The sequence below is a fragment of the Falco cherrug genome, chromosome 9 (genome assembly GCF_023634085.1).
Source record: "Falco cherrug isolate bFalChe1 chromosome 9, bFalChe1.pri, whole genome shotgun sequence".
In the NCBI taxonomy this organism is placed as follows: Eukaryota; Metazoa; Chordata; class Aves; order Falconiformes; family Falconidae; genus Falco; species Falco cherrug.
The window spans coordinates 32,288,372-32,360,144 of NC_073705.1; the positions used below are offsets into that span (position 1 = coordinate 32,288,372).

General features: G+C 42.0%; 2 protein-coding genes across 2 annotated transcripts; both read left to right on the forward strand.

The window, feature by feature from the left end:
- The first annotated feature begins 781 nt into the window (after nucleotides 1–781).
- LOC102048467 (putative lysosomal acid lipase/cholesteryl ester hydrolase) lies at nucleotides 782–16,568 on the forward strand. The gene is made up of 9 exons (XM_055720814.1): nucleotides 782–1,137; nucleotides 2,816–2,936; nucleotides 6,727–6,925; nucleotides 7,325–7,434; nucleotides 8,054–8,190; nucleotides 9,612–9,758; nucleotides 10,926–10,997; nucleotides 12,076–12,147; nucleotides 12,904–16,568. The coding sequence occupies exons 1-9, from the start codon at nucleotides 1,033–1,035 to the stop codon at nucleotides 13,135–13,137; spliced, it is 1,197 nt and encodes a 398-aa protein (XP_055576789.1). The 5' UTR covers nucleotides 782–1,032; the 3' UTR covers nucleotides 13,138–16,568.
- Nucleotides 16,569–16,705: 137 nt separating this feature from the next.
- On the forward strand, nucleotides 16,706–22,221 carry CH25H (cholesterol 25-hydroxylase). The gene has a single exon (XM_005433724.4). The coding sequence runs from the start codon at nucleotides 20,821–20,823 to the stop codon at nucleotides 21,646–21,648; it is 828 nt and encodes a 275-aa protein (XP_005433781.1). The 5' UTR covers nucleotides 16,706–20,820; the 3' UTR covers nucleotides 21,649–22,221.
- The last annotated feature ends 49,552 nt before the right edge of the window (nucleotides 22,222–71,773 follow it).

The window sequence follows — 71,773 nt, forward strand, 5'->3', positions numbered from 1 at the left end:
CTCTGCAGTCCCTAGGCGGGACGGGCTCTGGCCGAGGCGCAGGTGTCCCGCACGCTGGGAGGCATTGCGGGGGGCTCCCGCGGCGGGGGGTGGTGTGTGGTGTCCCGCGGCGGGGGCGTGCTGGGCGAGGCTGCCCCCCTGCCCCGCGGTGGGCGAGCCCTCCCGGGGGCGGCGGCGGGCGGCGCGGCGGCACCGGGCCGGGGCGGAGCGGAGCGCGGGCGGCACCGTGAGGGGTCTGGGGGCTTCGTGGAGATGAGCAGCGGGCGCGGAAGACGAGGGCGGCTGGGCAGCACAAATCGCCGGGCGCCGTTCCGGGCGCCGAAAGGTTTCCGCAAATGGTGTCCGCTGGGGAGGGGCGGGGGGAGAACTACACAGCTGCTGCGAGAGCCGCGCTGAATCGCAGTGGCTCGGGCGGCTCCAGGCCGCGCACCCCCGGGCCGCCGCCGGGCGAGGGGAGCCGGTGGCGCGGAGCGACAGCAGCGGCGACCCACAGCCGCGGGCTGCGCGGGGCTGGGCGGCCACCGCCCCCGGGCCGGCTCCCGCCCCGCGGGGCCCGGCGGGGTGGGGTGGGCCGGGCGGCCCCTGCCGCCGCCGATAGGCCGCGCCGCATCGCCTGAGCGCCGCCGCCGGCCTAGCGCCCGCCTCCCGCCGCGCCGCGCTCACGCGGGGCACGGGCTGGCCCGGGCGCGGCCGCAGCAGCTCCCGGCCGAGGGCGGGCCGTGCGGCCCCCGGGCTGCTCCGCCGGGCCGCGGTCGCCCGCGGGGGGAGGCGCGAAGGGGTGCGGGACACGCCCGGGCGCCCGGCCCAGCCCAGCGGCGGCGGCCGCGCTCGCTCCGCCGCTCGGGGCTGGGCAACGCCGCCGGCCCGCGGCTGCCTCCCAGCCGCTGACGGGGCCGCGGCCACCCCCGCCCCTGTCACGCGGTCCCGTGCCGGTGGCCGCGCACGGCGGAGGCGGCACATAAACCTCGGCGGGGCCCGCTTGCCGCAGCAGCGCCGCGATCCGCTTTGCGGGAGCCGTCCCGCAGCGCCAGGATGCGGGGCCTGGTGGTCGCCGGGTTCCTGCTGCTGAGCTTCGCCGCGCCGGGCGCGCCCGTCAGAGGGAGGAGGAACGTGGACCCCGAAACGAACATGAACATCGTGAGTGGTGTGGCGGGGCGGGACCGTGCCCCAGCCTGGCCACCGGCTGCGGCGGGCGGGGAACGGAGCCGGACGGCTGGGCCAGGCGGTGCCGGGCGCCCCGGCGCTGGGCAGCGGTCAGCCGGCTGCTCTTTAGCCCCGCTGCTCGCGTACGTCGCGTTTTCCTTCCAGGCTCTCTGCGGTCCCCTGTTGTTCATCTTTTTCTCGCGTATTTCTGCTCCAGACCCGCGTTCCCCGCTGCAGCCGGGACGCCGGCTTTCTTGGCTGCCGGACAGGGCATGTTCATGAGGCGCGCTGGCACCGCGCACCCCCGTTCTTCACCGCTGCCTTCCTGCCCATTTGGCATTGACTCTCTCAGCTTTACACTTCTGCTGCAACAGCCAAGTCCAGAAACCATTGGCTGTTTGTAACTGGTAGTAGCTGCTCATTCCTCTGCCCGGTATAAACTGCTGTTTTCTCAGGCACACGATTAGATACTTTGAGCTAGAACTGCTTGAGGTCCATGAGTAAAGAAGTGCTTGGGTTGTCAGTATCATCTAAATACCGTTTTGAGGACTGAAAATGGTCATTTAGTCTGAGACTAATAGCATTTGATTGGAATTTAGCCTTAAAATAATTTTGGAATGTTAATGTCACTATGAATGGTTAAGGATATATTAAGAAGAAATAGCATGTCTAATTAAACGCTTCTTCTCATCCTTGCCCAGCAGCCTAAGAGTAGAACTCTGACCACATCTTGCATTGCTTACATTTTTCTCAGGGCATGGCTGGTGTCATAAACCCAATTAAATGGCAAGTTCTCTGCCTTAATGGAGATGTATCAAATGAAAATAACGTAAGATGCAAGAGATGGGAGATAAACCCATTCATGAAATCATAGTATTAAGCAAGTACGGGGTTTTTCTTATTATTTTCTTGTTTGGCTTGGCAGGAAAGTAATTTAAAAGGTCTGCAACAGACATAAGTTTGAGAGGAGTGACTAAGAATTGGCACATGAAACTACAAGCTGAGGTAGCAGTATTAGCAGCTTGCACATGTGAAGAGTGTGACCTTAGTGTTTTAAAGCTTCTGTGTTTGTGATTCATTTGTTGTCTGAACATGCTTGTGTCCTCTGTATAACAGAGAATTTAGCATAAGGTTCAGGTATAAACCTGAAATGTTTTCAAAGAAGACTTTTCCCTTTGGGAGAGATTAACTCTTCTTTCCTTCTCTTCTGTGTGCCGCTGTGGTGCCAGTGGCTTTTTGCTGTCCTCACTTGTTTGTTAGTGGAGGATACTGCTTTTCTCAAGAGCAGACAGTTTCAATGTTTGCCTGCCAAATCCACATCTTGGTGTTTTGCCCTATTACCATAATCTCCTTTTCAGCACTTCAGTCTCCTTTCTTTCTCACTGTAAGCAGCATGTGAGTAACTAATATGACAGCGGATGGGGACAGGCTAGGGAGCCTTCCCATTTTCCTAGGTAAGGTTTGTGCTCTGGCTAGTTCCTGACTCTGTACTGGGGTAGGTCTCATAAGAAAACCTGTCTGCATCAGGCGGGCAGATGGTATGGCACATTCCTACCACATCCTTTAATTTCACATGGCGGTATTTGGAAGGAACCTAAAATACTTTGCACATGTTAATGAACTGAGGAGTCTGGCAGCCTGACTCACAAGGTGGCTTCTTTTTTTTCTTCAGAGTCAAATTATTACCTTCAGGGGATACCCTAGTGAGGAGTACGAGGTGACAACAGAAGATGGGTATATCCTTTCTGTTAACAGAATTCCTTATGGCAAAAAAGGCAGTGAGAGGAGTCAAGGTAAGGTTTATGTCTGCTTGGAAAAATGGGAAGTCATGAAAAAACTCTCTTTTGATTTATACAACTTTTGCTTCTGTAATAATCCAGGAAAAGATTGAAGACTGTATGACCTATGCAGTTAGAATGTTTTATAGGTGAATGTTACGGCCAAAGTAGCTTAGACATATGTGGAGTGACTTGGGTAAAGGAAGGGAGAAGGGGTTAGAAAGCTGTTGTTTCCTGGCATTGCCTTTTCGTGACATTAATACAAGTCCTTCCTTGTTTGATTTTTGTGTATTTTTTTTTAAGGGAATGAGAGGCCTGTATTTTCTGGGAAGTCAGAAATAAAGGTTGAGATTTGTTGGGTTCATTTTAAAAGTTTAAGTCATAGAGTTTCTTGGAAAGAGATTGATTGTAACATTGTTGAGTTATTTCAAAGGCCATTTTAAAAAAATGAATATTTATAACAATTAAGTTTGTTAAAAATGTGTGAGCATTTTCAGAAGTACAGGCAGTTCACTTGCCTCTTCTGGTAAAATATAACTAAACTACAAGAGTTCCCACTAGAATGTTCACAAAATAGTTACTGCCTGATTTCTACATGAAATAAGAATTTGTTTGTTAATTTTAGTCTCGCTGAAGCTCCCTTTGCAGTAAGGTACAAGACAGACCAATAATGCATGCTACTGGTGCGTCATATTTTACACAGCTGCTTAAATAGGTAAAACAATATAGTAAGATAAAATCCCTTCAGAACTTCTTGTGTACAATACATTTAAAATATATATTGCAAATTAGAGTGTGTAACAGGTAGTTGACAACAGTCAGCGCAGACCAGGTTGTTTTATGGATGTGATTTGGTAGGGGACTGGCAGGAGCATTGGCATATGCCGCTAGAGCACTGTTACAAGCTGTAAGAAGTACTGTGAAAGCTGGTATAAAACCATGAAAGGGATGCAGGGGCTGTACAGGTGAGGAGGTGGGGAAAAGGAAGGCTAGGGGGAGTGTAAGCTGAACTTAAAGGAATGATACACGCAAAGGTTTTTGCGAGGACTGAATGAGGAATGCTTAAAAAATGGGACACTGCGTATGGAATTAACAGTTTATTTGAACAGTAATAGTGAATTTGCCATCAGTCTTGTCACCACCCCTTAAAAAATCCTGCAGACAATCACGTGCATACAGCAGCAGCCTGTTTGCGTAGAAACTGTACATATTCTTAGAACCCTTTGGATTGAAAAAAAACTAGAATGAAAGTTAAATACATGGAGCTCAAAAGAAACCAGTGATTGTCCTATAGCCTTGGGTGTGAACAAGACCTGTGGAAAAACACTCTCCTCTGCCAAAGGCCAAGCAACAGTCTTCCTGACCTTATCTGTTCGTTTTGTGTGAGTTAGGATGTTTGCGCTGTCCGCTGTCTCTTACAGGGTGGGTGTGTAAAGATCAAGGCACGAACAAGGCCAGTCTAACCTGGCAGGTGTATTTGTATGTAAGAATTTCAGAGAAGCCCACAGGACAAAGACAGGTTGCCTTTGTACCTGTTGATTTTGTTGAATCCTTCATCGGTGATATAAGCAAACACAAGTTTCCTGACCTGTGGGAATTCTCCACATTCCCCTTGTTACACCCTCGACCCCAAATTCATGTTTTGCAAAGTGCTTTAATTTTAAAAACAGGGATTACTGAGCATATTTGGGCGAGTATGATCTCCTAGAAGAATGAAGATTTCAAAGTTCATGTTGATCTTAAGTCTTTATAGACTTGGTATCTTTTCTCAGAAAGATACCAATGATGTGTTACTGCTGACTTAGCGTATATATGTCATAATTCTTCTTTTGCAATACCTGCATAAAGTGAATAGGATCCCTTGTAATTATGTATCACATGATGTTTTGGAACAAAACCTACAGTTCTTCAGCTAAGAAAAAAAAAAAAGGGGGGGGGGGGGAGGGGGAATGTCTGGAGAACCTAAAAGCAAAACATCAATGATTTTTGGTTTTAGTATTAACTAAAAATCTAAAGCAACCGCATAGCATGGGTAAGAAGGGCATGGAAATAAGTCTGTCTTCATCTTCTTGGGGGTGCGGTGAGAAGAACAAACTGTTCTATAACAGAAAGGGTAGTTTAAGGACCTACCTTTCTTATTCCCCTTCTGGGGTTTTGGGGATCAGATGTGACACAGTTATTATTGTCCAAGTCAGTTTGTCATATGATTGTGCAGTCCATGTGCAGATCTGGTGACTGCTTGGGAAGGTGAAGAAGGAACTGGCAGAAATCGGAGGCTAATGGGAGAAGAGAAAGCATTAAAGCAGTTATCCCCTTCCTACATTATGAAACATGCAAGTAGCAGCTTGAGGAGAGCCTGTTCTTCAAAAAATGAGAAGTTGGTTGGTCTGAGTTTAGTAAAAGGGAAGGCTAAAAACTAAACTAAAAGTGAACGCTACTGAAAAGGAATGTAATGTTAGGCTTGAAAATCCTGCACTCTGTTTATAAGACAATGAAGTATTATTGCAGCAGAGCAATCAGATGTGTTGAACTGTACTGTCTCCAATGCCAATTTGGCACTGCTGGAGATTTGCTCTGGTTGCAGGGACAGTATGCCACGTGGGTTTTTTTAAAAAAATGGAAAAAGCAGGCACTGGAAAGGTTCCTTGTCACAGGTATAAAGGTTGCCAGCAGGGAGGAATATTGCTAATTTGGATTTTGGAACTCTGCCAACTTTTATGGACATGCACTGGAATGGAGGGTGTAGGTGACTGAAACAGTTGTATTTGGGCTGTTTTGCTGAACGATCCAAGTCTAAATTATCAATGGAGGAAGTATTGCGTGAGTTAGTGTTGTGGTAGAATGATGTGTCATTGGAGGAGGTAAATTCCTGAGTAATCTCTGGCAGTGAGGTAAAGTTACCATGTTATCGGATTTCAGTTATTAAAGCAGGAAAAAAACCAAAACACCTGTGCAACTGCAAGGTCCAGAGACAGATCTTTGGATTTTCTGAAGGTCCTGTTCCTCCTAAAGGATTATATGTTAATTTACTTTCTTTTTGTAGAAGCAGGATTCTTCAAATTTTTTTTTAATCTGTATTTGACATAAAGGTGTCATTGCCCTTTTCAGGATGGGGAAGTCAGGTGAGAGCCTTCCTCAATTCCACCTGGGTCTTGTCTGTGGTTCTTTTGATTACTTAAGTCAGGGGGAGAAGGTCCTTTAAAACATACATTGCCTTGTTGGCTACTGCTCTTCGTGTCCTGCTGCTAGAGCTTTAGTAATGGAAAGGAGTCGCATACAGACAATGTCAGTACCAGTTGCAGAGATTTCCACAGCTCTGCACTCTAGTTTGGCATTGTCTTAACCGTAAAACAAAGATCTCAGTAGCACATATTTGGGAATGCCTTCCCCAGGCTTAGGGGCATAAGTAGTTCAGCTGTCTCTGTGTTGGGGCCACTTTGCTGAGTATTTATGAGCTAGAACCAGTTGTAAGGGCTACCTGTATTTTTCTTGTAGCTTTTGCTTTTCTTGTGTTTGCTTATTGTACATTTGCTGTCTGTTTTGAGCTTCAAGGAGTCTTTTGCTGTAGTTAGGAAACTAACAAGATGCTAGTTTAAAATTCTTAATGATAAAAAGTAGCTTTTTGTGAAAACACAAGATTTAATGGCACTGTGCTAAGATTAGCAATTTATATAGTATATTAAATCAAGTAGATTAGATATTCAAAGTGCAAATCTAAAGCAGGCTTTCAATAATTCACTTGAATTCTTCTTAGGCATTCAATTCCAGATGAACAGGAATATAGAGTAAACGCTTTATTTTTCAGGTCCAAGGCCTGCTGTGTTTCTGCAGCATGGTTTGCTTGCAGATGCCAGCAATTGGATCACAAACTTGGATTACAACAGCCTGGGCTTTATGCTGGCGGATGCTGGGTATGATGTCTGGTTGGGAAACAGCAGAGGGAACACATGGTCCAGGAAACATACACACTTCACAGTGAAGCAAGAAGAATTCTGGGTTTTCAGGTATCCTCATCTTGCTAGAGAAACTAGACGTGCTGTTTGCAAGCAGGCTGCTCTTCCTCTCTTTGCCTGTCTTCTCAGTTCAGTCATGTTGTGAAAGTACAAGATATTTTTTTTCCTGGTTGCATGTACTGTCACATCTGTAGGGACAGTAAAGGGGAGTTTTATGGTCAGTTTAGTGTCCTGAGACAGCCCTCGTAGGTGGTCAGTAGAATGTTAATTGCTTTCACTGGTGCTTGATGTGAAGAGTCAATCACCAGTGTTCAGCTTCATCCAAAGGAAGCTTTTCTTTATGTCCAAACAACTGCTCTGCAGTGCAGTAAAGCTCTGTGCAGCTGTTCCACAATGATAAAGTTACTGACTTTACAGAAAACAACTGACTTCTTCCTCTTTGCTTTGTAGCTTTGATGAAATGGCCAAGTATGACATTCCAGCCTCAGTGGACTTTATTTTGAAGAAGACTGGCCAGGAACAAGTATTTTACATTGGCCATTCACAGGGCACCACAATGGGTATGTGAAGAGATGCATTTGTTAGAATATATTGTGTTTGAAATGGTATCAAGTTCCACATAGGTGGTTTAATGATGAAAAAACAGGGCTTTTGAAATCTACTACTTCTGGTTTTTTAGCTGCTTCATGAAATACTAAACATTAAAATGAAAAGACTTAACCTTTCTGTGTTTACATAAATTGGGAAGCTGTTGAAATGAAAATTGGTCAGTTAGCCAGCAGTACAGTTCCTATTGCAATAAATTGATGAACTATGCATAATTAGAATTATCAGACATGTAGAATAAAAGATTCCCATCTCCAGAATATTTTGCTTATGTAGGGGGGCCTGGCTCAGGTGCTTTTAGAGCTGCAAATAGAAAGAGCTAGAAGAGTGTTGAGTTAGTTACCATGAACTTGTTTTTCAGAAGAAAACAATCCTTCTGACTTGCCACATTTAATTGGTGTTCTGTAGTAACTAGATCAGTTTACAAATCTAAACTGGTCCAAGATACAACAAACTATTAATGTAAAAATACTTTTGCACACTTTCTCTTAGATTTTATAGAATCACTGCTAGGTAAAATTCTCATCTAACTTGTGTCAGTGAGGTGGTTAATTATTCTCATATTGTTTACAGCTTTCATTGCTTTTTCAACTTTGCCACAGCTGGCTAAGAAAATCAAAATGTTCTTTGCCTTGGCACCAGTAGCTACAGTCAAGTTTGCCACTAGCCCTCTGGTAAAACTGGGAGTGTTTCCTGACCTGCTACTCAAGGTTTGTATTTGAGTGTAAATGTTTTAAGCCAGATGAGGGGTCCTCCTTTCTAGTTGAAAACAGCATAGCAAAGAATGTTAATAGCTGTGGATTAGTGAGTAACATACTGGATGAGAATACTAGGCCAGTTTTTTCATAATAATGCTGTGGAAGGTCAGCAGTGGCTTCTCTGGGTTTATTGCTGTCTAATAAGGCAATTTGCATCCGTTTAAAGTAGTAATTATTTTTTTCCGTGTACATGTTTCTAGAATTTAAGCTACAGAAATCACATGACTAATTAAATAGTTGGTCTGTTTTAGAAGTCATATGATAGCTTTATACAGAATACTTCTGCATTGTCATGAACTTTAACAGATTTGTTTCACAATTAACGATTTAGCATTGGAAGAGGATCCTTCAGGGGGTGATAAAGAACAGCAGCTTTATATAGATGCTGTGATTCATCCTCTGGAGGAGTTTACCTTTCCCCTTTAACATCAAAGGGAATGTAGGCAGACTGGCAGGCTGCATAAAGTGCCTGAAGTCAGACATGGTGGTCACCCTGCTGGTTTTTAACCGTCACTTTTCTTTCCACCACCCATGGAGATTCCCACACACAGCTGTTTGTTCTGTGAGATAAACCCTTCTCTAATGTACCTTGTACATATTTAATGGGTGTCTGTTGGCATTACTAGTTCTCCGCTTCAAAGGCAGTTAACATAAAAGCGATACTAGCAATTGTGGTCTCCTGTTCCTCACGTAATGAACTTTGTCTAATGACATTAGCGGGAGATCAACGCCCTGTGCAGTTGTTCATGTTGTGCTGAAGAACTTGATTCTCATGATGACATGCAAGAAACTGGAGTACGGAAGTACATGACAGTGGCAAGCCCATGAGTCAGTTGTACCTTTAAAAAGCTGTCACTTTTAAGGAAGTTCTTAGTGGGCCATTTTCAAATCCTTGGCTGTTTTAAAAATACCCATCAGGAGGAAGTAGCGACCACAGGTCATGAAACTTGTTTTTTCTCCGTGGTTTGAAGAAAGGAAGCTGCAAGTACAAAGCCATTTAATATTAACAGACACAACTTAACATATTTTAGCCTTAACCAGTTTTGATGACAAGAAGCTGTACAGTATTCCTGTAAAATGCTGAATTCAAAATTTATTTGAATTTGAGGTTAAGCTTGGAGTTCTTGAAAGATTGTCCCAGTTCCCATGTACTTTTTGTGGGGCTAATGGACTGCATCATTTGTAGCAGAAGCACTAACCGTCTTCCCCTTGAGCTGTAAACAAGGTTGATAAGGAGATAAATCATTTTCATATGACATACTTGTCACCAGTGCAAATGGAAATAATAGCCTCAAGAATGCTGTAGTATAAAATCTAAATCCAGGTAATTCTGTACAATTACATGTTTGTCCTATGTGTTTGTTATTTTGTAGGACATGTTTGGAAAGAAACAATTTCTCCCTCAGAATTTTTTGCTGAAGTGGCTTGCTACCCATGTTTGTACCCACAGAATACTCGATGACCTTTGCGGCAACCTGTTCTTTCTTCTGTGTGGTTTTAATGAGAGAAACTTGAATATGGTGTGTTCTAGTGTCTTCTAATAGCTAAGTTATGAACTCTAACCTAGTATTGGCTGCATATCACTGTACTGATAGTCCTTTACATGTAATTAGAAAACTAATGCTGCTTTCGCCATACTGAGTTTGGATGATTATCTTTCTTTGGTATAGATTAATTGCCCAGTTGGGATGCATAGAATAATGTTGTAAAATGTTACTGGAAAGCTAAAATACGTTATTTTAGATCTGTTGGGGAAGTGAATTAATATGATGGTGCAAATATTTAATTCCTTTTGCAAGGAAGTGAGGAATAAAGATACAGTTTTCAACCTTTTTCAAGAGCACTGTTGAAGTGTTCTGGTCTTTTGATGGATGTGTGCAATTATTTTCTCTGGGACCAATTTCTGACCCTGCTGATGTCTTTTGGAACTCAGACCATAGGGGAAGCCTTCTTCATAGTACTTAGTATCTAAAAGCTAGTTAACAGCAGCTGGCGTGAGACCGCCTTTTTTCATAATGCTTCTTAAAAGTGTTGCTGACACCCTGTGGTAACGAGAAGGTGATACCTGTTTACACGCAGGTGGATGAAGGTTGAGAATTTTTTATTGCAGTGAGATAGGATTAGCATTATTTTTTGTCACTATTCTGTGTACAAATGTGTGCCTTTTTACTTTGTATCAAGGTGAAAGTGCTGGGGTTTTATGTTTTCTTGACCAGCACATACAGTTTTCATGGGTTTAATGGTGGATATCTTTTTTTCTGCCAGGATTTAAGTTCCCCCTGGGTATTTTGTACTTCTAAACTCAAAGTGTGTGAAGTTCTGGATCTTTAGACTGACAGCTACTAGTTTAGATGTAGAATAATGCAAGGTTTCTGTGGAGGTCCATCTAAATCTTAGTTAACGTGCTTCCAATTCTTACAATACTAGCACTTCAAAAATATATTAAGCATTTTTTATGTATTCATAAGGGGTAGCATCATTATTTTTAAAGTTCATCTGTGAAGTTCTGTGGTTAATTGTAATTTAAACATTTGAAACTTTTACCTCATCTGTATGTATGGCTCCAGTTAACTTTTGTTTATAACTGTTTTAAGTAGAATGGAAAATTTTGTTAGTTGTTCAAGAAGCAATAATGGGTAGAACTGCTGCACTGTGAGGAGTAAACCATGTTAATTATCTTGTTGCAGAGCCGAGTGGATGTGTATTCAACACACTGCCCTGCGGGGACATCTGTACAAAACATGATCCACTGGAGCCAGGTAGAGTTTCCAGAATCTAAAATCTCCATGACTCTCACTTGTTTGTAGAATATTGATGCCTTTGATATTTAAATGGAATAAAATGCCAAAATATACATGCAGCATAGCCCAAGTGAAATTCCAGAGCTGCCAATTATCAGAATGGCAGCTATTCACTGCAGCTGCTTTGGTAATAGTGGCTTATGGTGGCTCAGTTCCTCCCCTGTTTCTCTGAAGATACGCTAACTGTGTACTTCATGCCAACAAATAATACAACAGAATAACTTAATTTAGAGAGATGCTGTAACAAGTATTTGCTCCCTTTCAGCAAACCCTGTTTTGATTACAAGTTATATTTTTAACCAGTGAAAAGCAGCAGGCTTTCTGTCCTGTTCTATTCTGTTGGACTTAATTTCATATTTTATTAGTATACTTTGAATTTCACCTCAAGGCACAGTTTCATGTCTGTGATGCTTTTGTGCCTGAAACTTGCTCAGCATGCTGACAAATAAGAGAAGACGTTTGCCAGGGAAGCAGCGGTCAGTGCTACTTGTGATCTTGTAGCTGGACTTGGTCGCGATTCAGAAACAATCCAATCTCCTGTACATAGCTGTCTAAGTGTGGGCTCACAAAGAGATTTGTGAAGACTTCCTTCTCCTGCCCCCAGATCCCTGTTAATATAGAATTTAGTTTCTGAAAAGAATAGGTGGTAAATCATACACAGATTAGACTTTCTAAGAAAGCTCCACGCTGTATTCATATACGTTTAGACAACAAGGTAAATATTTCAGAAGTAACCGTGGAGCTGTCACATCTTTGCTTTGGGTACACTGAACTGTTTTCTTTAATCTTTCCTGCCATTGCTATGAAAGAGTGTGAAATCTTGAGGGGCAAAGTCTAATGGTATTGAAAGGTAAATGTTTCCCACCCCTGTGATACTCAACAAAGCAGTGACACTTGTCATTGTTAATACTTGGTATTTCACTCTTCTTGTGTCAGTTGCCTTTGCCAGTTCTCCAGATGACTTACACTTTTTTTTCTTATGCCTACAATGGAAGTAGTGTAGTTCTTTGTATGTGTGAATATTTGTTATTTCTAGGCTGTGAAGACTGGGGAACTCAAAGCTTATGACTGGGGAAGCAAGGCTGCAAATATGGCTCACTACAATCAGGTAGATGTCTTTTATGGATATGTTAAAATTGAGTGCCACAAAAAGAGTCCTTGGGCACTTCTCTGGGTGCTGTGTTTATGCTGCATGCTGGAGAGCCACTAGTGTTACCCAGTAACCAGACTGGAGATCTGTCTTTTCTGGGGGGGGGGAAAGGAGAAAAAAAAAAAAAAAAGACAGGGTTATCGAGCTGTAAGGTAATCCTAAGTCAGTATGGAGCCCGTGCTTGGATATGACGTTGTGGTGGCACACTGTTTCTTGAGGGGGGTCCTGCCTGCCTGGATCATAAGATCCCACTGCACTGCTCATAATGAGGCATAGACTGTCAATTCATGTGTATTGCTTATCTTCAGCTTGTTTAGTCTCCCCACATGTTTGTTTCTAAATTGCTGTGTGCAATACTAATAACATTTGCCTTATGTCACTTTTGTGACTGCAAAATATTGCAGTATCGTACTTTTAGCATTTGATTAGGGTTCGGAAATAACTTGAATGTGATGCATTCTCTGGGGCTTCTGCTACTCTGCTGTCTTGTAAACTCAAACCACACCTTTACTGCCATGTGTGCTATAATACTGCTGGACTCTTGGAGGTAGATTTTCTATTGAGTCAGGTCTCCATCTCTAGCTGCCCAAGAGAGGAAGGGAAAACGGTAATCTGACACATTCTTTTTGCATTTGCTAGTATGTTACGCTGCAGTGTAGTATCACACTGAAGACTTCTTTCTAATGCTTTTGTTTCTACTTCCCCCCTCCTTAGTCTGCTCCCCCTTTCTACAAAGTGAAAGAGATGACTGTACCAACTGCAGTGTGGACTGGTGGACAGGACTGGCTGGCAGACCCAAAGGATGTTGCTATGCTGCTCACTCAGATCACAAACTTGGTTTACTACAAAAGCATTCCAGAATGGGAACATTTGGATTTCATCTGGGGCCTTGATGCACCTTACCGCATGTATAATGAAATAATTAACATGATTAGGAAGTACCTCTAAACTGACATGGTATTTCAGAGTATTAGTTCACCAGAAACCTGTCTTTTTGGAACAATAATGCTACATTGCTTATTTATGATGCATTTTTAAAATGCCAGCAACAACTACTGAATTGGATTTGTATTTGGTTGTTTTTCTCAGTATTATTTCTCTCTGCTGCAGAAATACTCACTGTATCCTGCTGATTTTGCACACAGTGGCGTGGTACTCAAAAAAAAAAAAAAAAAAAAAAAGCAGTGTGACTGTGCACAAAAGGAGTATGTCATGTGCATATATAAATTTAGTGACATGTCTGAAAGACAAGTTAGTCCATTCAGCAGCTCATGTGCTTGACAATTAAAATGAAAAGTATTTCATTGTGCATAAAACACTGCCATCTCTCAGTATGTTGCCATTTCTGAGTACCTTTGAGAAGTACTCCTTGTATTGCAGTGACCCATTTGGTGCTGGTACTTTTAAAAAGCACTTGGTGGCTTTTTGCTGCATTAGTATTTTAGCCATCACATACAAGCTAGCTACATCAGATTACTATTTTATTATTGCCCAGAAGAACTGTAATGAAGCCAGAGAAGATCACCACTGTCAGCTGAAATCTCTTGGTTTGGGACTGATCTATTGCTGCACTTTTCTTGATTTAATGGTGTCCCTGAAGCCTTTCATGTTTCACATTACCAGCTATGGATAAGGATCCTTGTGTACGCTTGCAGATTCCTGGAACAAGAGAAGCGGTTAGAAGAAATACCACTTTTGGTTAGCTTTGTCAATAGGTTGTGACTTTCAAGGAGAATGATGGTAATGTACTCATGGTTTGTTTTCTTTGCACTGACTACTAGAAAACAAGCTCCCCCGGTATACTACTGGCAAGGGAAGAGCCAAAGCATTAATTCTGTAGCTTTAGTGACTTAATTTGCGTGAACTTTTCCCTTAATCATCTGCTGCTTTGAAGATGTGTTTACTTCTTAACTGCTTATATGGTGTTTGCCACCATTATGGTCAGGAACCGTACAACAACCTGGTGAAGCCTGGCAGTATTAACAGCAGTTTCCATTTGTCTCAGTTTCCACTTCAAAATGGGACTAAGTCCCCATTTAATGGGGAAATGATTCACAGCTGCTTCAGGAGTCTGACTTTGGAGCTGTAATTGTCTGTGGTACAGGTGCCTTGCTGTTTCCATTCACTACGCAGAGGGCTTTGGCTTCTCTGAATTGCACAAAAGTTCCATGCCAAACATAGATCTATGAACAATCTCCAGACTCAGTTACGTCAGTCCAGATAATTTCTGTGCCATGGTTGGATTAAACCCAGATTTCTGTCAGTAATCCTAACGGGATAAAAAGTTTTTTCTATATGGCATAGAAAACAGTGTTTTAAACTGAGGCAAGCTTCTTTTTTGTAAAAAAATTAAAATAAGATAAAAAAAGCATAAGCCATAAATTAGGGGTTTTTTTGGTTGGGCTTTTGTACTCCTAATTTAGACTCAGGGAATCCTCAGACATTGTTTAAGGAAAAAGTGGTTCATGATATTTCAGCTGCAGTTCCTAGCAGGACCTCTTAAGTTTCCTTTATGTTTGTAGCAGCCGTATTTGCTTCACCTTGCTGTGCTGAAAGGAAGTTTCTCTAGGAGTCCAAAGTGGTTAACCTAGCAGTTGTGAGGGGATGTGATACAGCAACAGCCATGTGCATCATGTTTATTAAGCTTGAGTATTGCAATAAACATGAGATCTGCTTGGAGTTTGGAATGATGGGCTGTGTTTCACTTCTTGTTTCATGAATGTGTGTGAAACTTTGGGACAGAATCTAGGAAGCTGAGTCTGTCACAATTACTCATCCATACAACAAGTAAAATAAAAAAGTAAAATAGCCAAGTAAGTGTCCATTTTACTTTTGTCTTGAAAGAGGTTTTTCCTAAGTCTAAAAGGCCATTCATGTTGTTCTGAGGAAATTCTCTATGACTTTTAAGGAAGGTACCAACAGTGACTAACTGTTTACAAGACACAGTCATTTTCTAAGCCTCCAGGTGAGGCTTCTTTCAAACCACTGGCATGGTAGAAAGTTTCTTGTATCACATTCTTAAACCTTGGGTAATTGGATTGCTTGACAAACTGGTAACCTCATAAATTGCATTTAACCATGTAGTAAGGCAGGGAACTAATCTTTGTCGTGGTATGTTTGACCCAGCTTTTGATCTTTGTCATCTTCAATAATAAATAAGCTCAGGCTGTACCTTTCTGTACATTCTGAATACAGTAGATATGCAGTCAAGATAGCAGGGTGTGATTAAATCCTGCGTGTTGCCAGCTTTGTCAGCTGATGAACCCCCAGTGTGCCTGGAAATAAAGCCAGAATAGCGGAAGCTTTACACAAAAGCCATTATGGAGCTTCTGTGCTTCACTGGAGCATGGCTGAGACTGGGAATTGTGAGCTGCTGTGTTTTCCCTGGCTTGCTAAAGTTACACACGCTGTATGACACAAACTTGGAGAGGTGTCAGTGGAAACAAGTGTGGGAAATGAGACACCCTGAACGTAGAGGAGAAGAGCAAAAGCTTGGTCTGGTAAGAGTGAGCGGTGACAAACGGTACATTTTTCAGAGCAGGTGTTAATGTACTTGGGCCTGTTACGGAGACATCTTTGTGTTATAGGACATATATGATGTTGAAGGTTTGCTGAACTTCAGCTTTGGATCATAAAAAAGTGTAGTAGCATAACAGAGGGCATCAGACACCTTCTGCTGACTTAGTCTGAGCGTTTTGTGATGCAAACAAACTATGCTGGAAATCCAGAAGGAGGTAGTCCCAGTTCGGTTGATGGATTGCCACTCACAGACCTGTGTGCATCTGAAGTAAATGCATGATCCAGGGATTTGACTTAGAGATGTACAAAACAACTGGGCATACAAGGGCTTACGCAGACATAAAGGCAGGTGGTTTTGTCCATGTTGTGCTTGAAAATTGAAAAGGATTTTTTTTATAGTCACCTGTAAGTATATTCACACTGTTTCAGGCAGAAGGCCTAAGGATGGTAGAGTGCGTGCACGTTAGTGGTGCGTACCGAATGATGTACTAGCTCAGTGCAGAGTGTTTGTACACTGTTTAGTGATTCCGTAGGTGGTGAGAACTCTTGACAAAAATTTACACACCAACTCAACACAGAAGTGCTTCAGCATAGGAAGTGGTGGTAAACTTGGGGCCTGTAAAAGAAACAGTTTTGTCAGCTTGGGAACAAAAGAAACCCATTTTCTGTAAATTACTCTTTGCAGTGAATGTATCATAAAAAAAAGGAAATAGGAATACTTTAATATCATGAAAAGCTACAAATGGCTTTAATCTGTAAGACATGAGAGAAAAACCTTGATGGCTGAATAATTTTGCTGATATATAATAAAATGTGGCTCTGGTGGAAGATTTTGCTATAATTAAAGCATTTGTAACGTCTTCTCCCTTTCTTTGATGTCTTATAAAATACGAACTCATGCTGCAGCATCGCTCATCGTGAGCATGCTAATGGCCTCTCTTCTTCAGTAGCCTATTTTCAAATAACTTTATAATATAAACAAAATCATTGAAGTCATCAATTAAATAAAAAATTACAAAGGTTGGGTGGACAGTTGTCACACCTGTAACGTGATTGATTGCCTGAGTCTTATTTTCTGAGGATACTGAGCTGAGAAGTGTCTGCATTGCCTCCCGACTCCTCCAGAGACGATGCGTATGTGTTAGTTGCGGAGGATGCGAATCAGTATCTCGCTACTGAATTACGAATTCTGAATGAAAGAATTTTAGGATCTTTTCCTGATGGTTATTATTTTGAAAACTGATCCTGATAACAGCTTGAGAATTAACAATCGGCTTTGCTGGCAGCTTTCTATCTGAGTTTGTTGATTAGACCTTTGCTTGCGCTCCCTTTCCCTGGGGCTGGAGAGGCTGTCAGTGGCGCTTGGCTGGGGAGGTGGAGCGTTGGCGTGAAAATATTTTGATGAACACAGTGCGTTAGTTCTGTTAAGGATGTTGTGCTGAAGCTGAAGTTTTTCATCAGGACTGACGGGGGGAACGTGTGTTCTTCATCCCCAAGCACTCGGTGCAGCCGCGGGCCCAGGGTTCGGGCAGCTCACCAGGGATGCCAGGAGCGGCGGCTCAAGTCCCTTGGGTGGATTCGGATCCTGGGCTTGGGTCTCGGCGTATACCTGACCGTAAGGAGACCATAGGTTGAAAAGACGTAACTACGCAGAGCTCCTTCCCCCCCGCCCCGCCGGTCACCCCCGCGAGGCCTGCGGCAGATCCGTGCCTGCCGACTTTCTGTGCTGCGGCGAAACGGTGTGTGTTTCGCTGTCCCTGCAAACGCGAGCAAACGCTGCGGGCCGCCTCCCGCTAGCTGTAGCGCCGCGCAAACGCTCGCCGGGAAGGTCGCGGCGGGGGGCGGCCCCGTTTGCGCGGCGCTACCGCCGGGGGGCGCCGTTGCGCGCGGAGCGGCCCGTGCGGCCGCGCGCGGGGTCTGGCGCCACCCGCCGCCCGGCAGCGCCCGCGCCTCGCACCGGCCGCCCGAGTGAGGTGAGCGGGGCGTGAGGGGCGCGGGCCCGGCGTGTCTTCCCAGCGCGGTAACGATTTCCTTTAAAATGAGAGAAGGGGCTGCGTCTGCCTGCCTTCCCCCGGCTGCTGCGGCCCTGGCCGGGCCACCAGCCCGCTTTCCCGGCCCCCTCCTGCGGCAGGGCCGGGGGCTCGGCGTGCCCTGGGGGTGCTGCCTGGCCCCTGGTACAAGTATCCTGCCCTACAGAGGGGGAGGAGAGGAGGAGGAGGAGGGAAAAAGAACTTTTGCCTCTGCTGCCGTGCCGTTAGTTTCAGCGTGTTGATCCCGCTTCTCCCTCCTGCTAACTTTCCCTCATTTTCCTGCCGGCTGAGTGTTTCGCTGTTTACCTCATACTTGTACCTAGCGGTGGAGCCTGGGGTAGGTGCTTGCGTCTTGTGCTCATGTGGAATCTATTTAAGACCCTTTGCGGGGCCTCATTCCAAACTATGTGCCCTTCAACCTAAACTCCGTAGCAGGAGTTTTCGAGAGACCCGTTTACAGCCTCACAGCACATGGGAAAGTTTGGCAGCGTCGTCGCTTGAGTGAAAAAAGCTGGGGTCGTGTTGCTGAATTAAGCACAGGCAGGGGTTTGCGTGCGCTTTGTCGGTTCTTCGCGTCGTACCTTGTGCTGACAAAGAAAACCAGGCCCGCGGAGCGGGACGTGCTGAGTGCTGCTCGGTGGCTCTGCCACGCCGCTGGGACGGCGTCTCTGGAGGGCGAGGACTTGCCCGCTCCGATGCATGAGGGTTCGCTTTCCGAGCACACGCACTTGCTGCGCGGCCTCTGTCCCCCTCCGGCGCCAGCCCTGCGGCTCGGCACGGCTCGGCACGGCTCGGCACGGCCCGCCCTGCGGGGCGCCTGCAGCTGCGGTGCGGAGCGCGGGCGGCTGCGCGGCCCCACTGCGGCGTGCAGAGCCCGGCTCGGGGCAGCGCCAGGCTCCCAGGTAAGTTCCGCTCACCTTGCTTGGGCTTGCTGATGCAGGGTATACTAGTAAGGGGGCTGTAGAATTCTGTTATTTTTCCTTAAAGGACTTAAATACTTTTCTGTGACCTAATCTGCAGGCAAAATGTCTATTCTTTAAATTTTAGCTTACAGGCTGCGGTGGTTCTAAAACTTCTTGAGACTCACAGGGCTGTTAGGGATTAGTCAGAGGAGTGTCTTCAGGGCAGTTGAACAATTTCTGTCAGTCTTCCTTTAGGCAGATTTGGAATGTGTTATAGAATTCGTTTAGTCCCTGTGTAATTCTAACCGAAAATCACATATCCTGTCTGGGAAGCTTGATTTCTGATTGTACCTACATAAATCAACAGAAAGCATCTCTCACAAAAATATTTTCAGATCCAGATGGTGATTGAGTTACAAATGCATTTTTCATGTCCTTATTGTGAAATGGAGGTCAGGATAGAGTATGATGAGAAGATTGAAATAAAGCTCTTTGATATAGATCCTTATCCATTAGATTAGTGTCTCTCACTGGGTTTTAGTTTCACTACATTCAACAGTCTGAATTCAAGCTCAAAATTCAGCAGAAGCATCTCACAACAGCAGAGGATCTGAATCTGTTTCTAAAATGCATATGCAATGGGTAGTCTTCGAAGGCCATACCATTCCTGTCTCCAACAAAAAAACTTCTAATTGCCTGAATAATAGCACAGATGTTACCGTTTCAGTAAACTCCTTGAAGTCTAACGAGAGAGCAAAATCTGCGCTTACCTTAAGAGGAGAATCTCTTGAAGAGAAAACATTTGTGACTGAAAGCAAACCTAACTATTGGAAATCCATGCATAGTTCAAAAAAGGTCACTGCTAATTAATTATTCTTAATTGTTGGGAGGCAAGGAAATTCTGTCTCCCATTTCCCCCCATCAGGTTTTGTTTCTGAATAGCAAAGAGCTAAAACTGTCTGAACAAGCTAATAAAGTCATCCAGGAAGTTGAGCTCATTTCCAATATTAGAATAAATGCTGTACCTACAAAAGACGTGAGTTCATAGGAAGCTCGTGGCAAGCTCTGTTTCCCTAAATGTACAAAGCTTTGTTTTTCTTTTTCTAAAAGCACAAAAGAAGTCATGTCTTAGTGGTTAAATGAAAACCTCCGTCATTTACCCCTAAAATTCTTCTGGCAAATTAGAAATCTTGGGAGTCAAGCCTGCTAGCTTCTGCCAGCTGTGTGCTTGCCCATGGCCAAAAGATGATCTTTCAAAGGACATACGTCTAACCAGTAGTGCTTTTAGTTGCATATGTTAGTTTGTTACACAGGTAAAGGATGATTTCCATATCATATTGCTCAAAGAGCTGTGGGGATGTGGACTGAATATTGTAACAATGCAATAATACTTGTCATTAAGTATCTATTTGGAAGCATAATGAGATTTTTACCTTGTATTCATCCCAGCAACTGGGGATGTTTTATTCTTCAAAAGTTGTTGGCTCAGTTTTGCATCTCGTCAAGTCAGGTGGATTTTGCCAGGAAAGGTAGTTACAGGAGCGTAAGGGAAAATAGGACCTCAAAAGTAGATGGAGACGAGTCACAGCAACCACATTTTCAGACTGGAAGCATAGTGTAGGTCTCCTTAAGGTTTTGACTTAGCCTTTTGTATACCCAAGGGATCATTAAGAAAACATGTGTCTGCACACGTCCATCCGTTACCCACCAAGCATCCACAGCTCAGACCTGGGGTTTAGATACACATACATCTTCGGTAGCAGTCACATAAAAAAATCCACGTTAGGTTGTATTTCCATACTCATAAAGGCAAAAGGCTAACAAAGGATGACACCATTTAAAACTAGTAAGAGAAGCAGCTTTTCAAGTGTGTGGATATTCCTATCCTCTTTCTCTGTATTCCAGTGTTAGAGCTCTGTATTCCAGTGTTAAGAGTTCTGAATGTCTGCTTGTTTTTCTTACCATGCAAGTCTCTCGTAGAGCTCCAGTGATTACCTTGTCCAGCTAGTTCTGTTCTGAGGTTATAATGCATTATACCGCTTCTGTATAACAGGAAAGGGAACTTCCTCTTTAAAGCTACGTATTACTAAGCAAGGAGGATTTCTGATGGGCGGAGTTTTCCTTTGAGCGGGCTAGATAAAGGCTTGCAGGATTTACAGACGTCTCAGACTGCAGTCAGCATGAACTGCAGCCTGCCAGGCAGAGCGCTGCTCAGCCGCCACGCAATGGATGGACAGCAGGACAGGTTGTGCCTTCAGTCTCTTTGGGACTTTGTCACAGCAAAGGAGCCATTGATCAAGTCACCATTTTTTCCAGTGCTGTTTTCTTTTACAGCATACATGGCTTTCTGTCTTCCATATATTGCACTGGATTTTTTAAGCACCAGGCTACCAAACTTGAGAAAATACAAAATCCAGCCACAGAACTATCCAACTCTTGGAATGATGGTGCCTTGCATTATTCAAAGTGCATATCACCATGTTGTTTTAATCTTCCCAGTGACATTTCTCCACTGGTACTGGAGACCAGTGAATCTACCAGTGATAGCTCCAGAGCTGCCGGAGGTCCTGCTGGAAGTAGGAGTTTGCCTGCTTCTCTTTGATTTTGAGTACTTCCTGTGGCATTTGCTTCATCACAAGGTGTCTTGGCTCTACAAGACCTTCCACAAGGTACATCACAAACATGTGTCAACATTTGCTCTTACTACACAGTATTCCAGTGTATGGGAATTGCTCTCACTGGGATTTTTTGCTGCTATCAACCCGGTGTTCCTCGGATGCCATCCTTTGACTGAAATGATTTTCTTCCTTGTAAACATTTGGTTGTCAGTGGAGGACCATTCAGGATATGACCTTCCGTGGTCAACTCACCGACTTGTGCCTTTTGGTTTGTATGGAGGAGCACCACATCATGATCTCCATCACCTGAAATTCAAGTCAAACTATGCTCCTTACTTCACCCACTGGGACAAACTCTTTGGGACATTCACAGAGTCGCATTCTAATTAAGGATATTTACCTGTGGACAATCTCTTATTTTTTTATGGACTGAACTGGGACATTAACTTTTCAGAAACATACAGAAGATTGTATATTTGAAGCTGCTTATAAAAGCAATAGCTATTTATAAGAAATCCTCTTAATATATGTGTATTGGTATGTATACTTGGAGCTGCCTATGTTAAATGACTGCAAATGGGAGGAGGGTAAATATCTGTTGCTTAAATTTGTTTGAGTCAAAGGTGTAAGGGAAGCATTAAGAGACATTTTCTCTTCTTTCCTTCTTTCCAGCTTTCATAAAGCATGCATTGTATTACTGTATGATGTTTTATGCATACGCCAGAACAATTATCTTACTGTTGTAGGATGATTTATGATGTAAACAGAAAAGGTACATATCATGGGATTTGTGGAGTTTAATCTGCCAGAGCATATTATTGCACAATGATGTTGTAGAACATTGCTGCCAAACAAATCTAGTTGGCTAACTGTGCAATAATTTCAGTATTTCTATTTTAAGCCTTGATGTTCTGTCTGTTTTCAGTAAAAAATAAATATGGTAATTTAAAAAAATTATATTCCTTTTCATTTTATTCAGTCCTCTGTTCATATTAGGAACAGGCATGATTCCTATTGCGTAGGTATAATTTGTTTGAGTTTCAGACTTTTCTTACTAAAATATTGTCATGTTATTGCAAAAGCGAACCATTTACTTTTTCTGCAGAATCACATGTTATTTTTAACTAGTCTTCAATTTGGTAGAAACAGAATATTGAGGAATGCAGTTCAAAAAAGCTGTGGTGAGATTTTATTATTACATTTGTGAGAAGCTTTAATAATTTTCACTGAATTTATGGTGTGAGACCAGAACATTAAGCAGCTTCGTAATAAAGGGGAGTATTGGTCCTTCACAACCACATCAGTTAATGGCTACTTGCATGCAAAAACCTAAATATAAAGGAAAATAAACAGGGTTTCTACAGAATATACGATTATTTCAAGCAGATTTTAGAAGAATGGAATCAAACCTTTCAGGATCCTAACCTGCAGAGCAAACTGGCTACATGTTGCTAGAAGAACAGTTGTATACAGAACATTGCCATGTAGTCACACAGAAGTCACACTGAGAATAAAAAAAAAAGGCATGAAAAGATGCGCAGGTCTTACATGCCTCATTTGGCGGAGATCCACATGGATTTCTTATGTACGCTACACAACATTTTAATGCTTGTAATTTTCTATCATAATGACTCATAAACTTCTCAGGATAGTGATGGGAGCAGAGAAAGTACAAATAGTGTAGAGAGTGTGTAACAAACACTTATGCATCATCATCCAAAAATGTCTTTTTCATTACATCTGGAGGGTTGTGTGACCTTACAGAGGCTGTTTGTCCAGGAGAAGAGAGAAGCCTTAGTATTCCAACAATCTGAACTTATAAAGGGAACAGCGCTTTTGGACACTGACTGCATCTTTTTGGTAACAGGAAATAATCTTCGTAAACATCTTCATAAACAGTATGAAATGCTGCAATTTTAATACTTAACTATTCCCTCTGCTCTCTGGATATCACAGAACAGCAACCCTTCTTTTCAGTGGTAAGAACATGACACATCCTGAGGGCAAAACCTGAGACTTAAATGACTAAAAACTGGACTTTTTGCCATGCATCTATTCAGCTGAGAGAAATAATTCCAAATCTTTCTGATGATTATAATTTAAGTATTTTGGGGTGTGCTACAAAGAGAAGAAAGTATTCTTTTTTTTTCTGCCAAATACAGGATGCAAAATACAGTCTCTGATTTCTTTGAGCTGTTTAGCCATTTTGAGGTATCCCAAAGTTACTCATTCAGTTCTAGAAATCCCACTTAATTCATCTGGGGAAATACTGAGCATCTGTTGGGGGTGCTCTGTGGTTTCAATGAGTTATACCTTATACTGTAAGTATATATTGTAACTGTACACCATAACAGTCTATTTCATGTACTATTGGCTCTCTAAGTAAGCAAGGCTAAGGCTAACTGGTACTTGGATATGTTGCTATAGGATGCCTATGAGCAAATCCCACAAGAAAGGTTGTCGCTGAACCCACAGGGATTATTCCACTTTTTTACGTGAAGCTTAAGAGTTGATATAACAAATGCTTTACTACTGGAGAAAGAGTCCTAGTCAGATGCAGGCAAAACTATGCTTGCTCTTGTCAGGTGAGTAAGTCTCATTTGGCATTGGCAGCATAGCGTAAGAGGTGAGGGTGATCAAAGGGGCAATGGAAGAAGGCAAGTACTGCACGATGATCCCGCCTACTCCTCTCTCCCTCACATCCTCAATGTTTGCATGACTTCAGACATACACCAAGAATGCATTTCCTCAAATGTGGAATTTCCCCCAGGGTATATCTGTACTGAACCTCATGCCAATCAGACCTGGAGTCTTGGTGTAACGGCTCGTTATTGCATGAACTTGGAATACTAAAAAAAAAAAAAGGCAAATTAAAAAATAATAGTTGTCAGATGAAAACTTGACTTGTATGTGTCTGGAATGGCTTATTTGAATTTCATGCTAGAAATATCTGCCCTTCGTCATCATGACATAATCCTAGCATACCTTGTCCCTATTTCTCCAATGCTTTGAAGTTACCTTAGGCTCTAAACTATAAGGGATTGAAACCATTTGCATATCGTGTGTATTTTGAAGCACTTTCTGAAAGTGTACTGTAATATGACTTTAGGTGTATGTATAAGAAAAACACATGAGCAGATGACCCAGACAAACAGGTAAGTTTAGGCCTTTGCCATTCAATGAAAAGCAAAATATAGACAAAAATATATGTTGAAGATAAAGCAAATAAGAGTTGTGGTTTTTCCCTGTTTTCATTGAAAGTTCAGCATATACTGTCCCAGGGAGCGTGAGAGCACAGTGAGTTCTGTGTATTGATGGTGCTGAGATTTTAAAACAGGATTTTACAGACATTACTTCCTATATTTGCATTTCTCCATGGTCTTTGCCACAAATCTTTACCAGACAAATAGAACAGCATGACTCTCTGTTGTAAGCGTTTATGTCAGAAAACTGAAACCAGCTTTCTCTCTTCTGTTCCAAAATTCTGCTATAGCTTCCTTCCTCATTATAATATGCCACAACGTGCCACACAGACTTTGTCTAATCTGCTGAAAGCTAATCTGTTGTCATTTGTGAGTAAATAGAGGATGTTTGCACAGACCTTTGAAGCTATAAAATGAGATTTTTTGATGCTCCTGTTGTCCACTTTGTATCTTTAAAAATCCTAATTTAATAAAAGTCATAAGGTTTTACGCATTTCTCTCTGTAAATGTATCTTAGTTCTTAGGCATATGGTTAAATATTGAACTGTTTGTCTGATCTTACAAATTGCATGAGTTCCCAAATTCTCACTGGCAGTTTAGTTAGTATACTTGAAATCTAGGCTGTCTTTCAAATGGTAATCCAGTCTGGCAAATTTGAGGTAACAGTATACAACACAGTGAAGGGACAGGTTTTTGCTTAGTGGACGTGTTCTCAGCGGTGCTGCAAAGTGTGCTGCTCAGGTGCTTTGGAGAGAGCGTATGAAGTTTAGAGCCATGCTGAGTCAATATGCGCTTCTGGGAAAGGCTTCGTCCGTATTCATGTTGATCAAATGCAAGTACTTTACAGGGGAAAACAAACACAGTCTATGGTCTACTGCTATGATTTTTATGATTTGAAAAATAATCTAAGTCATTAATGGATTTAGTGACTTGGTTATTGTAGTGTGTTACGTGGATTGAATGACAAACTGGTATCTCCTTGCAAGGTTTGGACTCAAGTCACACAAAGGTGACTGGTGTTCAGTCTAACTACCTTTGCCAGTGGCTTTCACGGTTGAACTGCGTTTCCGTTCTGCTTGGGTGGGAATTCCAGGATGAGATTATTAGAAGTGGATGTACGGCACTTGTGCTGATTGTCTAGCAATATGTGAGGTAGCTCATTATAGTCCACACATATGTGTATATATATTTTTGCATTTTCTTGATATATATAAACCTAAATATAAATAATTTTTATATATATTTTTTATATATAAAAAGCCCCATTACTTATTTTGTTTGTGTTTATAGCTCTCTCTCTATATATATAAGTAAAACTATAGTATATAAGGTATGGTGAAAGAAATCTGGAGGTGGCAACAAATCAGTGTCATGGCTGGTAGTTTGAGAAAGGCAAACTTTTCCACAAAGGACCATGAAGGAGCACTGATAGGGAGAGGTGGGCACGTGTGCTCAGTCTCAGAAGTGGCCTAAGGGTTTTCCCTCAAGTCAGGACATGCTGACAGAGAAAAGACAGCTGAACTTGTGGAGTAGTGTCATTTTCCGCTCAGTTTCAGAAGGAAACTACAGTTATGCAACTGCAGCGTCTGCCCAGTGATTTGCGGACTTGTTACACAATTTAACAGAACTGGACAGAGCAGTAGAGGTCCCAAGATACAAAGTGCTCTCACATTTTATGAAAATCACTAGCAGGGCAGAGGCGAGAGATATTTACACCATTTTATTTACCCATTTACAAAGAAGCAGATTGGAACCAACTCTGCTGTGCTCTGTGTGAAAGCAGTCTGCTGGTCCCTGCACAAATGAGCAGCTTTGACTTAATTGCAGCCTGTACTCTTTGTTCTTTAACAAAAGGCCAAACAAGATAGAACCGTGATGGTGCGGTGTGTGTGTCTGGGGCTGGGGGGTGTCGGTGAGCTTTGGGAACATGGGAGATGACTGAGGACTTTGTGGGACAGTATAGAAAACTTGGAGGTAGCTGGAGGTATGCTGCATCACGGAGGACCTGGCAGAGGTTCTGTGGTTTTTGTGGTCACACTGTGTACCTCATAAAGACAATAATTCACAGGAAACAAGGATTTACAGACTTACAACTTGCAAGCAGTTTCTTTGATTTGAACTATGCTACGCTTTTTTTTTGTTGAAAAGGGTGAAGGTAAATGTGACAAAATCAGGGAGCCAACTCGTGATCCAAACTGAACCGTTCTGCAGAAAAGGCCTGATGATGAGCTCAGCAGTGTCATGCTTCTGCACAAGAAGCTGAACTCCGGGGCTGTGACCCCTACTTGCAAAAAGGGAAAGCAGCTCTTGCAGGAGGTGCTGGTCAGTGCTGCAGGAGCGGGAATGGTGGCAGACTGACCACAAGGAAAAGTGAGTGGTGGGAAGCATGGAGTGAATTCTAGGAGGTAGCTTGTATGACAGACATTCTGCGCATACTAATCACCTATTTGTCCTTACTCCCAGCAGCCTGTTTGATATGTTATAGTACCAGGAGTCTTTTATGACAGGGATCTTCTTACCTTTAGCTTTCATTGCAACAAGAGTACTGGCAGTCGGTAAAACTGCTGCTGTGTTTCTTATTTTGGCTCCCACTGCATGCTAACGTATTTGAACTAGCTAACTCAAATAGTGTAATGCATTGTAGGTACAGTGCCCTTGAATGATTTCAAGTGTTTGCTTTTGGTCTTCAGAAAGTCTGATGTCTTCACAGTAAGAACATGCTGTCTAACAAGAATCGTGGCCTTTGAGGCTTAATAACAAATATAGGGCTGATTTAAGAAAAGAGGAGAAAAAGAAGAAAAAAGAAGAATTAAAAAGAAAAAATAAAAGGGAAACAGTATGCCTAGGGATGCTCAACTTCTGAAACCCTGCCAAGGGTGAGACAAGATAGAAACATGACCATAAAGATTAGTGGTATTTTGAGTGGCTAAAACCACTAGGACAGTTGCAGCTTGCCTGACATTCACTGAGAAAGGTAGCTTCAAGCTTGACTAAATAATCTTTGTCCTTAAACCAACTTCCAAAGTCTGTGGAAGTTAATGTAGGAAGGCCTTCTGTGAACTTCAGAGCCCACATTATTTTAGGACTGGTAATTGTAGCCCATGAAGTTTTTCTATGGACTAGCAGCAGTTCTAAGTGACAGCACAGGAATGTTGTGATTTAATTGTGTGAATATGTAATTTTCTGTATTTCTACATCTCTATCCCTGAAAAATTTTTTGCAGTATCATTATTGTAAACTTTTTTCCTAGGTCAGTCGCTTCTCTTTTAATTTATCTAGTTTAAGACTCAAGATTGCCTGATAGTAATGTAAACATATAAATTCTGGGAGTAGAGACATGAATCATCAAATGAAGTAGCCTTTTCTGAGAAAAATGGTACTCCACATTAAGTGGAGATGAAATCACTGTAAAGAATTTTTCTAGAAATTGCAAATTGCTTTTATTTGCCTCTAAAACTGTAAGGTCTGAAAATTGAGCAGACTAGCCAGGAAGCTATGTGTGCATTCAGGTTCATCTGGCTTTTTCTTCTTGTGATTGTCCCGTAGATCCAAACAGATCACTCTGTCCCAAACTGTGACCTCTGGCCTCCAGTCTCTTTGACTGTAGCAATCCAGGCTGTTTGCTTGCTTCGATACCTCATTTTACAAACATCTGTGAAGCCCACAACCTAGCAAAACCAGCCCTAGCCTCATCCAGCTCAGCTGTCCCCCCAGCTCTGCATCCCCACCTTCAGAAAGCCTCTTTGCATGGGGTAGTTCCAGCTCTTGCCCCTAACTCCCGTTCTGCTCCTACACGGCTTAGTACATCCCTGCACCAATCAGAGAGAGAACAAGCTCTGGAGCATATCTGAAAATGAAAACACTCCAGCTCTTTTCTTCTTTTTTATTTAATTTTAGTTTCTCTATAGCGTTGTTTAGTCAGCAACAGCTGGCTATAACATCATGCTACCAGTTCCAGAAATGGTTCCTCTTTTGTAGATGGGTTGAAACAAGCTGCGCTTCCTTTGCTTGAGCAACACTCCGAAAGCATTCCCCCTCGCCTGCAGGTATCGCATTGATCTGCGTTGTGTCAATCTGGCTGATGTAAGTTGTTTTGCATCCAGAGTGGAAAGAATGAAAAAAAAAAAAAACCCCAAACCTGAGTGGGCCCTAATTCTTTCCTGCCAAGTAGAAGGTTGGTTTTAGGCTGCAGCATGTCAAGATGAAGTTTAAACCTCTCCTCTGAAAAAAGGAAGTGCTGTTGAAGACTTCAGCAATGTTTCCTATGGGCCGAAACTAGCATCTGAATCTGGAAGGGTGGGGGAAAAAAGCTTACTCAAAAGTACAAGGATCTGAAATATTTTCTGGGGTTTTCTCAACTTTGTAATAAAAAAGGGGAATAACAGTCTTTAAGGACAGAGAGAGTGGAATTTTTCTTGTGGTAAAGGGGGAGTTTTATTTCCACATGAAATCCTGGGTTAGACCTCAAGCAGCATTGTAAAGGTAGTAAAACAAAATCTGTGTAAATGACTAGTCTGAACACTGGCTAAGGTTAACTGTCTCTGTCTTGCAGCAAGGAGAATTGCTCCTGCATTGAACACTGATAATTTTCTACTTACAGTTCTCATTCATCCCCTCTTTCTCTTGGGTGTTCCCCCCCTTCCTTCTTTTTCATGATGCCATAACACTCTGCAAGGGTAGTTTTGCCTCCAAAAGCTTCCTGGTTCTTGCTCAACTTTATTACTGGACCTCCTTTAAAGGGAATGAAAATTGAGAGACTATCAACAGTTAGAAGTGATGCTAGTTCACAACTCTTCTAATCACACACTGAGGACTATATGATAATGTGTGTCAAAGCCTTTAATCTGTCATGGTTTTGGGACTCTTATTTTTATCTACTGTCAGCCTTATTTAAAAAAAAAAGTCTCACTCATGAATATATACTTTTAAAATGAATGCTAAGGTTATAACTTTCTGGAACATTTTTCTGGAAATTAGGATAATCAAAAGATTTTCTTGCAGATCTGCTCAACTGAAGCAGATTCCAAACTGTGCTGAGGCTGCTGGGTGACTGGACTTCATTTGATTAAAAATGTTCATTCCTGACCCCTTAGGAAGTAATGAGCAACATAGATACTAAATCTTAGTTGAATATATTCTGCATAGATCTATGACTGGTGTTGCCTACATGTATTTTACTCTACAAGATGCAGGCTGGCCGTAGGTGAAATGGAAAGGGTGGATTCAACTTTGAAGAGGGTTGTGCGATGCTGATGATGCAATGGTTCAGAATTGTAATGAGAACTGTGTGCCTTTTGTAGGCAAACTAACCAGTCTGGATAAAAGACTGAGAAAAAAGAAATTCAAAAGTGGTCAGCTTCTAGTGGTGGACCTGCCTTCTGTCTAGACAGTGAAGCTGCAGCTTGAGCACATGTGCCTAGCATCCAGTTTGACTTCATTTCTAAGGGTTGCAGAACTAGAGAGTCTGGCTCCCTGCTCCTTTCCTAGTCAGGGGAGCTGAGGACGAAGAGAATAAAGCTGGCCAGTACTGGGGCGTATCAGCTTAATGACACGCAAATATTCTGCAAGAAATTAGAGTTAGATAAATTACATTTATCTAATCTAAGAATTCAGATAAATTACATTTATATAAAACCCATTCTGAAGTGAAAACAGAGACTTAACATTATGATCTCATTGGGACGCAAAGCTCTGGCATGTCATTTCAGAAGTACTTGCTAAAAATGTCTTTTTGGGTTTTGGGTATTTTTTCTTCTCTTCAATTCATCTTTTATCCTATCATGTACCGGTTTCCTGTACCATCTCCATATTGAACCTAATGACCAGTTCCACAGACTTACTGCTCTGCCCTCAAACTCTTGTTCTCCTCCCAAACATCTGCTGTTTCTAATCTCAGGCTCCTTTGCCCTCCCAGAACTCACAGCGTAGCGTAGCCATAACTCATGGCGGCTCTGCAGCGGCAGCTTGATAGCAGTGGAGGAGCTTGTAAGGGGGGCAGGCTCTGGGCTGGATCAGGGCACAGTGCTCCCTGGTCTCTCCACCTGCCTCCACAGGGGCAGAGCCTTGGGGCCACACGGGAAGGGGTACACAGATGTGCAGAGCTGTCCAGGAACAGCTGCATGCATCACGGAAAAATCAGTGTTTTCTGTGACTTTAATGGTCTCACTTGGAAAAACTGCCATCTGGAATCAAACCAGGTGGGGTATTTTTCCTTTCCATTTTTAGAAAGAAAGTTACATTATCTATTTCTTGGTATTTTACATTTTTATATTGATGCAAAAGTATTAGCTTAATATGGAGACAAAACTAAAAGCATTTAATCTTGAAAAATTGAAATGAATCATACAGGTGTTTTACTTTAAAAAATTGATTTTTAGCCCCAGTGAAAATAATACAAATTTCCTAGGTTTTTTAATAATCCAAATACACATCTTTTCAGCAAGTAAAATTTTTGGTTTATTCTGAAAAAAATTACCTAGCTGCTATGTGAGACTCTGATGCATGACATCTCTGGAGGATATGTCCTCATATTTCAACTCTGACATCAAAAGACAGTGTGTTTTCCTTTCTTTCTTTACTCTGGCTTATCTTCTTGGTGTTGTGTAGCAACCAGGAATGTATACAAGACATCTATTTTCCACATATTATTATGTGTATTTAATAAGCTCATTAATGAAAAGCTCTTCCTAGCTGGGCTACTGACAGTGTATATTATCGTTTATTGAATATTTAAATCCTTTAATTTATTTGGATGGATGATTTGATGTCAGGAGGGAATGAAAAATGCAGTCTGTTTTGTAGGTGCTGTGCACAGTTTATACATGGAATTTACATAAACCAGATACTGAAAATAATGTCATTCCTACCATTGGGATCTCATTTTAATTGAGGCTTATTTTGGGTTTGGAGATTATCTAGAAGCAAAGGCTGTAAATGCTGCTTCTGTTTTCTAATGGTGCAAGCAAAAACCTGCATCCTACCACCCCTAAAGGCAGTTGATCATTCAGCGTTTTGCAGCTGAATCATCTCTGTGTTTATTTTACATAAACTCTGAGGTTTTTCACCCTAATTGCCGTGGGTTTTTTTATACCCAATAATGATTTTGCCACATACAATGAAATTTCATTCCTGCTTTCTTAATGTGTTCTGATTACATGTCTTCTAACTCAACAGGAGTCATAACTGTAGGTGCTAGGTCACATAGAGAATATCACATATCATTCAGAGTTGAAACTAATCGTTAGTTCTTTACTGAAGAGGTCACTAAAGCTTGCACGAGTGTGATCTACAAAGCTCTTTTGTTGAACTCTTTTCTTTTCTGAAGGCCAGTGTAATCTCTGTGTATTGCATGAATGAGGGCAAGACTGAGCAATGAAACTCCCAGTAACATGCTGGGCAGAGCTGGATTAAAGAGATGTAGAGCCTCAGCCTGTTGGAAATGGGCTGTAGGGGAGGGTGGCCTGTATTTCAAAGAACTTAAAAGTCACATAGAGTTCAGCAGCCTGGGACACCACTTTCTGCAAAAAATGTGGTCAGAATCAGAGCTGAGATTCCTAATGGTGCTCCACAACTTTTAAAGGCTTTTTGAATCTGAAACTGAAGGAAGACAGTGTGTCCTGGCATCACTGTCTTGTATTTTCTGGAAAACCAAAACCCCCACCAAAAATAACAACAAAGAAAAAAAGGGGGGGGGGGGGGGGCAAGAAAAAGAAAGCAGCAACAAGCTTCTGAGAAGGAAGATTTAGTAGCTTTGGATGCTACCACTTTTCTTAGGGAGGAGGGAGTCAAAATCCTCATGGATTATTTTGATTGGGAAACCAGTTGAGCCGTGGGGGATGTGGAGCTGAAGGAAATCACAAACAGGGAATGAAACTGAGCATGGTGCAGAAGGAAAGGAGGTTGGCATAGCAGGGCTGTAGGATGTGATTTATGGAGGGGGAAGAAGATGGCTTAAGGTGAGCTGCTGGATCACCGGTGAGGCTGGGGAGGAGGCTGGTAACAGTTGGTTACAACTGCTTACTGCTAAATTGCCCGAGGTAACTTAGGCACATTATGACATGGACACCCACAAGGAAAATGAAAGTGGACTGAATGGTGAGTTATTTTTGATTGCTCATAGAAGCATTTTGTCTCTTAGAGGTTAGAGATGTGTTTGCTATCAACTCAGTTTAATTAGAAACATTCTTCTTATATATTAAAAACATCAAAGGGGATACTAAAAAATTGTCAAAGAAAATAGATCAGGACTATCATCTCACTTGTCCTCTCCGCTAAAAATCCTAAGTTCCTTGCCATCATAGAGCTCTGACTTAATGCTTCTTGGAGAAAACTTCCGATAATTTTCAGTCTTTATGTTATGAGAAATACAGCTTTTTATGGCTCCTCATTAATGTATTGATACATAAATCACTGTAAGACAACAGCAGATGTGTGATGGTACCTAGCACAAGGCCCAGGTCTGCCAGGTAGCTTCCCAAAAGAAGCAGCAGCAGATTTCCATAAGGTTCTCGGTGTACTCTGCTTCCCAGGTGAACTTAGAAATATTGATAAGGAAAACCAACATATTACTGATAATAAGTATGAGATGACTCATTGTCTAAGCATTAGTTGACACTGGCTAATAACAAACATAGCAGCAGGACCAGGAAATTAATCAATTTTGTCAGCAGATCAATCTGCTTACAACATTCCAGCTGATACTCAAACAGTGAAACAAGATGTAAATTTCCAGACTTTTCTGGGGAAGAAAAATCCTGTTGCTCCCACTCCCTAACCAGATCATTTGCATCCTCATCCAAAATCCAACTCTCAACCCACTGTCTGTATACATTGATTTTTAACATTTATTTAATTTTATTTTTTCAAGAAATAGAACAGCAATTCCTAAGTGAATCAGTACATATATGTGAAAGCGGATTGGGATGACCATCTTCTTTATGGGCTTCTGAAAATGGGGGTCAGAGTATATTCAAATTCTGACTGATGTAATCACTTCTGGTGGCAGAAAGTCTAATAGAGCAAAGCTGTTTGTGCTTGAATGTCAACTGAAATGCTTCCCATACCGAGGGTTTTGATGTCCTCCCCGCCCCCAGTTCCTTCACGAGCAGCACAGATAATGAAGAAGTCTGTGACACAATGTCTTCATTGTGCAAATCACTCTTGGCTCTTTGTCCTTTTATTCTTGCACACAGATGAAGAGGCTGCTTGGCTTTCCAGCAGACAGTGAACTGCATCTGACTGAAGATGCAGAGAAATCAGAAGGGTGGAGGAACAAACGTGTGTGTATGGTGGAGGTATCCCCAGTCCCTTTGATGATGCAGCTATGGGCATTCACATGGTGTGTTCAGTCCGGTTCAAGCCACCTTCTGTTTCTGTTACTACAGACCTTTCCCTTCAGTTCAGGCCCTGAAACCCATGAGCTGTCAGGTCAGCACAGAGAGAAGAGCTCCCTGACGCCTATGGGCGCTGTTTGAAGCTAGCCTTGCTATGCGCAAGAGGTTGGCCTCTAGAAGTCCCTGCCAGCCTCCAGAATTACATGGTTTTCCCTGTTTCCAGATTGTCCTGAACCAGCCAGCTTAGTGCTGGTCTGTGCCAGGCACTGCCACTTCATGGGGAAGATGGGTGGCTTCTGATTTTTCTCCAGTTCTCTGCTGCTTCCCAAGTATTTCTTACCCTTACCAGCGCTCAGCCTTCGCAGTTGGAAGAGGAGCAATGAATCCCAGCAGGACCCCCTCCCAAGTGCAAAGACTTCTACGTTGTTTTCTTCCAGCAGGTAGATGAACTTTTTTTGTTAGTTTGATGTTGTTCATGGAGTTACAGAACTGGCTGTGATGCTCCCTGAGAGGAGTCCTGACCCCCTTCTCCCCGTTCCCATTGCGATGTGGTGCAGTGGCACCACTCTTCCTCCTTTTGGGTGATGTAGCTACAGTCAGCTCTGCTGGTTGTCTTCCCCCAGCTTCTGCTGCAGGATCACTGACCCTTTGAACTCGTTTGCAGCCTGTCAGCAGAGCATGTGTAAGGCAGGGAGTACAGTCATCTCAATAGAAAAACACTGGGGATCTGTGAATCACTTTGCGGGGCTGCCAGCATGCTTTCCCTCCTTCGCTGCAAGCGCTGGGGCTGCTGACACCCGCTCAGCCAGGAAGGGGCCCTGCCAGCAGCTGGGGCACGTCAGTGCAGGGGTCTGCTCCAAGTCCCCAGCTGCCTGGGGAGCTTTGTCACGGCTTTGGCAGCTCCTGTGAAATGAGTGAGAGCAGTGCTGCATGCTGGGGACACCAGCAGTGGCCTCTTCAGGGGAACCAAACTGGAAGGAGAGCAGCTAGCAATTGTATGTGAAATCTGCACTGTGCTGGAGAGCGGTTCAGCGCTGGCAGCCTGGACTGAGAAGCCTGTCTCTGCCGCACATGCTGTTACTAGTTTTTTTTAATCGTAGTGTCTAGGAACTGTGCTTATGGATGAAGACCACCACTGGAACAGTGTGAACATATGGCACCTACAACATCATCCTTTCCCCTTCTCACGCCCCCTCCAATACATTGTATGCACTGAGTGTAAAGCAGGGGATAACAGGAAGGTCCAAGCAATTGGAAGGAGATAGGGATGCAATTTTGGCCACTGCTTTCATCTGTGTACCATGGCAAAAAGGATTGTGTATCCTTGGAAAAGGATAAAAAAATGCTTTTGCTTTTGTTTAATGGGAGCTCCTTACAAGTGTGAATTTTTGCAAGAGATGCCTTCCTGAGACAAACAGTGGTGATAAATAGGCGGATGGATGCTAGGAGCTAATCCTTCTGTATAGGTGGATAGATAGGCGGAAATTGGAAAGGCCTTGAAAGTGAAGACAAAGAGCTTCAGTTTCATGTGAGAACCAACAGTGGAAGGGTGCGATGGAGAAAAGATGAGAGCTGATTTTCTAGCTGCTTTCTGGGTGAATCAGAGCATGGTAAGACTGCTTGGTAAATCCTGAGAAATGGATGTTGCAATACTCAACATGATGAGAACATGGATAGGATGTTTGGCTGGCTGAGGTAGGAAATATCATAGAAAGAGCTGCTGCGGTTTAGCTATGAGCTGAACTAGAAGACTTGAAGAGAAGCCAGTCTCCAAGTCTCTTCCCTTGGTTTTGGGTAGACAAAAGTCATAGTTTCGAGTGAGGAGACAGGAGAATAAGAAGAATTAAAAGTTTTGTGGAGGATGCAAATACAGTAATATTCTTTTTGCTTTTTTGGGAACACATTGCAACAGACATCTGAACTTCATTATTCCTTTCACAATAGCTCCTTCATTATCTTTGAACCTAAACCAGCCATTTGGTGAGATACTTAGTGAGGGTTTCTTCTCTTTGTTGTCAAAAGCAGAAGTCCATTAATTAATGGACTTGTTCTAGTTAGTTTTACTGAAGCTGCCAGTTTGTACTGTGGAAGTAAACACTTTCTGTGACATCTAATGTATGACTGATGAGTTGGAGTGTTTACATGGGTTTAGTTGGGGAAGTGGTTGCTAGCCATGAAAAGCACGCAGGGGAAAAATAGGGGATTGATTTAGATGAAAAGTTAAGCATGTTTGGATAAAAGTAAACACTTGGATTGCAGCTCTTATTTTACAGGAGTTTTGTATAGCACTTTATTGAATAGTGTTGGCCATGGTCTGCATTACAGTTCATTGGCACTCTAGCATGGCGCATTCTTAGGGTTTTTTATCAGGAGCGTGCCTTTTAACTCATTTCCCTTTTTTGTTATACATTCCTCGCTTTTCAGTTTTATGTACATGAGATTGCAGCTTGTCAACAAACTTCTGTTACCTAAGCTGGTTGATAAAATTATGAGGGCAGATAACAACACTTGGAGGTAGAGGATAGGAACTGGCTATCAGGGTGTGCCTTGTACATAAAGGAAAGGAACGAGGGGTAGAAGGAAGATATTCAAAAGGTCAGATCTGCTGAAAATACACTGTGGTTAAAACACTGACTCATAGGAATGCAGAAAATGAAAAGGATTTAGTATATAGGTGGACTGAGCAGGCTAATTTTGTTACAAGTGTTTTAGTTTTTTTCACTGAGGATTAAAGTGAAAAGTGAGGGAAGAGAAGCGGAGATCATGGAGTGTGAGACAAGAGTTTAGAGAAAGCAGTGGAAATCGTAAGGTGGAAAGAGTTCTGAAGGACACTGGAGCATCTGGTCCCCAGTAATGAACAAAAAATTAAATGTACTTTTGTATACTCCAGAATTCTGTAAAAGGAGCTGTGGTGTTTCTTTGCAGCATGGAGGTACCACTTGCAGGTCTGAAGAGAGTGGTTTTCATAAGGATTAGTTTTATCACATTTTCTTTCCCTATGTTTGATCTGGACAAATATAATGATCATGAAAGCAATTAGAGTGTTAAAACGTACCTTAGATTATTTGTAGTTTATCAGATACCAGTCAAGGCGAAGATTAATCAGTGCTGAATGATGCAATGACCCTCTCACTGTCTTCCTAGTGGGGCTCAGTTTCTCTTTAGCAAGAGTTTGTCTTCATCAGGCACACTGCTGAGAAGATGATAGCTTCTCACAGATAAACATACTGTTATAGGAAACTGTCAGTTCTGCAGGAAACCTGGAGGAAATTCACATTAAGAAGACTGTCTGCACCTCATGTATTGGAATAGTCAGCATCATCTCCACAACATACATCAGAGGGCAATACGTAAATCCTTTTGTTTTCATTTAGAGGCAATTCCTGTAATTTTTTTAAACATTTTTAAAATACTTTTTCAGCATTTTAGAACCTAAGCATTATAATTTTAGGAATGTTTGGTTTGGTAAAAGCATAGAAAGGAGATCTTGTAGCCCTGGAAGGTTTTTTGCTTTTATAATGGATTTGCACGTTTGTTTGCCAGATGCATTAGAAACTTCAAGAGTTCTGTCAAATGGAAATGTAACCAGAGGCCTGCACTGCTGGAATGTTTACGGTGCAGTTGGCAAATTCTCTCAAACAAGAAAATCCCTTCTATGCCCCATGAGAAAGTCTGGCAATTGGAGTGTGTGCTGGTGTTGCAGGCGGATCAACTCATGAGCTAGCAGCACATGTGAGCTGTAGTGGGATGAAGCCAAAAACATCTACTCACCCACAGGTGAGTTGAAACATTTTTTTTCCCCTCATCTGGCATGCAGATACCAGACAGGTAATGAATGCCTTATGGCCCTGAATTCAGCAGCCACAGGAGGTGGCTCCCATCTGTGGATGACATGTGGGTTAGTCCAGTCACAATACAAGGAAGGACGATGACATGGGGGGATAAAATAAGGCAGCATATTTCCTCCTTTCCTGTGCTGGAGACCAGAGCTCATCAGGGCAATGACGAGCACACTTTAGGCAGTCCCATGGGCGGATGAGCCCCCTTGCCTGCCATTTCTGAGTGGCTGGTAAGTTGGAGGGACAGATCCCCTCCCCGCAGCTGGGGGATGCAGTTTCATTTAACCTTCTGAGTCTGAATCTGATTTCACAGTTGGAATTTTTTTTACTGCTGAATTAGAAGTATTTGCAGAATTTACTACTGAATTAGACCTAGAGTGTATAATTTTTGCCTAATAATGATGTAGTCCTGTTATAGTGCAAAGCACATAACCAAGCTGAGTTTTGAGTGGATCAGATTTTTGAGAAGCTTCAGTTCCCATGCAGAACAATACAGAAATACAGAGTTGCAAAATTAAAAAATGTAATGAGAAGCAGTTCACAATGGTAAGTGCTAATATTAAATATAAAAAAATCAAAGTACATGTTTAGACATATTTGAACATGTTTAACACTGATAGCTGAACAATGCATACAAACCAGATCATAGGTAAAGCCACTTGCTGTAGAGATTGGGAAATTCCCAAGCAGAGACTCTTAACATTTATCAGCTCAGCAACCACAAGGACCAGCAAAACACTGCATTACTTGTTTTTTATAAGCTAAATGGGAGAAATTACAGAGCCAAACTATCAGGTTTTTTTCAGTTTGACTTTATGGTGAACTTGATTATAAAGTACTCTGTCTGACTGGTTTCCTCTGATGATTCTGTAGCTTCTTTTACAGAGAAAGGAGAAAATACGTTTTAAAGGAAAATATGAGCATAAACCCGTGAAACCTGATGTGGGAACTTTGGCAGGTATAGCACATAAAACTACCTCTAAGCCATTTCTTCTTTTTTGGTTTTACCCTAACCAGAGTGCTTACTGACTGGGCTGCTTTTATGTTACATTTCCTGCTACAGTTTTCAGTGCACAAATTGTAGGAGGTTTCTTTTAACAAAAAATTCCAATTAGTAAATTTGTGTCAAAAAATTCTTCTGGCCTGCCCTTGCAGATAGAGTGTGTGGTACGAAACAGCAAGAAATGGCTATTTCAAGAGTGGAATTTCACAGCTTGGTGCCCCTCTGTGGTAAGCACCACTCTGTGTGTTTGGTTTGTGCTTCAGCATCAGAGCACCTCAGGAAGCATCGTGTATGAAATGAATTGCCTTGGCAGCATGAATGTTCTCTGCTTCCTTGTCCCATATTGTGGAAGGTATGCTTTGTAATCGAGCTCAACATTTCCTCTGTATTTCAGTGTTATTTTTTAGTGTTCATAGGCTCTGTGTTTATTGTTTAATAGGTTAGCATAGTGTTAATAGGTTCTGGGAGGGGAGGTCAGAATTGTCTTTGCTAGGAGGACGGTGCTGTGGTGAGATCTGTGGCCATTTTTAGTGTGTGGGAGTGAACTTCCCAGTCTCAGGCCAGCAGCCGAAAAGGCCTTAGTTCCTGTGCACAGTAACCTAGACAGCTCTTGAAGAGCTCCTGGTAGCTCAGGGAACCTGCGATCTCAAGATCAGTGCAGTCCTTCAGAACATGGGTTTGAATAAATCACCTGCAAAGGGCCTGAGCATTAATCTTGATTTACATAGACTGATATGTATAATGCTAAGTTTCCTTTTTGCCTTGCATTGTCCAAAATTGCCACCCACTTGTCTCAAAATAAAGGCTTCACTCATGGAGGACGGGAGCGTATCTTGGAGAGGTGACCAGTACTTGGTGTATCTCATTGCCTTTCTGGTCTTAGGCCACTGGCATGCAGTGGACCATTATTAAGACGAGTCAAGTAGAGCGTTGCATAATAAGTAGTTATCCCTAGAGATTACAAGTTAAAACTGTCCTCTGTTCCTCCCTTATCCCACTCCTCTACAGCTCACCCTATGCCTACTTCTTCCAGGCAACATCTCCTTCCTTTTGCAGGACCGCTGACCATAGGCTGTGCGGGGTTTCTTGCAGGTCATCTGCATTGTTCGTGATGGGGGAGGACTCAGGCCCTTCCCAGCTGCACTTCCCCTCGCTGATGGCAATGGAGGGACGAGGGCCCATGACTGGGGGGGCCTTGGCAGTCCAAAAGTTGAAACTTCCAGGCCCCACTTCCCATGTCAAATGGTGCTTCTTTCAAGGGAGGGTGATTTAACGTTGCAAGGGTCAGCCTTGAAGTTAACAAAGGCATTTGACTGCTGTCAGAAAGCTCAGTATATAGTCTTTTAGCTACATTAATATATTTTACATGCTTTACTTATGTGAAAATCCTGTGCCAATGAAGAATCTAATAAAAATTGCTGGTCTGCAGCCCGTAGTTTTTAACAGCATTCACAGCCAAAAAATAGGCCAAACTGGCAGGAAAAGCGAAGTGTGAAGTGGCCTGCACGTGCATAGCTATAGATCTCCTTGATGGAACAAAGCATCCCATGGTAACAGGTTTATTCTAACATCTCCCTTCATTAAATCAAACTTCCTCCTGCTATTATTTATACCCTCTCATGCATGCAAAGAGGGATATGTGGGGGATGCTAGTGTTTCTGTTTATATGAAAATTAATGTGTATGGGTCAGTTACTTATTGAGAGTGGGGTGCCTGGGGTGAAGTCAGACACAAGCAGGCCAACAGGAAAAGGGTGCAGGCAGCCAAGCCCTGCCAGAAGAGAGGAATTCAGGGTTTTGCATTAGTGTAAGCAGTGAGCAAAGCCTGAGGGAAACCTGAGAGGGGACACCATAGAATGATAGAATGGTTTGGGTCACCTAGTCCAACCCCCCTGCAGTGAGCAGGGACTTCTTCAACTAGATCAGGTTGCTCAGAGCCCTGTCTAACCTGACCTTGAATGTTTGCAGGGATGGGGCATCTACAGCTCTGGGCAACCTGTTCCAGTGTTTCACCATGCTCATTGTAAAAAATTTCTACCTTGTATCTAACCTGAATCTACCCTTTTGTAGTTTAAAACCATTAGCCCTTGTCCCATGGCTACAGGCCCTACTAAAAATTTTGTCCCCATCTTTCTTATAAACCCCCTTGAAGTACTGAAATGCTGCTCTAAGTCTCCCTAGAGCCTTCTTTTCCCCAGGCTAAATAACACCAACTCCCTCAGCCCTTCCTCATGGGAGAGGTGTTCCATCCTGTTGATAATTTTTGTGGCCCTCCTCTGGACCTGCTCCAACAGATCCATGTATTTCCTGTGCTGAAGGCTCCAGAGCTGGACACAGGACTCCAGGTGGGGTCTCACCAGAACGGAGTAGAAGGGCAGAATCACCTCCCTTGACCTGCTGGTCATGCTTCTTCCAATGCAGCCCAGGATGCGGCTGGCTTTCTGGGCTGTGAGTGTGCATTGCTGGCTCATGTCCAGCTTTTCATCCTCCAATTAATTACCACTGGGTAATTAGGTCCGAGAAGAGCAGCTTGGGAATGGAAATGAAGCTTGAGGGGATGGAGGAAATTTGGAAGAATTCCTGTGGGAAACAGTGCTTATGGACCTCACGGCTGCAACCCTAATCAGTCTCCCAGGGTTTAAAACCATACATCTTGTAGAAGGACCTCACAGGCAATGTGTTGCATACAGAAAAAAATGTGACCAGTGTAATTGTAACAGTTACCAGTCTCCAAGGGGTCTCACCAATTCCAAAGACTTCCCTTGGTTTTCAGTCTTTTTTACATATGACATGTAAAAATGTAACTTAAGCTGCTTTTTCCCATTTCCATTCTGTCTTTCCTACCTTGACCTGATACACGGCAGATAATTCTAGCTTTTGGAAAGACATTTATTTAAAAAAATAAATGCGCATTTTTCTTACAAATAGTTCTGTTTAGTAATCCTTTTTTTTCCAAATTAAGCATTCATTTCTAAAGTCTATAGGGGGAAAAATGCAAGATTCGTTTGCTATTTCCTGCAATATTTAGCTACTATAGAATCCTATTTCATGATGATATAGTAAATAATTCTATTTTTTTGTCAGATATGCCTTTTCTACTTTATTATGTTGTCTTCCTTCGGTATTGTGTTACTGTTGAAAACATACCGTAATGCTTTTTAATATTATTTTTTTATAAGTCTGTCATATGCACTGATTTCTTATCCTTAAATCATTATTTTAGAAAATTTCCCCTTAGTGATGAAATAAGATCTTCATTATCTCTTTTATCTTTAGGGTTTTGGAAAAAATAAAATTAATGCAGAAATAACCCGTTCAGACTCAAGATTTTAAATTTTCCAGAACAGATTAGCAATAATATAGTTGCCGAAACCACAAAGTCTCACAAGTAAGGTCACAGCGAAAAAATGCAAAGTAAACAAGCCCTACTCCCCAAAGGCTGTTTTCATTTAAGAGAAAATTCTCCTCACTCTCATATCAAATTTCAGATAGTATAAAATGAAATATATTTCACTCTGCAACAAAAATCAACCTCCTGAATGCCCCTTATGTTGGAGAATATCACCCATGCAGAAAAACTGTGAAATAGGGTTTTACCATACTCTTACAGAATAGCTCCTAGAGGAATTTACTGTCATGGAGGAGCAACTCTTTTGTGATTGTGTGTGATTGTGTCCTGAGTCTTCCTTTTGCATCGCATCCAACTTCTTGGCTATGGAAGACTGAGAAATTTAAATTGAAAAAAAACGTTTGTCTCAGCACAAAAGGATTAACTATTCCTTAGTTCAGGCTCAATGAGTAGAGCTATATCTTGTGAATAATTTCTTCAGTTAACTTCATTCTTTTCCAGTTCACAAATCTTCTGGTTTGCATTTTATTTGTTATTATTATTACTGCCAGTATTATTGCAATGCTGGGAAATCTTAGTTACAGAGGAGGATTCTGTTTTAACCGTAGCACAGAGGAAAAGGTCCCTGCCTCACAAGGCTTGCAGATTAAGTACAGAACAACATGAGTGTCTGGAGGACATATGTGCAGAGACAATAGGGCAATAATGTTCACCAAGAGGGACTGTGGTCATCGTATGCCAAGTTGTTTTCGAGATTCTGTATGTATCACAATAAAGGAAGGTTTTTAAGCAGATACTTGAAAGAGAATAGTAATTTTCATTTTGCAAATTTTAACAAAGAGATCGTTTAAGTTTGGAGTGCAAAGTGGATATAAGCACAAGCACAGAAGTTTTAAAATGTAAAATTTAATGATGAGGCAACAAGCATCACTGGCAGTGCAAGCTGAAATCTGACCTTGGTATTACAAGGGAGATGGTGAATACAAATGGTAGTATTATGAAAAATCTTGAAGGTGAAGATCAATAGTCTATGTTTGATGTATTACAGCAAAGGGAAGATGCAAAGAGGACTAAGAAGTTCAGAGGAAAGAAATTAACTTTGAAATAGCATATAGAGTACGTATGAAAAGGTCAAGAATGTTCTTCTTAAGGAGAAAGACATTACAGTGATGACTACCTGAAGAGCAAGTCTTAGATATGTAAAAGGTTAAGGAAGATTATCTTGGTGGGGTTGTACAAAAAGAATTGGCAAGACTTAGGCATAGCCTCACTATGAGGACTTCAGGACAAGCCAGTGTCAGAAAGTGTCATGAATGTTTTAGTGATGGCAACTCACCTTACCCATTGTGCCTGAGAAAAAGGATGACAGATGTTTGGAAGGGAATTATGCACCCTTTTTAGATTCTGCTGGGCTTGAGATGTGGTCTTAACATCTATAAGAAGTTGCTTGACACACGGAAGAAAGTTTTTGTTGGGACAAAAGTACCTGGTGTTCAGTAGTAGATTTGTAAACTGTCAGATTATAGATGGGAGCTGAGTTTGCAAATCTTACTATTTACTAGAGATAAGGTGTAAATGGAAAATTGGGAAGGATTGCATATTTGTGAACTTGGAAAAGAGCTGACACTCAGAAGGGGTAAGGAATAGATATTGGTTCTCAGGTTGTTTATAGCCTGGGAGGAGCTTCTTTTGGGTGCCAAGATTAGGAAAGTGGTAGGATGGCAAGGGAAGAGGAAGCAGCTTCCAGGTGGTGGCTGCTCAGTGAATTTGGAGGTGAAAGGCAGAAGAAAGCCAGTGATAGGCTTGGATATTGTTGATACTGGAAAAGTGAAGGCATGTTGGAGCCTTTAGAGGAAATATCCAGAAATAATTAGGAGGAAATGGAAGTGACATGACAATGCCTGAAACAGATAGGGGACATGCTCAGAAGGGAATGATGGGGGCAAGTGAAGTAAGGAGAGAGAGAGGTCAAATGAGAAACTTTGGTAGCTCTTTCTTTTGCATGTAAATTAGAAGGCTTTATGTCCTAGGATATTAATTAAACTTTGCATTTGTAAATTTTAGTACATCTAAGTAGGATTTGTATAGGTCAGTTTACCTGGGTTCAGCAGTTAAAGCTTCCCGTATTGCTATTGTTTTGTATGCAACATAGCCATCTTAAATAGGCTTCTGGATCTGGAAAAAAAAAAAAAAAAAGCTCTCTTGCCTGTAACTTTCACAGGAATCCAGCTGTTACAGGTTAGTTGCAAAGACTAGTTTCTACACATAGGAGTTTGATTCCCAGTACTCCTGTTATAGCCAAGGGGACATGGTTCCTGCAGGAGATACTTCAGATCACCTGTAAGGCTCCTGCTCTGAATGAGCTTCTTTAGAGGGATCTATGAAGGCAACCTTGTGAGTTTGCTCATCAGACTTCACAAATACTTTCCAAATTTCCCCCTTGTGTACTGAGGAAAAAAAATTGCACTATGATTTAAGCTGTGAATATAGAAGCACCAATACATAGTTGGCTGAGAGAGTTTCACAATATATTTGAAACTTCTTGAACAATTTGTCTTAGACTGACCCAATCCTGAAGTCAAGCAGAATGAAAAAATAGTCTTAAAACAAAAGTGAAAGAGAAGAATTAAAATCCAAACTTGCTTTCACTACTAGATTCAGGAAGGATGTTGGTGATGTACTGAGACATGAACAATTGATTTTAGCAAGGAAGAAGGGAAGGAAGCCAAGCAGACTACAAATTAATTTAACTGTTACAAAAATGAGTGACAGAGTTTGTAGGAAGTTGTATGATTTTGCTAGACCAGCCAGTGTTGCTGGAAAACAACACACCAACAATCTGGCTTTTTTTAGCAATATTGAATTGCCTTGTAAAGTATAATACCTGACATAATGGCTTTTTCAATCTCACAGCATATTCAAAACCCAAATACATAATGTGGGGTTGATAGGAAATAAAACTTATTTCCTTCAAGTGTAGAAATAAACATTGCTTCAGAGTAACAGTTAACTCTGATATAAAAAATAATATGAAAACCTAGAATCCAGGCTTTTGCTTACTTTTCAATACCTTTGGGATTCTTAATTGCTTTTTTTGACCTCCAAAAAGCATTCTTGCAGGTTGTCTTCCTTGGTTGAAATTATTCATGTGTTTGGTTAAATTGGTTATTGGTTTCAATTGTCACAAAATGCTATTTGGGGTCTTTATATTTAGGTCTGGAACTATAGATAAGTCAAAGCATTAATATTCCAAAATATAAGAAAGAAAGGCACCTTTGTGACATTTCTAGATCAGGCATAGGATGGATTTCAGTCAGATTTCTTTTAAAAATTAAATTGATTTTTAATTCTACTATATTATTTATAATGATATTTAATGTATTGATATAGTATATATATTAATAGTTATTATAGTAATTTTATTAATACAAACAGCTATATTGTAGTAATATTAGACATTAAAATTTTGCTATTTAATATGAAACCAATATTTAATTTTATTTTAATGTACTCGCTAACATACTGAGAATGAATTCACTGGCATCTAAACTTAGTGACAGCAGAAAATATCCAAGGGATGTTTTAGAGCTGAACTGAAAATCATCAGTAGAGATTTATAAAATTACTGTTGCTGTCCAAGCTATAACAGGTAAAGAAACAAAAAGAAGTACAAACTCTTTTATAAAAAAAACAGGCTGTCAGAAATGATGTTGGGTTTTGGTGGTTTTATTTTCCCTTAATGACTTAACAGGAAGTTTCCTAGCATAAATGTTCTTTCATTCAATCATGTTCTTTCAAGTGCAGTACAAAAGCTTGGCTCAGCAAATATAATGGGAAAATGTAATCAGCAATGTAAACCTTAATGAGGAAGTGAAATTGTTGTCATACAAATTCTGAATAGCATTTCTTTCTCCATCTTTCCGTGAACAGAAGGACACTGTGCTTAGATCATTTGACTGAAGTCAGCACTGACATCATCATATGAACTAGCCCCTTTCCCACCCCATCTCCTGCCACTCAAAGTGCACCCTTGAAAGCTGGATCTGCTGCCTTTACATTTCTGTTCTTAGAAGACCTTTCCCAATTCATACTGGCATAGCTTTCCCTACTCATCTGTCTTGCTCACATGAGGAGGAAGCCTGTACCGCCTGTGAAGACTGGCTTTGAACTTGTACCAACAGGAAAGAATGGTTTACACCAAGTTCAATGGCCAGCTGGGATGATACCTATGTTAGACCTAGGGACAGTGTTTTGTTTGGGATTAGGCTTAGTGTCTGAGGCAGCTGGAGATGATGAGAAAGGTTTACTGGCAGAAACTATAGAAACAAAATGCTGACTGACTGCTTCAGAAAGTATTTTATTTAGGTCTGGTGATGACTGAAGTGCTTTATCTGTGGTTATGGAGATGAGTAAATTAGAGTTGTAGTTAGAGAGGTGGTTGAAGAAACCCAGACCCAGAGAGTATGTTTTACTGGTGGATATTTTCAGGTAGTAGAGCAGGACCCTAAGCACTTGGGAACAAACACCTTATGTTTGTTTCTTGGACGTGTTGAAATATCTGCAGTATATAAAGCTGAGTTCAGGGACGTTTTAAGAAAGTAGGGCTGGGAGAGCAAAGTTTGTTATTGGATCCTGTAACGTATGTAAAGATGAAAGGAAAACTGGGATCTCTGAAAGCAAAATGGCTGTCATTGCTTTCTCAAACGTTAATTCCAGCCCCAAAACTCAAGGTAGCTTTAACACCATATGGCACCTCAGTCAGCTGCAGAAAACAAAGTCTTGAAAGGGGGCTTGCTGTTTCACCACGAAATGTTTACGGTCACGCAGCAAGAGAGAGCTTTGATGGCCAGTAAAGATTATGTTGAATTCAGAGTCTGCTGAGGAAGGGTTAAGGTGGGGATTTTGACTTAGAACTGGGCTTCAAGCAAGCAGAGCCTGGAAAATGGTATTAACTGTTAGAAACTGTAGTGTCTGCAGAGATAGAAATGACAGCTGGCACTCTCTGCCATATTTCTGGTACTGCGAAGACACCTGTACCCATAAGGGCTTTGAAGGATCTGTTAACCTGGTGGATTTGGTTGGGATGATAGCTGGTCATTCCTTTTTAATTGTGTGCACTTAATGTGACTGGTTTTGTTTGAGCTTGCAGTGTCCTTAGATCACCAAGAGTTTCTGGAGGGTCCAGGTGACATGTGAGAGAACTATGACTGATGTTTAAATGCACATCAAACCAATCTACTTCATACATGAAGGTCAACCTTACTGTCTTAGTTAACTGGAGTATTGATTTGCCTTACCTTCTACAGCGGGACTGAGTTTTCTTGATGTCCGTAACTCACTTCTTCTGTGGATTTTCAAAGTGAAGGTTGTTTCTTTTTCCAGAAGGACATTTTAAGCTCTGGCTTTTTCTTACTCTGATGTTTGTTTTCTATCAGCCTTGCCATTTCTTGGATGTCACAATTTAACCAACACAAAGAGCCTCCATATATCTCCATATATCATATGGGATATGGGTAGTAGGAATATTTTTTCACTTGTAGAAGGAGCTATGCAGCTGGCAGACTAATCCATGAGTATATGCCTGTGTGGGAGGGGAGGAAGAAGTTATCAGTGTACAGGACTTTACGTAATTCCTTCATCACAAGGGTAGTTTTGTAATTTGTACAAGTCATCGGTGATGATGAGATCTATCATAGTAATCTCTATAGCCAAGACTCTTGGAGGAATATCTAATAGATATTTTTATCTTCACATTGGATGAACAGCATTTGTGATGTTGAAGTTGAGCTCAAAGGAATTTTTCGGTCATTTTCAGGATTTTCAGGAATAATTTGACATAATTTGAATACAGACGAGAACCAGCCTGGGGAGATATAATAAGGTAGAATCTATCGTTAATTCCAAATTAACTCTTGCCATATATAATTTGTTCTTTTGAAAAAATAAGGGCAGTGGTTAATTATATATGAGAGGTCATGAATAAGTTTACAAACATGCTTGCAGAATACATTTTTTCCAGTTCATACCATAAAGGACAAATTCATTTCCACACAGGTTAGTGAGAAGCCTCCTTCTATCAGTGGAATTCTTTCTGTTGGAGGGTTTGTACCAGCTTTGCCTGAAATCAGGTTCAGTCTTTGCTGACTTTTACAGGGAATAGGGTGAGCAGCACTGTCTCTTCTTTCTGCATTCCAGAAAATTCTATTTTCCAATGTAAAACTGACTTGATATTACTACGTAAAAATGATTTCCATGCTATATTCCTGTTAAAAGAGTTGATGCTTGCAACTTTCAGAAAGCAGAAGCATCTTGCTTAAAACTGCAATTTTAGTCCTACCAAGTGAATACTCCAACAAACAGTTTTATTATCCTGATTATACCCTCTCTGCATGAGGCTTAGTTATAATTATGGGAAATCAGGGAATGTTTGTGCTGTGGAAGCATAATAATAACTTCTGCTAGTATTTTTAGATCTGTTTTGGAAATGTAGGTATGAATGATACTTGACTTTCAAATCTCACATTAATCAGGTCTTTATATGCCGGGGAACCCCTGGTTAATAGAGGCATCCAAACTCTTTTAGTGGCATAGGCCCATTTGAATGTTCCTACACAGACGAACCTGGAGTCTTCCAAATTTATTTTCTTAGCAGTAGCAAAAAAAGGATCAGCAGAAGAGGAAAAAAAAGAAGGAAGGCTGGGAGCAGGGAAATGTTGTTGGTGTTTGGGGTAAAATAAAAAGGAAACAGGGAAAGGGCATTGCATGGGGGCTCTAAGACTGAGATAAAGCAGTAATAATAGAGTTAATTTTGGATGAAGACAATGATGTCTTTTATTTTTACTCTCTTACTTTTCTCTCCTTTCATGCAGTGTCCCCTGTGCCCTGAGATCCCCCTGCTGCTACCAGCACCCGCAAACCTGTCTAGTACCTGCAGCTGTCTAGTGCTACCACTGTTCCAAGTAGCAGTGACAACATCTGATTTCTCCTGCACTCTGCACCTATTTTAGGGGTTGTTTTAGAGAACTGATATTCTTGGTCAGCACCAATCTGAGTGAAATGTATGGATTGTGATATATAGGAGGTCAGATTATGTGGCCTAATGATCTCAGTGGACCTAATGAGAACAAACAACTCAGGCAGTCAGGGATCAGAGTGATTGAATGTTGGACTCAAGTCTTCGATCCCTTCTCTTACAGAGAAGGGCACAGGATGACATGAATATGAATAATCTTCTTTCTTTGAAATCCATAATTAAGACGTTTATGACCTTTTGTTTGTCTAGGACAAAAGAGAACAACCAGAGGAAAGAAACATTTTAGCTTTAGAGGAAATGGGGTAGTCAGCTCCAACGTTGATTCGGACTACTGGCACGTTGCAGATAAATGCACATTGTTGGTCATACCGAGACCAACTCTAATTCAGAGAAACCCAGAATATAAATATCTTTCTATACAGATACTTTCATTCCCTTATTTAACATAGTGTCTGAATTACATGGGTCTCTTCCCTAAGCAGAGACAGAGTTATCACAAAAGTGTGTTCAGATGAGTGCAGTGACGGAAGAGCTGGAAGAAATGCCACAAAATGTGAAGGTGTAGTTTGAGAATATATTGTCAGAGCTGTGTTCACCCAAACGATGAGCACAGTTATCTGTATGTGTCAGCTGGGCTGCTTGATACATGCTATATGCCAAGTACTTCTTTTCTGTCTTGTTGAAGATCTGAACCTCTACATCCATCTAAGTCATTCTCTTAACTGTTTAGAAGGCTAGTAAGTAACTGAAGAGGAACAAGTTTCTTGCAACCTATTAGAGACTAAATATGTGCCTTTGGGAAGAAGAGAAGGATGCAAAGACCTGTTCACATCCTCAGCAGGGGTCTCTACAACTTATGCCTGAGCCTGTCCTTGCTAGGAAGGTGGCGGTCTTAACTATGGATCTGTCTGACTTGTTTTCCAGAAAGAGTTGGAAATTACTTAATTTACTGTGTCAAAACTTGTGCCACCAGTAGTAGGTGAATACTTCCTTCATGGAAGACTATTTCTTGAACTAAACAGATTTTTTTAGGAAATCAAAGAATTCATGAACAGCAAGGAGTGTGTGTATCTTGGAAATATTTCAGTTGCCTGTAAGGAGAACTCGGGGCTTCCTTCAGATAATATACAAGCACTCAGCTTCCAGAGTCCTTCTGAGGGTGAAATGAGGGAATTAGGTTGCCTGCTTTTGTAGCAGGACCGCAGCTAGCCCAAGCAAACAATTTCGATCATTTTGTGAGACTTCTGAAATTTATTTAATCATTAGATATGCCACACAAACAGCCCTTAAAAGCGGAGAAGGCCACTTCCAAAAAGGTCTTTGGGAAATGCTCTGTTCTAGCTGGAGTCACATGGTAAAATTCTCATTTACTTTAATGGGAGCAGTTTTTTCAGCTTCACTTCTGTAGAATACGCAGCAACTATTCCACAGAAAATAATGGGATAAGTCAAGTGTTGGGACTTTTTTTGTTTGGTTTGGTTTTTGGGGTTATTTTTAAGCATTAGTGAGACCTGTCAGGCCAAAGCTTCTGAGCTGCATTGTGGATTATTCAAGCAGTTAATCTTTCTGGTCCATCTTCTGGTACCTCCTTTGGCTTCATGTTTCCATTCTGGAAGCCAACTGGGAGCAACATGTGAGAGGACAGGCACTGGCTCAGGATATTTTAAGCTCCTTCCAACATGAGCAATGGAAAATACAGCAATTAACATCCAGTACAGTGATCAGACTGTACTGTGAAGAGACTATAGTGCTCTCCTCTGTTCCCATGCAGCAGCAAACACATTAATTCAAGCCAGGCATGGATTAAGTTTCCCAGTGTCGCTTACCTCCAAGATAATGGAGAAGCACTTCTGCTCTTGGGTGCCAGTTTTACCTTGGCCTCTTGGTGGACATGGCATCTGTTGCCTTTCGACTAGGACTCACAGGCCGACTCTTCCCTCATTTGGGCATAACAGTAATGGACCAAATAGCTTTGGGACCTCACCCTGTACTTTGGCTTGTGTCAAACATGCTGTGGAAACTGGGTGGGTTGGAACATGAGAGTTACTCTCCTTCTGGGGGGAAAAAGCATGAGTTCAATGGCATGGTAGATCTTTCTGGTTTTCGTGAACATGTTGAAGTAACCCACGTGAGCTTGGTTTAGGGATGTATTAGGCTGGGGATAAAATACAGGACAAAACTATTGATTTATACTATGACTGCATTTGGCACTATGTCATACAGATCAGTTCCTGCATTTTTAATGTTTTTATTCTTGGCTTTGAGAGAAGTATAACACATGTTCTCAACACCCTACTGCCATAAAAGTTTTCTACTTTGGGAGCTGTTCAAAAGGCTATTCAGATTGTGTGGTTTTATGAAATGAAGAGTGAACAATGTTTTGTTAATGTGTTCCTTTGAAAGGAAAGGCAAGGTGTAGTGAGAGCAGCAAGCTTTTCCCCCTCTTGTTTCTGGAGTGGCAGTTTACTTCAAAATAATTGTCTGTGCAGGGTACAGTTTATTAGAAAGTTGTCCTGGATTGTAAACTGTTCCTTAGTTTGCAGTTTCCTAGTGATGAAAGTGTCACTACTATTGCTATCACTATTATATTAGTGATTACTTCCTGAAGACATTGTATTCATATGCCTAATCTCATTTAAAATACTATTCATGTGTATTTTCTTCCTGTAGAATCTCCTCTACCCTTAAACAAAGTTACCTCATGGATGTAAGGACTCCTCAGACTGCATCAGTGGCCATCAGAATGGGCAAGAGTAAGTCTTGAGGAAAACTAAAAGTACTAATAGTAGACATGTATTCTTAAATTTTTAGCATGTCCTATTTTGTCCTACTTAGCAATATCAAAAGCTTTTGTTGTTGATAATATTCCATTTAAGAGTCTCACAGTTGCAGATGACACTGGTGGCTGATGTCTTTATTTGACTTCCAGGTGACGTTCTTATGATCACAAAAGCACGCTTTGTCAGTACTCTGCTTCCCTATTCTGTTTCTTAAGGAAATTACAGGCCTGCTGATATTTAGGATACATACAAGACCTATAGTTTTGGATTCAGGCTTATGGTTTTAGATGTGTTTTAGTAGCATCCTTTCCTCTCTTTGTTTTCCTCTTGACAAAACATGGGTGCGGCATGACGCTTTTTCTCAGAAATGTGTAGTGCCAGTCTGTGATGTTGTCTGATTAACAGTTGCCTCCAAAGTTACTTAATTTTACTTGATGATGCAAAATCTTGTATTCATTTTCTTGTGGTCCTTGCAGACCTGTTTTGGAAGCTGATTTTCTTCATGTTGGCTCCCTGGTGGTGTTGTAAGGATGATGAGTCTATTCAAGACTAATACATGATTTTTAAGTAGGATTAGTTTTATGCTATTTATGGTTTCAGGCAAGCCAATAACAACAATAAGTCTCAGTGGACAGACTGTTATGTAAATACAGGAAAAGCTAAACTTTACTGCATTTTCCTTTAAAGGCAATGTTTACTGACAAATTGGATGGCATTATTTAAATTATAAACTGTATGGATTGTAAATGAACATAATATTTTTGAACAAGTCCTGCATGAAACTGTGACCTATGTTGCAACTAAACATTTTGATTTATTAAACACCATATAAGTTCCTATTTCTATGATGCTTTCCCCAAAGCACAGCAAGTGCTTGGGGAAATTGTAGCCAACCCCACATAGCAACTCCTACTGTGCATTTCAAAGCTGCTTTTTCAGAAATGTTGCTCTTTTCTTACACAGTTCAATAACCCGTAGTTTCCAACTCATTAGAACAGTTGCTTCATTTCCAAACTTTCTTGTACTTACTTGAATGTGTACCTCTCCACTGTATAAAATAGAGATGACCAGTTTCAAGTTTGAAGTGGTCTTTTGAGTGGTTATGCTCCCACTCAAAGCAAGTAAAAGGGTGAAGTCAGGAGTGAGAGGGGAGAGCCAGGGAAATATTTGAAGAGAATAATTATTCTACATTGGTATCAGCTTGCAGAGGTGTCTGAGAATTGTCAGGTGTTCATTACGGTGTACGAAAATCCATGGTGCCATTTATCGAGCAAGTTGAGAGTAAGAATGAAGGGTTTTTTTTCCTATAGTGGTTCTCACTGATATACCCAGAAAGGTAGTGCATGCACTCTTCTGATGTGCCAACCAGTTCCACTCTGACAGCAGTGGACGTCTACTGGTACTCCATGTCAGCAGTGACAACCAAAATGTTAGGGTTCTTTCATAATAAACAGCAAAATAAGCGGTATTCAATAACAGAAGATACTTGCAGAGTGGTCAGCCTAGTATAAACAACATTTGCAGACAGCTGGAAGTCAGTACTGGATTAAATTTCATTTGAGAAGTCAACACCATGAAGTCAGAGAAATTTGTGTACATTTGCTTTATTTGTAGTCTTCAAAGATTCAGCATGTCAGCTGCTTCTTCCACCACTTATTAGATGTTACCAAGTCTGAGCTGAGACAGAGCAATTTGGCAACTAAGTCCTGAGATTTAGAAAAAGAGATTAATGTGGTTTCAACTTTTACTGTACAAAACCCAACACCCTTGGGTTTTGAGATTAAGTTTAATTCTGATAAGAATAAAGAAATTTCCTTGGCTTATGTTTATCTCTGAGAGATTCTCTGTATCACTCACATATTGTAATATGTGTATTTATTTTCTTCACCAAATATAACTAAGCCAATAAATACTTCTTGCAAAAATCTGTCTTCCACGAAGAAGACTTTTGCCTACTTTCGGGAAGAAGCTAGGCTTGAAACATTGTTTTCCAGAACCAAACAAGGTAGAAAGCTTTGATCTGTCCAGATGTTTCCTCTAGAGACACACCCTTCTCTTTGGGATCTCAACATGTTTGGTGAGTCATTAAGTTGTTGCTTTCGGTGTTCGTGCCTTTGTTAAACTACTGAAGGTTTCCTTTTTGGTGAGAACTGAGTGACTGGAATGTTCATAGGAGAGTTATCTTTTGTAGTCAGGGTAAGTGTTTATTCTCATGAGATTATTAATGAGATGTTTCCTCATGTGAAGTATTAGCAATCTAGCGCTTCCTTAGTTGGAGCATTCATTGTGCCTTTGCCAGCCACTTTCAGGAGATCAGATGACTTCTCAGGTACCAGATTTTGTGTCTAGCATTAAGCCTTTAGGTCTTTCTCTAGTCCTCTTCTCTCAACTTCTATGCTAAAATGAGTATAATCCTTACAAGTTTTATCCAAGACACTAATACTATATTGTTCTTTCCCCTTAACCTGCTTTAACTTCTTTTCTACCCTTCCCTTCAGAGCAGTTTCTCAGAGAAACTGAATTTCTGCATTCCTCAGGTGGTCGCTATGGGCATCTTCCTTCAGGTGGGTAGGTCCAAATGGTCAAAGCCTTTCTGCCCATGTCTGTGTTCTACCTAAGCTGGGCAGGCCTAGAGCAGCCAAAAACTTTGGGTGATCTTGATTCTTATCCTTCATTTCCGTATTGTTCCTTTAGTTTGTTTGCACTAAGCCCATCATTCATGTTGCAAAACATGTATCTGTATAGCAGGCGATGCTGGGGCATTTCTAGGAAATTTGTAGGAATAATCTTGAACTCTCTTCTGGGATGTCAGTCACATAACACTTTAATAGTAGATAAGATAAATGGAGGCCAAACAAGACCACCCGATGTAATTATACAAAAGTTTTTTGGAAAAGTTGGATTGCCCTAGAGCCAGCCTCAATTCATGTAACATAAGCATAACTGTCACCCTGAACTAGTCTTTGGTAGTTCTTGTATCTGTTTATGATTGTCTGCAGCATTCACTGTGAACTGGTGCCTGGCAAAAAAAACCATATGAGTTTATTATGGCATAATTTTTTGGGTGGAGCGTCCACCAAAACAACACTTTGATATTACAGAAAATGCCAGTGTTGCTGTTTCAGGAAGGGACTCTTACTTTGGTACATGATGGCAGTGAAAACGGCACCAGGATAGTACCACTCTCCCAATCAGCTTTAATAAATGGTAATCCTTTCTAAATGCAAAGCGTCCTTCCATATTCTTCCCCATGCTCTATGGTATGGAGAGAGCCGTAAGGCTGAAAGCCTCTGTAGGGTTTGTCTCTCTGCAAATATAAACTGAGGAGTAACGTGTTTGCAACACTGGTAAGGATTATGCTATGAATGTGGAAATAAGGGATATTTTGTCAGCCAGTAAGCACTGGCAAAGAGGGAGAGAACTCAGTTCAAGGGTTCCAGTGCGCATCCATCTAACTGGACTCCTGGGAGCAGTAAAAGTAAAAAGCAGACGTGGATGGCTGGAAGTAGGATCAGTCAGATCATTTAACTCTTTAGAGGAAGCTGGGCCATGGTAAGCCTAGCTGGATGTATACTTCATTGCATTGCATAGATATATTTCCGGTTTCAGTAATGGCAGGGATGTTCAGTGGTGAGAACTTACTGATTTTTGGACATAAAAATAAAAATTTGTATGGCTGCAGGTGGGAATTGGACTAGCTGAAACACGCTGTAAATCTTTTTCTCCCAGGAAACACTTCCATCAGATTATTTACTCTGTGGTAGATCACATGTTTTTATTTTCAGAGTGTTTAGTTTTAAACATGTAAAGTGGTAACTGAATCAAACAGGGATGAAATATATTAAGAATAGGGCTGTCTGTCAAAGGAGTCTAAATTAAAATAATGATTTTTGAATGTTGAAATTAGTTCTGCAATTTTCTTTCTGTTGGTTTGTTGGGTTTTTTGTTTTTTTTTTTTTTTTATTATTTGAAGGGTTCCTTTTTTGCTGTGAATCTCTAGCGGATGAGATAAATTGGCTGAAAATAGTGGTAAGATTAGATGAAGTGTGTTTCAATTAATAGTTTTTTTAAAAAGAAACTTGTACATAAGATCTGTAAGTTTTCCTCACATGTCAGGTTCTCCCTCCTGCACAGGGATCAACAGGGAAGAGATAATTTAAACAAATTAAAACCAAGGGCCCTGAGCATTATGCCAACCTGCATGCCTTAACACATGGGAAAGAATGTGGGAGCATTCCTCTTGATTTATAAGGGATTCCTATTTCTTGAAGCTGAATAGGTGAATAGGAAATGTGCTAATGATAATAGTTACCTACCCACGCTGCCTTCCAGCAGTGCCGGGACCAGAAGGCATGGCTGTGTTAGACTTGTTTCTACTAGCTGACGTCAGGTGGCTGAAACTGAAGTAGGCCTGTGGACTTCCACTCCTACACATGTTTTTGTCAGCATTTGGAGGCATTCCTACTTTCCATTCTACCAGTGAGGTGCTCCAGAACTTAGCCATGCCCCCTGGGGGCACTTGGTATTGCTCTGTGCAGCACAGTTACTTGGCAGACAAATTCTCCTTTCTTATTATGAAAAATTGCAAAGCTTTTCAAATAGCTTGCTGATGCCAAATCCCACCTTCCTTGTTCTATATTAGGCCCCAAAAGGTTTCTTTCTTCACTAAATAGTACCATAAATATGTGTGGAACTTGTAGTTCTAATACCTTTTGGAAGGTTTTTGTAGGTGGTTCTATAAGCACAAAGATATTATGGGAGAAGAAACTCCTCAAGTTAATTGGTTGCTACTTAGTCGTTTCCATTCTTGTCATATATGCTGGCAGCACTTATTTTAGGAGTGCCTATTTGAGTAAAAGATAAAAAGTACGTGGTAAATAGAGCACTGATGCTGCAGTTGTTGACTTTGGCCACATCTAGCATGAGAGGACTGAGCTGTACCACATGCAGTGTGCATGGTAAAGCAACTGACATGGAAATTGCAACAGCATTCCTCAAGAAAAGCTTTCATGGTGGATAACTGCTGGGATATTAATACGAACTGGAGATTTTCAGAACTTGACTGGACAAGGCCCTGAGCAGCTTGATCTGACTTCAAAGCTGGCCCTGCCCTGAGCATGGGGTTGGAGCAGATGGCCTCCAGAGATCCTCTCCAACTTCACTGATTCTATCCATACATTAGCTGATCTTTTAACTGATTAACTTCAATGATTTCATGAGGTCTAGTGGATGAAAATGAAAATTTTGCATTGTCATAATAGGAAGCTACAGAAGGGTTGTCTATATGTACCCCCGCTACCATCAGCATACTTAACTGTGATGACTGAAGCACTTTTATAGGTAAAGAGGTCCTATTCAGCCCATTAAAATCACTTTACAGACCAGGCCTAATGAGCCAATAATTTTCTTGTTGGGTTGGGGGTTTTTTTGTTTGTTTTTTTCCCCAGAGTATCCACTCAGAATTTTCAGGCTATTTGAATTAAAAGCAAGTTCAGATATATGATTTTATTTTTTCTTACCAGGAATATATACAAGATAAAGCAGGTTTTTCTCTTTTCCTGGAAATGACAGGATGTCCTTCAATTGTTAAACTTGCTTCTGGACTACAGTTTAGAAATATTTTTCACATTGTGCTAATAATTTTCATGCACTTTTGATGACTCTCTCTACTATTTCCTTTTGAACACTAGCTATTTACTGCTTATCTGTGAGGTCTCTGACTTTCCAGTAGGTCCAGTGTTGCTGCAGTAAATTGATCATACATAATGTTATGTTTAATTCTGTAATTATTTTTTTTTCCTTGTATCTCCTTGCATACTGCTGACTTCAGTGACTTCATCTGCAAAATTCTTCTGAGATGAGCTGAATACATACTTGTATCCACTACCTTTTTTGTATTTTCTCCCATCAGTGAGAAGGGAAGTAGGAAAGAAGAACTGAAGATTAAGGCTCATCATCTTAATTAAGTAATTAATTAACCAAGTCATAATGACTATAAAACTATTCCTAGCAGGTGAGGCTATTTCCCTTTCAAGACTTCATGTAACTAGCCTTGCGAGCATGGAGGAAGGAGTAAGTTTCAGATACTTGTGATTTTACTGAGGCTTTTGATGGTGTTCAGATAAGCAAATCAAGGAAACATAGTGGGGATTAATCTAGTATAGGATGGATAAAGTGGAAGAATCAGCTGCTTCAAGAGCATGTCTTGTGTGATAATATTTTCAGTAAAACAAAGGGCAGTAGAATTCAAAATGATCTTGACAAATTGAAGAAATAGTCTGATAAAAATAGGATGTGATTTTAAAACAGATCAAGCAGTCTGTCACATATTTTGGTGGGGAACAAGTGGTTAAGTGGCAGAAAAATAACTGGGTGGGTGAAAACATGAAAACGCATCAACAGTGCTGCTACTCTGCAGATGACAAATCCTGGGTCGTATAAACAAACAGTGTAGCTTGCAGGATACATCAAGTTTTTTCCACTTGACATTAGCAAAATGTTAGCTAAAACACTATGTCTCCTTGGAGCAGTATGGTTTTAGAAGGATGTAGACAGATTAGAGATTGTGAGAGGAGTAAAAGTAGTAAGGCAGCTTTCAAGATACATGACCTATGAGGAAAGACAGAAAAAACTGGCACTCTGGAGTTGCTTAATCAAAAGGAAGACTAAGGGGAGACATACTGGTCTTCGAATGCATAAAGAGCTGCTTCAAAGATAGAAGCAATAGCTTTTTTTTCTGTATACCTACTGTAAGTGGGATAGAAATAGTGAGTTTCAACTGCAATGAAGGAGTATTTGGTTAGACATTAGGGAAATGTATTAGGAAAACGTATGAGGGTAAGGATCATGAAAAGCTGGAAGGTGATTCTGAGGAGGGTTTTCAGTCATCATCAGAAAGAGCAGTTCAGAGACATCCATTAGCATCCATATGTATTTGTGATTCTGCCCTAAGACAGGGAGTGTTAACGTGTACATGTTAACAGTGTTCTCCTCTTGCTCAGCTCTGTACAGTCCTGGGAAAAACCAGAAGCACATGGCTGGCTGGGGGCAGCAGCACAGACCTGTTCTGTGTTGTGTGGAGCATCTTGCCGCCCTGTCAGCAGCTCGCTGTTAATTGCCACTGTTAATCTGTGCTTGAACTCCCACTCCCTACTGTGCCCCCAGGCTGCCCCCCCTTTTATCCTCTGGGCACTTTCAGTTCAGTTCCTGGTGAACTGCTTTTTCTATGCCTCTATGTAAAAGGAAACCATGTGTGAACTATAAATAAAATTACTAGTAACCAGGAAAGTCAGCAGTTTCATTTCAGGTAAGGAAAGCCCAAGTGGGCTGGAAGACAGCCCAATCGTGTTATGCGAGTGTGAATGTGATCTAGGCAAACAGATTTGATATAACATGGAAAGACTGAAACGATGATCTTTTGTGAATTTAAGTTACTTCCCCTACTGGCTGGGTTTTTCACGTTTCTTGTTCTATTTCTCTGCATTTATAATCTCTTACTTGGTTGCTAGAAATGCACTGCTGGCTAACGGTATATATTATAGCTGTCTCCCTTCTGTTGCATAACGTGTAGTTGCTTTTAAATATGAATAGGGACATAGATGGACAAGTCCTAAAATCTTGGGAAATTCCCTGTTCTTTTTTGTGACTGTTTCTGAAACTTCATTTTATTAACAATGTAGTAAAGAAATGGGAATGTTTCAGCTGCTTTTTTAAAGTGACCTTTTATGGTTTTTCTCAAAAACATCTGTCAGTTCCCAGCAGTGTCAAGTGTAGTCTGTCTGACCTTCCTCTTATTTAAATACTGTAAACTGTCTCTGCCGAAAGCTGGAAATGCATTCAGTTTTCTTTTGAGAAATTTATTAGGGGTTCTACACTTTGATGTCAAAAAGGACTGTGTAGTTGACCATTTACTGTCATAGTTGCTGTGTGATACAAAGATTTTACAGCTTGCACTGAGGCCACACTTCAAAAATTCACCTCTGCAGACCACACAGCAAAAGCAATTGTACTTCAGCAAGAATACATACATAGATTATACACATATCTGTGCAAACATGCATGACATACTGTTAACTAAGGACATAAAGAGCCTGGTCAGAAATTACATCTAAAATCCTGTACACTTTGCACACAGCTTTAAGTGGGATGCATGACCTCTTGCCAAACTGCAACACTGCAAAATGGTCAGCTTTGCTTTTGGTATAAACCTTAAAAAGTAAAAATCCTGAGGCAGTGCCTCATGAAAGTCATTGCACAAAGTCTGTTCCAAATACGTTACTGCCAATTTTTCCTTAAGATCAGAAGATAAAACTGACAATAGTTGAAGACAATGGATTAAGTCCCATAATAGACAAAAGAAATATGTTTACATTAGGGATTGAGAATGAGTTTGTTTGCAATGCTAAAACTATTCTGATGATACCTTCAGGTGATCTGTTGCCCTTGTGCATTAGACCAGGGCCTCAGATATCAGCAGAGGGTGACCTTTGAATCTGTAACAGGCACGTTGCTTTTCTAATGAAGCATGTTCCAGATTTGGGCCACTGACAAGTAGCTCAGCACTGGCTTCTTAAAAATGAAGACCAAATTTTTCTGAAGGTCTCTTGCAACCAAGCATGCTTGGTCCTTTCTGACTCATAAGGGCAAGGGACTGTGAGCTGATGCCCCATGCTTGATTTGAATGTTGAGGAGTCAAAAGCCAGACCAGATGTCGGGGAGGGACAAGATACAGGAGTGAGATGAAGAAAGTTGAAGGCTGTGGTCGGTGGGAAGAAGAGAAATCACACCTTTCTCTTTCACTTTTTTAACACTCTCTGTCTCTGAAACGTGTCTCAATGCATCCTGAGAGAGCCTGGGTGTTTTCCACCAGTCTGTGAAAAGGCTGGTGTGGAGTTTACGTCATGAAACGCACTCAGAGCATGGTACAGCATGTTTTAAAGATTGTGGGGAACAGTCACCCCAAAGTAACGATCATTCTGAACTGTTTGGTTGCATCTGGTCTCAGTCAAGGGCAATATACTTTCAATTCCATTTAAAAAACAAATAATCTGGATATCAGAATAAGAATTTTCTGATTCCTTCCATAATTTCCTTGACCATCTGTTTAGGGAACTGAGAGCTGGGCCATGGCCTTGTCATAACAACTACCTGCTTTCTCTAGTGCATTCTCCAGCCTACCCAAAGGGTAAGCGGTGCATGCTTGTTAGCCTTATGGATAACTGGTGGCCTGGGATATCCTGGAAACTCCCCAGCACACAGCTCGGTGCTGGTGTGCATGCTTGAACAGCAAGAATTACAGGAACCCTTCCCACTGCCCACATGCAGATGGGCCAGACTGACAATTTATGAGCTTTTAATTCTTGACTTAACAATCCCAATATTTCTTTCAGATCCACATGTCACATTCTAAGTCATCTTTCTTTGCTTTGACAAGAATAGTTAAACATTTTACCCTTTTTCTGCTCTCATGACCTTTCCTTCTTGTTCTCCCCCATCACATAATTTTGTAGCTTTATTCTTCTAGTTTTTGTAAAATAGTAAGTTTGGTCTGTCTCAGGAAGCTTAACTGAGACTCACAGAGGAACTTAGTCACCTAGACCTTCATGGAAATCACTTAGATATTTGGTAGATATAGTAATTTGGTGTTTATTTAAATATCTCTGTGGACGTGGCACTTGAATGCCAAAGTGAAGCATAATAGGTGGAATACATTTTCACTATCTCTGTTCCCTACCTGGATCCTCTCATTGCCCCAGATCTTACAGAAATATAAAAGATCAATTTTGAGGCAACTACTACAAGTCATCATTCTCTGCATCGCAAAATGGGACTACGGCAGAAGATGGGCAAAGATGCAGTGGTAATGCCTCAGTAACAACTTTAGGAGATATACTGAACAATTAATTAATTAAATACCACGTGCTTGGTCATCCATCTGCTTTATTGTGTCTTATATAAGAGAACTGAAACAATACAAATACTTTCCAAAACTGGCTGAGGTAGAAGAACAAGCCCTTCTACTTGACCAAGAGAAGATATCAGCCAGGAATGTCCTGTTTGTGAGGCTTCATGGCTTTGAGAACTACATGTGAAGCACTGAAGTGTCACAGAAGGACAGTGGCTGTTCTGATGCCTGTGGCAGTATTCCTGGCATACCTAGGCATTCCCTTTTGGAATTTCTGCCTGTTAATGCAGGTTGAATCAGCATAAAATACCCAACACCTGACCTGCAACTCAGTCCCTGGAGGGATAAACAGAACACTCACTGAATGATTGATTGCCTTGCCAAAGCTGAGAAAGGGTAGCTGGAAGAAGATGTGGCAGGAGCCGCATACCCTGTGGAATTCCAGAGATCAGTGAGAATGTGCTCTTACGAGCAGTTAGAACATGTGTGCATGACAGATTTGCCAGTTCAAAAGTTATGGGACAGTTTAAGGTGTGGTTGTAGTTGGATCTGACTCGTTTGGCCCAGTAAGTAAGATCATCTGAAAATGATGACTTTGTGCTGGCATGAGTTAGGGATGTGTTGTATCACAGATTTCCTGGTCTATAGTCTGTTTCTTTGTGGGGATTTTGGGGCGGTTTTCTTGGTGGTTGAACCTTCTGTTTCTCAGACCAGTTACTGTCTCAGGAAGCAGCTTTTCTAAGCAATGCCAGAGCTGGTCATTATGTGCATCTTGTCATTGTGAAAGTAGTGTTCCCCTTTAGCGTCCTACCAAGAGCTACCAGGGAATGCTGTAGCAGCCCTTGCAGCATGGATCTTGGCTTGGCTAAGCTTCTGCCAGCCTCTGCACAGAGCAAAATATATTGCAGGCCATTGGCTTCCTGCAGTGTTAGGCTGTGTGCAGTAGAGATTGCAGAGCTACAGTGCTGGATCAAATCACAGATGGAGTCTTGCTGATGCTCAGACACGAGATATGTCTTGCAGCCTGCTGTTGGTCCGCCAGATCATGGATTCTGTTGGGCCAGATTGTGTGCTGGAGGGGTTGGATCCATGGAGCAGAGATACAGGTCTTGGAGAGGTAAAGAGGTGACTGCTCTGCAGTGACTGCACTACATCTCACGCAGCCTTCAGCTTTGTCTTGCCCCACACTGCTCCCAGTTGATGCTTGTATGCAAGACCTCAGGGTACTTGTTGTGTGGTTCCGATTCATGGCAGCCACAGAACAATTCAGTCCACATCATGGTCCGAGAGGGTGGCTTCCAGTCCATTTGCTGCGCCTGGGCTCTGGGGCTGGAGATTAGTGGTCATCCAGCTTTTGATGAGGATTTCACTACTCCTGAAGTGAGAAAATAAAACCTATCATTTTCTCCCCATGGGCTCTTCATTCCAATACTTTGCTCAAAGTGCTGCAGTTCTCTGCTTGGGCCATCTTTTGAGGTGGTTAGCACTTGATGAACAATCCTGAGCAGTGACGATCCTATGTGGAGTATGTTTGGGGGAAAGTGAATGCTGCTTTTCTGGAACATGTATGGCTTCATAGTAGCCTTAGCAGTTTTGTCATCTTTGGTCTGGACCTCTTGTGTGAGCAGGATGGACTGATAAAATGGGATCTAAGGAGCAGGGCAGTCAGATGCAATGGAGAAAGAAGGTCCACAAGTATCTTTTTGCAGGCTAGCTTAATACAGCATCCATCCATGTCAAGACTTGCCCAAGACAAGAGCAGATGGGTCCAGGCCATGTGAACAAGGGAAAGCATCCCAGCAGGTTAATGAAAAAGCCTGGTGTCCTGTTATGTACCGCACCCTTGTCATAAACTGCTGCTCAGTAAGCTATTGCTGGGTCTGTGCCTGTGCTGTGTCTGCATCTCTTCCCAAAAAAAGGTAATCCAAGTGGCAGTGGAAGCTAGTAGCATGCAACTGGAGGAGTATGTGCAGCAGGGAGGAAGGCTTCTGGGAAGGCATGGTGAGAGGTATGGCTCTGGGAGCTGCTCCAGAGGTGGGGCAGACATGGGATCTGGGACCAGAGAGTGTTGCGAGGTCAGGCTGGGTGGTGTCATGGAAGATGTGGCATTGCTCCAGAGGCTGAGCATGCAAAGAGGCTGAGGCCAGAGCAGGCTAGGAGAGGGAGCAACAGCACTCTGCATGAATTGTTTCCACCTGTAAAGCTCAAAAGTAATGAGAAACATAGATAGGTGGGAAAGACAAGCCTTTTACGAGCCAAGTAGCAGTTTACACTGGGGAACTGAGGTTATTCTTACTCCCAAAGGCCCTGTCTGTCTATGAGGGAGTTCTTCCTCCCTTCCAGTCCTTCCCCCTTCTCCTATGTAGACAAATCTATTGTCTGTTCTGGAGTGCAGGAAAGCTGTAGGATGCTCCTGTGAAGTCCTTAGGGCCTCTTCAGGACATACAGTGCCACTCAGGATGCGGATAAGCTCCCAGGAGTATAGGCAAAACATCTTCCCCTATGTGCAGCCATCCTTGGCATCCTATGCTGTCCTGCACCCTGACCCCGCCTTGGGCTCTGCTCTCTGCCAGCCCCCTTTGGAGCACATGCTGAGCCACCGGTGTGACACGACATCTTGCTGAGGCCCCCAGCCAGCCAGAGATGACCTGCCACAGTGCTAACAGGTCTGTCGGCTCCACTTGGTTCCCATGCAGGGCTTGTGATGTGGGATGAGATCCAGCAGAAGGATAAGCCTTTGCAGCGCGGAGGGAGAGGTTCTGGCCTGGTGCCGATATTATTTTGTCACACGTCACACGGCATGCTGGACACAAAGCCAGGGACTGGAGAGGGACTGAGGCAAGTAACTCTTAAAGTCACAGGCAAAGAAGTAATCTGAGGTCAAGATCTGGGTCTAAATGACTAGAAATTGGGTTTAAAATTGTAATGGAAAACAGAGCATAAACCTGTGTTTAAGGAAGAGCGGAGGGCACCAGAAGGAAGGAATGGGTTGATGTCAACACATGCCAGGGTAGCCCCTGGTCCCACGGCAGCACCTGCTACCATAAACCCTGGGGGCACAGCTGAAAACCGGCAACACTTTTTGGAGATGTTGGGATGTTTCTAGAAAGGATCAACAGTCTGTTTGATCTGCCTGTGGCATGCCAGATCTGGCAATAAGAAGGCCACAGCTGCATTTTGCATATAGTTGAGCTGGAGCCTGAGACGGTGATTTTACAGCAGAAAGTCCTGAATGTTGTTTCAGCAAAGGTGTTATTGCTCCAGCTCCAGACCCCAGGCACCGGCGGTCTGTTGCTGCTCTTTCAGGAGTGCTGGTCCAAGTTTTCCCAGCTATCCTGTGGGCCACCTCGGGAAGTTGATCTGCCCTGGTAAAACAACTCTGAGGAAAAAAGAAAAAGGGTCATCTTAATTTCATTTTTTTTTTTTAAGTCAAATCTGTTCCTTGATATGGTCAGGTGTGGCAGGGGCCACTGTGCCAGGAGTACGTGGCTGACATGCCTGGGCAGGACTACTTTAAGGCAGTATTGCTACCAAAGCCTTGTGTTACAAAACCATAATATCGAGTTTCCTACAGATGCCCGAATGACCATGACATGGTGGTGGATAACCACACTACTACTCTGTTTTTACTGAATCATTGTAATAACCTTTCTCCTTCACACAGACTTCCTTACAGGCACAAAAGAGCTGATTATATGTTTGATTAGTTACTGAATGGCAGAGCAGAAAATACAGAGGCAGACAGGCGTCTGACAAACAGAAGTTTTTCTACAGTGCAATCTGAGATTTCTCAATGTATGACTTTTCTGTAATACTGTCATGTTTAAAACAGAGAACTCTTGAACAATCTTCTACTTGCATAAGGAAGTTGTACTGCCCTGAAAATGTTATGATATTCATTATACTCAGGTTCTGAGATAGCTCTATGTTTGCAGAAGCTGCTTCGTAAGTAAACACTTTTAGAAGTAGCTTTACTTTTTACCAGTTACTTTTGTTATGTTTTGGTAATCTTTGTCTAAACAGAATTATGTTAGTGACTAACACAGTTGTCTGCTGCCTACTCACTCCCTTTTTCCAACAGCTTCCTACCAGCCTTTGGCCACTTCCAAGAAAGGCTGATGGTGGCATAATAATCTTAAAGACAGCAAGTTTCTCCAGATGTGAAAACATCACGCAGTTAATAACTTATTTTAACTTCCTGTACCGATGACATACCCAATTTCCCCAGGTAAATAACCAAAGGACTGAATGCTCCTGCAGGCGTGACTGTCAAAGTGTTGCACAAGCAGCAGAGTTAGTGGGATGCCAGTCTTGTGGAGTTGTGGCTTGTGCCTGGATTCCCCATTGTCTAACCTAAGTGGCATCCACACTGCAGCCTGTTCTTAGTTTTAAAATCTCCTTTCTTGTTGTCTGGTTTTCTGCAGCCTGGAGAATGTCTTTTCTTTGGCTGGTATCCTGTTGTCAGATTTGCTTGAAATTGGTCAGAGAGTGTAAAGCCATGGGGGAAAGGAGGCAACAGCATGAACGACAGACAAACTGCCATACAACAGCAGAGCAATCACATAAACCTTTGTGCTGAATGTGACAGTTTTACTGCTCTGTGATGGGAGGAAAGGGAGGTAGAGTGGAGCGGAGGAAGTGATGCAGGGGAATTCTCTGGTCCGTGCAAAGCCTGATTTGGATAGCTTTCTCCACCGAAGCAGACGGTGGCATTTGTGAGCTGCCTACCTGTGGCAATGGCTAAGTAAGCTTTGCCATAAACCTCTTGGGTAGGTTGCAGCTACGGGCTGCAGGAGCAGCTGCCCCAGCCATGCAAGTGGCGCTAGGTATTCTGCCTTTCTGGCAGTACTGGGACGCTTCCAAGTACTGAGGAGCTCTCATCTGCGGGAGAGCAGGAACCCTTAAATCTTTGTGGCTATAAAGAGGAGGGAATGTTGGCATTGGAAGAGTCTGCTGATTTATCCCTCTATCTCTTTCCAGGAATCAAGAAGCTAAAGGTCACTCCATGGAATTTCTCCATCCCCAGAAGCCCTTGCCTTGGGAATGCAGCCACAGGTTTGTGCCCTTTGTAAGCACAGTCATTCTGAATGCCTGTTCTCTCTTATCTCTTGATGTTTTCCTTTAAGATTAAAGAGCCGATTGCTGGTATTTGGCAGAATTTAATCTGGGTAGAGTGGAATAAACCAGACTTCATCCTTTTATATAACTCTAGCCTAGCCCTGAGGACAACTATGAATCCACAGGGACTCTGCTGGCTTCTCTTCATAACTGGTTCCCATCTTCTGTGTTGCTTATTGTGCATGTGTGAGATCAGAAAAAATGAAACGCTGATTAAAAGTTTTCTGATAGCAGTAACTGAAAAGGCAAAGGGATATGTAGAAATCACTTCCTATTCTACAATTGGTTTAGTAGTTTCTCTTAGCATCTGTTTGCTTCTCTGCCAAACCATCTATATTTCTTTGTCTTACAAGTGTGCATTTATATGCACAGCAGGTCCATGGAGATCTCAGCACCTGTCAATACCACAGGCACATTCCCTTTGAAAAGGCTGAATGAAAATTGAAGTTTCACCATTTGGTGTCCGGACAATAGCTAATGCCTAATGAATTTTCTGTTGGCAAATGGTCAACTGTATCACCCTTACACAACATTATTGATGTTGTTGCCAGCTAAGTTAGACAGCATTAAGCGATCTTTAAAGAAAAATCCTTGTGGCTCTTTTTATAATTTGAATGGTATGTCCAGAGCAACTTGCTGAGACAAAATTTTGAAAATAAAAGTATGCAAGATTAAATTAAGGAGCCTGCCAACTACGGGCACCCAGTTACCTGCACTAGCATTTGTAGACTTTTAAATGATCCTGGCTGCACAACAGCTTCAGGAAAGTCTAAAGTTAAAGTTCTGGGCTGCGCCTCTCAGGTATGCAATCCAAAACTTCAAGCTCAGTGAGCTGTGGCCTGTGTAAACCCCATTCATGTTCTTCTGGGAGCTGGAGGAACCTTGGCTGTAATTCAGTAGAACTGGGTGTTTATGTAAGTGGTGACTGATTTATGGTTCAGAATAAAACCTGGGCATTTCATTGTATTGTCTGCTGAGCAAATGGACTTCCCTACCCTACGGCTATGCTCCAAGGAGCCAGCACTGAAGGAATCCTCATTGATACAAAACTGGGGTTGTTTTTACCTTTTAGCAAGGTAGAGGAGGTGAAAATTTCTCTTCCACAGTCTTTTGAGTGTTTCATGAAAATTAGTAAAATCTAAGGCATTCTATGAAAATGATGATTCGTCACTACAAAGGTTTGATTTTTGCTTATAATTAGTCAGGAAATATTTGATCTATTTCTACTTTTAGGGAACCTACTGGAATTAATCCTGTAGGTTCAGTGCATTCAAGATCAGACTCACCTGGCTCTTTGTTTCAGAGTATAGAATAATTCTGTTTCTGATGAGACTTCCTGGTCAGGTGATTTTATTTGAGCTAGAAAACATATTTTCCAGTCACATTTCCATTTGAATCTATCAATTTTCTATGGCAAAGTTCCTGAGTAGCCCCTGCTGCTTCCTGACCTTTGACCAAATGTTCTAATAGTTTCCCTATTAACAGTAAGCTGATGTAGAATTTCAGATGGTACTAACTTTGCGACAAGGATCATGTTTGGGGTTTTTGTTGTTGTTCTGTTCATTTCCCGCCCTCGAGAGTGTTCTTAATCTATATGAGTTTCATGTGAGAGAAAAAAATAGAATTGCTACTTTAATCAACAAACAAAAATCATGATGTTAATGCATCACCAAAAATCATTTTTACTAGAGTCTCTGAGATAGGAAAATATCTCTACAGTGTGAAGACCCCAGTCCCCGCAACTGCTCACTACAACTTTTGTAGTGAACACTGGGTCTGATCTGTTCATCATGGTGTTAAGAACTAGAATGTTCTTAGCAGTGGCCAGACAGAAAATTTACATTTTGATTCTGATGATTTAGATAGGTCCCAGCCCACAGGTCTAAGCAATATGGGCAGCAAGTTTTCTTGTGCATCAGTGTGTGGATGTATTGAATTCAGTAGAGCTTCTCCAATTTAACCAGCTGGGAATGTAGCTTCTTCTGAATTTTAAAAACTTTTTTGAAAAAAAAAGTACCCCAGTTTCCAGTGGGAGGACAACTCCAGCCTGAAGTGCAAGGAACGCTAAAGGACTTGGTGGAAACAGCATCTGTGTCACGGGGTTTTGTTGGGAGCTCCTTGCTGAGTCACTTGAACTGGAGCTGTGTGGGTGCAGCAGTGCCAGGCTGGTGCCCAGCGCCTTCGTGGAGAGCAGCCCTGTGCAGGGCTTGCCATGCCAGGGGCTCCGGCAGCTTCTCTGGGTGCACAGTGTCCAGGGGCAGGGAGCTGGCACACCCTGCAAGAAGATGAAAGAAGTTGTCTTGCTTAGCATGTGGTGGGAGGAAATAAAGCAAATGTCCCCTGATTTTGAATGGCCTTATGCAAGTTCAGTTAAAAAAACCCCAACAAACAAAGCAAAACAAAAAAACTACTTCCTGTAACATCAAGATGACACTTTGCTGCAGTGTGTTAATGTTGGTGTTTGCACCTGACTTTAAGAGAGCTCAGACTAGGGAGGGAAGGGTTGCAGTCTGTGCATGGTTTTATAGTGGTCAGAAAAAGGTCTGCACACCACTGCAATAAAACTTTTGCTTAGGATGAGAATTTAAAGTGGAGAAAACAGACAAAACAGAGCAAGCAAATGACAAGCAAGCAGCCAGACAAAACCAAACCACTTCCATGTAAACACTCTAGAAACTGCGGCCAGTACATCGTGCCAAGTTCAGGGGACAAGGCAGAACACGAGACCTTCACACATTGATTCCATGTGCAACGTCTTACTTCTCTTTCCTTTTCAGCCACATCAAGTGGAATATTGAGGGGCAGAAGAGCCTGTACCGCCAGCGCTGTGGAACACAGAGACAATTACAAAACCCTGCTCTGGAGGGGAAGTGAGAAGTGGTGGTGTGGGAAGATGGAGAGACTTAGCTTTGGTTAGTGATCAGATCGTTAGGTTTTAGGGGGCAGAGGGGGAAGATCCTTCATCTTTTTAAGGAAGAGGAAGATGTGCTGCTGGGTCAGATGAGCAGTGGAGGAGCTTGGGCTGAGATCCATATCTTCCTCTGTCATGAAACCATGATGGAAGCAGGATAAACATGCCTGGCACTGCTGCTTAATGGGTGAACACTGCATCTTGTTGGCAAAATGAGAACACTCAGCATCCCAGAGCTTTTTGTCAGGACAGCAGAGCAATCTACATACTCTAGAATTGCCCGACTCAAGGGGTATAACTGATCCTCCTTTTTGCAATGGCCTGTCCATTTGTACAGCATCTCTGTTAGCTACTGCCACAGAGACATGACACAATCAGTCGTCTACTTTTGCAACACATTTTCTCCCATCTCTGTTTCCAGCATGCTTGCTTTGTCCTGTTTCAGCTGATGCCATCAACTTCAGCTGTTCCACGAACATATCCTGTCTTTTATTTCATCTCACTGGTGGTAGCCTTGTTGCTTCCACTTAGTGCAGACCTCGTAAGACTGCTTTACTGAGAAGGCAGGAAGCAAGATAGTTATGACACTGTGGAAACAGCCTATTGTTTCTTCTCCAGCAAACTCCCTCTGGACAGCAATGCTGGGAATATGTTCCTTTTGTGGAGTGTTTTTGGGAGATGCATTGGTGGTGTACGTCATGGTAAATTTGCCAGGCACAGAGAGTCACTGCCTTTCCCTGGGGGTAGAGAGCAAAGAGGCACACTAGGCTCTTGCAGCGTAAAAGCAAACTTCTAGAAATGCTCCACAAAAGTGCTTGAAAACTGGGCTGTTTCCCTAGGTAAGGATGGATGCTGTGGGAGAAACCAAGCACTGGAAGCAATGTGTCCTGAAAGACAGGACATCTGATCCCTTCTGCTAACTAGGACAGAAAATCTGTATAGAAAATATACAGTTTTTCTGTCCCAGGTACTGTCCTGAAATATATCTGCGACAGAGGAGAGAAAAGCTGATCAAATTCCTCTTCTTCCGGGGCAGTCTTACAGATCAGTGGAAAGTTTCTGTGCAGAACAGGATCCTTGGCAAGGATGCGCCACTGCCAGGTGACAAGCAGGTGCCCTCAAAGACCAGGAAAAGCATCCAACATTCTTTTTCCTGTTTGCCACAGGTGTATATTATCAGGTTGTGGGAACAAAGCTGGGAACTGTCTCTTCATCTGCCATCCTGAACTGCCCATGGTGATTTCCAAGGTAGAAAAAGATGGGCATATATCAGGTAGGAGGGGCTGAGGAGCTCAAGGTGGCCAGGTTCAACCTATTTCTGTTGCCAGAACAGTTCTTTGGCTCAGTCCCAGCATGCTCTCCGTTTACTCCTGAGGGAAAGGGTGGCTGGCAGTAGCTTGCACCGATTATTCTGGCAGTGGCAGGCTGTTCCTGGTTGGTGTCCTCCCGGAGTATGCACACTCTTCACTGGGTAGCTGCAAAATGCCTGAACAGTTGCTCCAGTGCTTTCAAGGAGCATCACATTGACCATGTGTGCATTGCACACCCAGTCTGTGTGTGTGGGGGGGGCCCCCCACAAATCCAGGTTTCTGCAACAGCAGCAGACCTTCTATTTTTGCTGAGAGAGGCTGTGCTGTTCCAAGTGCAGGCGATGCAGCCATGTGACAAAGAGCTGTGTGTGTGGCTTACCGGAGGGGGCTAAGGGCCCTGGCTGGGCACTGCTGTGCTATGCCGTGATGTACAGGACCATTGATCCCGCTCCCCCAAGAGAGGTGTGGCAAGGGAACTGAGGACAAGACAGCTGTACCTTAGGGAGGAGGCACAAGGCTAGCATAGGACTTTGTGGGCTTTAAGGTACAACTGAGTTGATGACCCCTAAGTAACATCAACCAAAAAAGCTTAGATGCTCTGGTGTATTTCTGTCCTTAACACTGGGGATGCTAGAGACTGTACAGAAATTTAAGTACAAGCCAAGAAAGAGATAGCCTGAAGTTTAAGAAAAGGTAAAGGGTAAGGAGAAAGGCATGTGGCCATATATATAGTT

Bases quoted from the DNA above. Each gene is read 5' to 3' on its own strand.
- LOC102048467 (XM_055720814.1), top strand. From the start codon at position 1,033: ATGCGGGGCCTGGTGGTCGCCGGGTTCCTGCTGCTGAGCTTCGCCGCG. The intron at 7,435-8,053 runs GTATGTGAAGAG...TATTGTTTACAG, and splicing joins TTCACAGGGCACCACAATGG to CTTTCATTGCTTTTTCAACT. The intron at 9,759-10,925 runs GTGTGTTCTAGT...ATCTTGTTGCAG, and splicing joins ATGAGAGAAACTTGAATATG to AGCCGAGTGGATGTGTATTC.
- CH25H (XM_005433724.4), top strand. From the start codon at position 20,821: ATGAACTGCAGCCTGCCAGGCAGAGCGCTGCTCAGCCGCCACGCAATG.